Source organism: Pleurodeles waltl, chromosome 6 (assembly GCF_031143425.1).
Source record: "Pleurodeles waltl isolate 20211129_DDA chromosome 6, aPleWal1.hap1.20221129, whole genome shotgun sequence".
NCBI lineage: Eukaryota > Metazoa > Chordata > Amphibia > Caudata > Salamandridae > Pleurodeles > Pleurodeles waltl.
This window is the reverse complement of record NC_090445.1, coordinates 662204234-662276322: the sequence shown is the minus strand read 5'-3', so window position 1 is coordinate 662276322 and position 72089 is coordinate 662204234. Positions and strand designations below refer to the sequence as shown.

At 42.4% G+C, this 72089-nt stretch overlaps 1 protein-coding gene across 1 annotated transcript; it reads left to right on the top strand.

Moving 5' to 3' along the window:
• The first annotated feature begins 14490 nt into the window (after positions 1-14490).
• On the top strand, positions 14491-65313 carry LOC138300118 (fish-egg lectin-like). Its single transcript, XM_069239037.1, has 4 exons — positions 14491-14579; positions 26254-26493; positions 55479-55818; positions 63861-65313. Exons 1-4 carry the CDS (start codon positions 14528-14530, stop codon positions 64003-64005), a joined length of 777 nt encoding a protein of 258 aa, XP_069095138.1. The 5' UTR covers positions 14491-14527; the 3' UTR covers positions 64006-65313.
• Positions 65314-72089: the final 6776 nt, after the last annotated feature.

The following is a 72089-nucleotide window of genomic DNA, read 5'->3' as shown; positions in this document are numbered from 1 at the left end:
TTCTCAAACATGCTTGCTCTATTATAGTATTTAGCTCTTTTGTATGAGTCTCTGATCAATTTTTTGGGATATCCTCGTAGCAGGAATTTCTGTTGTAAGATGTTAGCATGATATTCATAATCTCACTGGATTAAGATATTGGAACTCTTGTTGACAAATAGTGCCATTTTCAAAAGCTTCAGTACATATACTAGTTATCTCTCTCTTAACTCGTTCATGACAGTTATTTCTTGTCTTCTGGTAGTAGTCTGGTTGGTTTAGCATAGTTTGAATTTTGGATTTATAGGTTTCAGTTTCCAACAAAACTATACCAAAATTCAAACTATGCTAAACCAACCAGACTACTATCCACACCAGCAGAAATAAAGTTGAATTCTTGGACATTTGGATTGGTCATAATGACTCCAAACTTGAGATGTCATTGTTCACAAAACCGACAGCCTGGAATACCATTTTACATTATGACAGTTATCATCCCACCTGTCAGAAACAAGGGATACCCTTTAGCCAATTCCTACGGGTCCGTAGAAATTGCTCTAGCTTGGGAGATTATGAATATCATGCTAACATCTTACAACAGAAATTCCTGCTACGAGGATATCCCAAAAAATTGATCAGAGACTCATACAAAAGAGCTAAATACTATAATAGAGCAAGCATGTTTGAGAAACAAAATAAAAAATCTACTCCTTCCATAGCCTGTGTAATTCAACACTCCAATCTTAATGACAAAATCAGAAAAATAATTTTTGCCAATTGGCACATTCTAAACAGTGACTCCAATCAAGCACCATTAGAGCGCCCCCTCCTGTCCTTTAGGAGAAATCAAAACATTGCGAACAAACTAGTTAAAGCTATTTTACCTAAGAATGAGACCTTCTGTCAAAAGTCGATATATGGTAATCGACCGATTACAGGCAACCATAAATGCGGTAATTGCAAAGCTTGTCCGAGAGCTATTGTGAGCAATATATTCTCATGGAAACGTACCAACTTCCAATTATCAGATATGACCAACTGTAAAACAGTCAACTGTATCTATGTAATTAGATGTCCTTGCCCTCTCCTCTATGTAGGAGAAACTGGAAGAGAAGTTAAAATCCGAATATTGGAGCATATCTCCAACATTCGAAATGGTAAAGAAAGTGCCCCGTTGGTCACTCATTGGACTCAGCATGGACATCAAATCGAGGACCTCTCTTGGACTGTCCTAGAAAAGATTAAGAACTCTGGACAAAGAGAAGACCATAGAATTCGGAAAAAGAGAGGAGTCTTCTGGATTTTTACACTAAATAGCTGTGAAAAGGGATTGAATGAATATACTCCATGGGAAAATGCAATCATATAGTCTATTCTCTACTATAATTTTTATCCCTAGTTCCACTTTGACCAGGGTATGATTCTAGTATAATTGGTTCTGTGTAATAAGATGGAGATTCTACATGAAAGTGATCCTGTCAGTCCCCAGCATTTATTTCATTTTATTTCATTTCATCTTAAAGTATACTCCATAGAACCATTTGAGTTAGCAATGTCCCCTGGGTCTCAAATCATATGCTCAGAGCCAGTTTTCATATTTAGCCTACGGTAAGATTTCATCTAATATCCATATTTCTGATAAATGAACGGTATGTCTATAGATGGGTTCGTGAAAATTCCCCGTATAGATATTGTATTGTTGCCTCAAGGGAATTGAACAGTGTATATTTATCGTTCCGTTCGTACCGCTCTGCCATTTCCGGAATACCTACAATATGGCCGCCACATTAGTTTGCCTGTTCACTCATTTCCTCACGGCCCAATAGCAGAGATTACATCTCGGCACGGCCACATAAAAACGTCTGTGATTAGCGGCAGCTGATCCTAGCCAGCAAAGCGGGAAGAGCAAACGCCGAGATCGGTATTCATCTATTCCAGTACGTAATCCCTCTTTCATCGCATTAGCGTTATATTTGTTTTACTAATACTATTAAGCTCAGTACGAACTATAACCAGTAAATGGGTTAATCATTCTGATTTTTTTCTCTTTGTTTTCTGTTTTTCGCAACAGTTTAAATCATTGCAGTCAGGTTGCCACTGTCCGAATCTATATGGTGTACCGGCAAGCTTTTGAAGATCTATATATACATGCAGGGGTTCACTTGAACCCTAATTCAGCAGCAGACATTAGCAAATATTCAGGTGATTTTTAGATCTTATAAATAATGACTATATAATATATACTGACTATATTGTCAATTTATCATTATTATTTACTTATTTACCTATTCATTTATTATGTGGTTCCAGTTATTTATCTAGTCCATCTCCCTGCAGCATAATAGGTAACATCATGCCCTGCAGAGAAGCAGTAATGGCAGGAAAAATTAGAATCCTATAAAAACGTCTGACAAGACCCCTCAAGTAAGGTCTGCCTACACTAAAATGCATCACTCTTACTATTTTGCATGTACCAAGCTGCATGTTCTCATTAAAAGGGAACTAAGGTATACTAGTAGAGCAATATAAGATATCCACCAATGATGATATACTAATTATCGGAACCCTTAGTGGCACCTGGTATGCATTATAGGAACTAATACTACATGAACCACTGTTATGTTCCCTAATTAAGCAACTGTAGTCTCTATATGCATACACTTTATATTTTACACTCTATACTCTTCTACTAACTATACTAGACAAAATCTATTCTATCCTTCTGGGCACGCATTTTTTGACAAGTTAATATGTCACCCATGGTAGTGATACAAATATCACGTATAGAGAGGTGACTACTAGATAACTAGCACGAGAATTTATGTAAAATGTTTATATAAATTAATTTTCTTATCAGATTACCTGACTACATCATCAAAAAGAACACTACAAACCTATAACTAATTTGACCAGAAGATTTGGCTGCCAAGACTAGAGTATCATACACTAGTACCACTGGGAACGGCCCTGAGGAAGGTTGTTCATTACACCCTATAACACCGAAACGCGCGTAGGCCTTCGGTCCCTACGGTACCACTTGGATAGAACCATGATAATATTGTTTTTTTGGCTATGTATTAACTATTAATACTAATATATTTGAACTTTCTATATCTGTATATTCTCATCATTCTAAATTGTCTTTATTTTATTTTATTATTTAGATCATTTTCTTGATGTGATGACTCACCTGTAAATTAGACACGTTTTCTTATTTGTAAAATTTTGCGTATATGTGGTATGTTTGATTTAGGTACTCTGTATGTCTTCTTCATTCTTTTGATTTATTGTATATATTTATTATGATTGTACTATTTTTGAACAATAAAACATTTGTATTTGTAAAATAAGTTTGTATTAATTATGCAATAGGATTACTCTATTTGCAATTGAGTACTTAAAGGTAGTAGCCTGACTTTATAAGTATATAACTGGTCTATAATATACTTTTAGTATCATTCTAGATCATAGTATTGGTATGTGAAGATGATGGTATCTTCATGGCTATCTCAGTAGCTCTCCTAGTAGTTTTTCTCTACATTGGTTATTTCCCTGTTAGAGCTACGTTCATTAAATTCAGGGAATCCCCTTAGAATTATTGTTCTTTAGCTACGACACATTGTCGTTGGGGTCTGTTTGTGTGATCATTGTTTTTATTTTTTCCTTATAGGTTTGCTTTTTAGTTGTTTGTTTTTGTAGTCACGGTATATTATATTTTTTATACAAGTATATTTATAATTATTTCTTCACGTGCTAGCTCTAGTAGCCACCCTGGTAATTTTACCTCTTATTTTCCATTGAATATTCTACGCATGACATACATATTGTCTAACATATTAAGTTCTGGTTATCCTTTTATCTATTCGACTTAGAGACAGAACTAAGAATAGATTAAAAAGGAAAAAGAGAAAACAATTTCTTTAGATATCTGGCTAGACCCTACTATGGAGTCTATTAAGACATTTGGATTTAGCGAGGAAGATCTAGCTAAATTACTGGAACAACCAAGATCAGGATCAGGAACATCCATCTCCTCAAACCAACCCAAAGAAGGGTGGTTCAAATTATTGGAACTAAAGAAAAAGACCAAACGCACAGAATTACATGCAGACTATATTCTAGAATATCTTAGAGCCGGAATTATTCCTGCAGGATTAAGGGTGAGGAACATCCCAGGTCTCTTTGTAGAGATTAGACAATTTCTAGAAAAATGGTCCCTGATCTCCAATCGTTGTTCTCGGGATTGGATGATCCTTATAATAGAAACCGCTAGAGAACTGATGGAAACCCTTATGAAAGAAATCCAGTCACTAGAAGAAGAATTGAAAACACATGACTCCGTACAGGAAGCGTAGAAACAGTTAGAGACCATCCAACAAGAACTTGAATCGTTTAACCTATATCTAGTCAAGAGAAAGACAGACAAGCTCAGAAAGGACATTAGATGGTTCACTAGAGAACGAGCATACCCGTATTTATCGGATGGATATTATGCGAATCAACAACGAAACGCAACAGAACAAGACCGACAATTCTGGACGACGAAGAAAATCGTCACCTTCTCTGATACCTCAGAATCTGAGGGAGAAGGAACTTTTAACCAGGCCGAACAATACAATGTAAGGGTAGGCCCCAATGAAGGCCCAAGTCGCTCGAACCATTTTTTATCCAGAGGTGGGAGACCCCGAATGAGATACAGAAACTACCAGAGGGGCAGATTTCAGAATGTGGACAATTCCCCACATACCCTTCAAACCAGGAGACAACAATATGGGAGGGACTAAAAACAGTACCAGTCTTCAACCTAAGTACTTCACCCATGGATATAGATACTGAGTCCTTATTGAAGAAAGGGTTGTCATTTATCCCCACTACTTCTATCAATAAATTTGGTCTTCTCTCTGATCTACATGCCTTCTTCCGAAGAATTAGGCTTTCTAGATACTTTGAAGGTAAAACAGATCTTAGGGAATCTAATCTTTCGGGGTTAAAACCTGTCTCTACCTTTATTCCCCATCTTGATATGGTGGGACCTGAGATTAAAATCTTTGAGAATATAGTGTTAAATAAGATCCAATCCCTGTTGAAATTTGTTCCAAGACCACATTTTAATTTAAATCAAGGGGAACATCAAGCCCTACAAAGACTACAAAAAGATAAACATATTACAGTCAAACCGTGCGACAAGGGAGGGGGTATAGTTTTGTTGGAAACTGAAACCTATAAATCCAAAATTCAAACTATGCTAAACCAACCAGACTACTACCAGAAGACAAGAAATAACTGGCATGAACGAGTTAAGAGAGAGATAACTAGTATATGTACTGAAGCTTTTGAAAATGGCACTATTTGTCAACAAGAGTTCCAATATCTTAATCCAGTGAAAACCAGGACCCCTGTGTTTTATGGGGTTCCTAAAATACATAAAAATAAGACAGACCCCCCTATGAGACCTACTGTCTCTACTGTAGGGGCATTGACAGAACCTCTATCTAAATATGTTGAGAAATTTTTAAACCCGCGAGTAGCATCACTTCCAGCATTTATTCGAGACACTAGCCACATTATTGCCAAACTTGAAGGTCTCTCGTTTAATTCGACCACACAAATACTAGTAACTATGGACATCGAAGCACTGTATACTAACATCCCGCAGAAAGAAGCGTGGTCAGCTGTTGCACGCCTCTTCGAAAAAGAAGGGAATACAGAACATTCTTCCTTCATTTTGCAGTGCCTCAACATTGTCCTACAGGAAAACTTTTTTGAATTCGATGGCCAGACATATCAGCAGAAGAAAGGGGTTAGTATGGGAGCTGCATGCGCCCCAAGTGTGGCCAACATTTATGTTGGCGCATTTGAGGAAATCCATATTTATAATGAGATGGCACCGTTTTACGAAAATGTTCATTGTTGGTCACGGTTCCTAGATGACATTTTTTTCATATGGACAGGTGAAGAGGACGCTCTAACAGAATTTAGTCAATGGATCAACGTTTGTGATCCCAACCTCAAGTTTACTATCCACACCAGCAGAAATAAAGTTGAATTCTTGGACATTTGGATTGGTCATAATGACTCCAAACTTGAGATGTCATTGTTCACAAAACCGACAGCCAGGAATACCATTTTACATTATGACAGTTATCATCCCACCTGTCAGAAACAAGGGATACCCTTTAGCCAATTCCTACGGGTCCGAAGAAATTGCTCTAGCTTGGGAGATTATGAATATCATGCTAACATCTTACAACAGAAATTCCTGCTACGAGGATATCCCAAAAAATTGATCAGAGACTCATACAAAAGAGCTAAATACTATAATAGAGCAAGCATGTTTGAGAAACAAAATAAAAAATCTACTCCTTCCATAGCCTGTGTAATTCAACACTCCAATCTTAATGACAAAATCAGAAAAATAATTTTTGCCAATTGGCACATTCTAAACAGTGACTCCAATCAAGCACCATTAGAGCGCCCCCTCCTGTCCTTTAGGAGAAATCAAAACATTGCGAACAAACTAGTTAAAGCTATTTTACCTAAGAATGAGACCTTCTGTCAAAAGTCGATATATGGTAATCGACCGATTACAGGCAACCATAAATGCGGTAATTGCAAAGCTTATCCAAGAGCTATTGTGAGCAATATATTCTCATGGAAACGTACCAACTTCCAATTATCAGATATGACCAACTGTAAAACAGTCAACTGTATCTATGTAATTAGATGTCCTTGCCCTCTCCTCTATGTAGGAGAAACTGGAAGAGAAGTTAAAATCCGAATATTGGAGCATATCTCCAACATTCGAAATGGTAAAGAAAGTGCCCCGTTGGTCACTCATTGGACTCAGCATGGACATCAAATCGAGGACCTCTCTTGGACTGTCCTAGAAAAGATTAAGAACTCTGGACAAAGAGAAGACCATAGAATTTGGAAAAAGAGAGAAGTCTTCTGGATTTTTACACTAAATAGCTGTGAAAAGGGATTTAATGAATATACTCCATGGGAAAATGCAATCATATAGTCTATTCTCTACTATAATTTTTATCCCTAGTTCCACTTTGACCAGGGTATGATTCTAGTATAATTGGTTCCGTGTAATAAGATGGAGATTCTACATGAAAGTGATCCTGTCAGTCCCCAGCATTTATTTCATTTTATTTTATTTCATCTTAAAGTATACTCCATAGAACCATTTGAGTTAGCAATGTCCCCTGGGTCTCAAATCATATGCTCAGAGCCAGTTTTCATATTTAGCCTACGGTAAGATTTCATCTAATATCCATATTTCTGATAAATGAACGGTATGTCTATAGATGGGTTAGTGAAAATTCCCCGTATAGATATTGTATTGTTGCCTCAAGGGAATTGAACAGTGTATATTTATCGTTCCGTTCGTACCGCTCTGCCATTTCCGGAATACCTACAATATGGCCGCCACATTAGTTTGCCTGTTCACTCATTTCCTCGCGGCCCAATAGCAGAGATTACATCTCGGCACGGCCACATAAAAACGTCTGTGATTAGCGGCAGCTGATCCTAGCCAGCAAAGCGGGAAGAGCAAACGCCGAGATCGGTATTCATCTATTCCAGTACGTAATCCCTCTTTCATCGCATTAGCGTTATATTTGTTTTACTAATACTATTAAGCTCAGTACGAACTATAACCAGTAAATGGGTTAATCATTCTGATTTTTTTCTCTTTGTTTTCTGTTTTTCGCAACAGTTTAAATCATTGCAGTCAGGTTGCCACTGTCCGAATCTATATGGTGTACCGGCAAGCTTTTGAAGATCTATATATACATGCAGGGGTTCACTTGGACCCTAATTCAGCAGCAGACATTAGCAAATATTCAGGTGATTTTTAGATCTTATAAATAATGACTATATAATATATACTGACTATATTGTCAATTTATCATTATTATTTACTTATTTACCTATTCATTTATTATGTGGTTCCAGTTATTTATCTAGTCCATCTCCCTGCAGCATAATAGGTAACATCATGCCCTGCAGAGAAGCAGTAATGGCCAGAAAAATTAGAATCCTATAAAAACGTCTGACAAGACCCCTCAAGTAAGGTCTGCCTACACTAAAATGCATCACTCTTACTATTTTGCATGTACCAAGCTGCATGTTCTCATTAAAAGGGAACTAAGGTATACTAGTAGAGCAATATAAGATATCCACCAATGATGATATACTAATTATCGGAACCCTTAGTGGCACCTGGTATGCATTATAGGAACTAATACTACATGAACCACTGTTATGTTCCCTAATTAAGCAACTGTAGTCTCTATATGCATACACTTTATATTTTACACTCTATACTCTTCTACTAACTATACTAGACAAAATCTATTCTATCCTTCTGGGCACGCATTTTTTGACAAGTTAATATGTCACCCATGGTAGTGATACAAATATCACGTATAGAGAGGTGACTACTAGATAACTAGCACGAGAATTTATGTAAAATGTTTATATAAATTAATTTTCTTATCAGATTACCTGACTACATCATCAAAAAGAACACTACAAACCTATAACTAATTTGACCAGAAGATTTGGCTGCCAAGACTAGAGTATCATACACTAGTACCACTGGGAACGGCCCTGAGGAAGGTTGTTCATTACACCCTATAACACCGAAACGCGCGTAGGCCTTCGGTCCCTACGGTACCACTTGGATAGAACCATGATAATATTGTTTTTTTGGCTATGTATTAACTATTAATACTAATATATTAGAACTTTCTATATCTGTATATTCTCATCATTCTAAATTGTCTTTATTTTATTTTATTATTTAGATCATTTTCATGATGTGATGACTCACCTGTAAATTAGACACGTTTTCTTATTTGCAAAAATTTTGCGTATATGTGGTACGTTTGATTTAGGTACTCTGTATGTCTTCTTCATTCTTTTGATTTATTGTATATATTTATTATGATTGTACTATTTTTGAACAATAAAACATTTGTATTTGTAAAATAAGTTTGTATTAATTATGCAATAGGATTACTCTATTTGCAATTGAGTACTTAAAGGTAGTAGCCTGACTTTATAAGTATATAACTGGTCTATAATATACTGTTAGTATCATTCTAGATCATAGTATTGGTATGTGAAGATGATGGTATCTTCATGGCTATCTCAGTAGCTCTCCTAGTAGTTTTTCTCTACATTGACATGTAGGAAGTCTGGAATTTCCATCCTATGTAGGTGGGTAGCAACTACCACCATCACTTTAATGAACACCTGTGGTGACCAGGGAGCAATGAAAACTGAAAGTGTTAGTGTCTGACCTGAAATCACAGGTAATGACTCTGAGGCTTTAGGGCAGGGATGTAGAAATAAATATCCAGCAGATCCAACACCACCATCCGGTCTCATGGATCCACTGCAGATAGAACTTGGGCTAGGGTGAGAATTTTGCACTTGTTGTTCTTGAGGAAAACTTCAGAGGGTGAATGTTGAGAATAGGATGGAGGCCTCCATCCTTCAGGACCAAGAAGTGATGGCAATAACAATCAGACACAACCTCTCATGCTGGAACCCTCTCTTGAACATTTTCCAAGAGATCCTGAAATTTCAATCACTGAACGGACGGGTAGTCTTCTGAGGGGTATTGCAGTGTATGAGTCATATTTGGAGGAGTGGAGAGGAAGGGGAGGGTGTACTTATTTTGTACGGGTTGGAGCATTCATCTGTTTGGAAGTAAAAGCTAAAGTGAACTCCTACCAGGAAATCATGTGGCGCAAAAGGCAACAAATGCAACTTGAAGGCAACGGCAAAGGGTGAGGGCAGGGATTTGGATAGTTTGTTGCCCCTGAGGGTCTGGACACTGGCAGCCAGATCTCCGGCCTTTGCCTCAAATTATTTGGGACACCTGTTGCTGCTGGGAAAGTATGAAGCACTCTGTGTTGGGGTTTAAATTGTGAAAGTTAACATACAAGTGGTGCAAGCCCAAGAGAGTGAGCTGTTGCTTTTCACTCCTTGAAGAGTTCCAGGGCATAGTCCACTTGTCTCCGAAGATGCATATACCATCAAATAGCATATCCCTCAGGGATTGTTGGAGGTCACTAGAAAATTCTGTCAAACTGATCCAAATGTGGTGCTGAAGCACCACACTTGTTCTGACTGCCACACCCAAGAAATCAGTAGTGTCCAGGCCCGGGTGAATTACTTACTTCCCAAATCATGTCCACCCTGAATGACACACTGGAGGTTGGACCTGAGATCTTCTGGGATTTCTGGCAACATCTCCATACATTGTCCCATAGCGCATGCAAGCATTTCCCAGGATGCTCCAGTTCAGTGTACGAAGGACAAGGCTAGTGGAGGAGAACATGCGTTTCACCAATGTTTTCATGAATTTTGCCACTATCCCGTGGGGTGATCAGAAATGCTTTTGTGTTCAGCCTGCTCGTAGATGCTTGAACTACCAGGCTTTCTGGTGTTGGGAGTCGGAGGAGAAAGGCAGGATCTTCTGTAGCAGGTCTGTGTCACCTCGCTGTCTGGCAGGCAAGAGCCTGGTTTTAACTGTTGCTGAGCAGTTTGTCAGTCAAAGCTTCATTAAATGGCAGGAGATACTCCTGTGTTGTCTGTCCTGGTTGTAGGACCCCTGTAAGGACGTTGGTTTTGAACTCAGAAGTGGGAAATTAAGTCAAAGACCTCTGCTGCCCGCCTAATAACATTTGCAAAGAATGCAGACTCTTCAGTGGCTGTAGCTGGATTAAGGGATTGAAGGCCGGTGTCAGATGAGTTATCGAGCCCGCTGGCAATTTTAGGACCAGGAAGAGGTTTTCGTCATCATAAACATGACTCTCATCACCATTGGGCTCAGGCAGGTCATACTGGAGGAAAAGAGTTTCTGAATCATAGTAGATCAGCGGGCCTCAGGTTGGAAACTTTATTGGAGGTCGCAATGATAGTAATTTCCAAGTCTGAAAGGATTATCGACTCTGGTTTTTGTGGCCCTGTGATGACATATGGCATTCTGGCATCTGTTTTCGTGCCCTAATCTGACTGGAGGACCACATTATCTTTAGGGGCCCTAGGTGCTCCACAGACATCTGATAGAGTTCAGGAAAGCCCCAATATGGCATCCCTGAATTTCTTGATCTGTTTTGGCATTGCAGATGGACCCAGAAATTGGGGTTGCATTGTAACGAGGATTGGAACTGGTTACGAACACAGAGACTGAGTTTGCTGCCTAAAGGTACTTGGGGCACTGCACAACTTAATTTGGTAGAAGTGATGGGACGAAGAGGAGCTGTGCTTGGGCTTCCTATGCTTCTCTTTAAACTTACCTAATGACTTACATCATGAAGTTGATTGGGCGTGAGATTGGCCTTGGGAATGAGAACGCATCAGTGTCCTCAAATTTGAACTGGATTGGGCCTTCCTAACTTTTCATTGGTGTTCTGCACATATAACTTGGCTTTGAGATTCTGGACGGCCTTTTGATTCATCTTCGTTCACTTGTCACACATTATTGAATCTTTTTAGTATTGTGTCCCTTGTACACTGGAAAAATGCGTGAGAAACAAGTCTTTCAGGAATGATGAATTTGAGGAAACTAGCTCCAAATCCAGAAGGAACAGAAAGGAAGGAACTGATGTTAGCATGTGAAGGAGGTCGGCTATGTAGGGGCCCCTAAGTAACATCTGAGGCAGACAGATCTGACACTGAGCAGCACAATGCCACATAATGATGTGTGAGGAAATTGCCAAAGAAGATTCTCCAGGTTCAGTCTGGCTCCTGGAGTTGTTCACAAGGTGAGAAATCTGTGGTTTAAAATATCCTTCAGAAGGTTTATTTTGATAAAACAAAGTTTACAGCAGTCAGGCTACAAAGTGTAGGCTTAACGTCGTGTTTACCTTGCACTGCAGTGGATAATGCAAAAGGTGCTGCAGTCCACGGGCGGCACTTAACTTACACTCCCTGAGTGCATTTTCCGCAACATATACCAGGGACTTTTAGATAAGTTAAATGTGTCATTAAGGACTTAGCCAATTCAACCATATTTAAAGGAAAGCACAGGCAATTCACCACTGCTTAGCAGGGATAAAGTGCACAGAGTTATAAATCAAGCACAAATATAGGGTCCGACAAAATGCTAAAATAATCTGCTGTGACCACACAGAAAAGGTGGATTTCCTACACAGGCCGCCCACAAGCAATTGCTAGGGCAGACTAATAAATCTCTTGGTGGATTTCCCTGCTCGGGCAAGAGCACATGGAAGCTTCACTGCTTTTGCAGTAGCAACTGTCTGTTCTATGCTCCTCTAAACCTACACTCCCCCGTCACCATATTCCCTAGACACTAACCCTGTCCATGAGGACACCTCCTCTTTATCTGCAGACCTCACTTTTGAGACACCTACCCTAGCTAGCTCACAGATGCATCCTAGTAGGAGGACAGTACCCAATGACCATCAAGTTTATGTCTCCCAATCTGCCCCAAGGTCAAACTTCTGTCCTCAACTCAGGGCACGCTCTGCCCAAAAGGCTAACAACAAAGAGAACCACTAACAGCAGCATCAAGAACCAGGTCCCTTGCCTTCAACTGCCAGGTGGAGGCTCCAACCTAGGGCATTGGGTAGGCCTCACTTCCCGCTGTGTTGTTTGCATGAGTCCCTCACTTGCCCCTGAGGTCTATTTCACCTCCTAGGTTTCCCCGAATAGGAGGGCTACAACTTGAGGTTGCAGATACCCTCCCGCCACTCTTATTTCCAGCATCTTAGAGGCAACACCCTAAAACTGGCTCCTGAGCTCGAAGTCTTTACCCAGAGACTGAACATGTGGCTGGTAGTTGAGGTTTTCCTGGGCAAACACACAGCCGCCCTCAAGGGATACACTCACTGGCAGTGTCATGTATGGGTCTGCCTGCATGCCTCCTGTCCCCTGTCTCTGAGACAGTGCAGCTGCACCTTCAGGTCAGAAGTGGCCTTTCAGAGACTGTTTTGGGGTGCTCTCCTGTCAGAGCAGGTATCCCCTGCCCCTCTGGTCCTCCCACTGTGGATGGCATCCACCTCTTACTCTTCGTTTGGGCCCTCCATTTAGGGACAGTACCACTAGGAATCACTGATTTTGGGAACCCCTGGCAGACAGCCCTCCCGCTCTTTTCCTGCTAGTAGATCATTGCCAAGGAAGGGTCATCTGGGGACTGACAATGATCCCCTATGGGCAAATACCCCTGCCTAGGCTAAGAATGCTATGGCCATCCAAGGGACATACTCCTGCCCTTGTGCTGAGTTACTCTAAAGACCTGTACTGGCAGATATTGTTCTGGGGAAACCAACCTTGCTACTTCTATGGTCTGGCTGGCACAGACATCTCGCAGATCCGTATAAGTGCTGAAAAGGCAGCTTTACTCCACATCCCGTGGCTGGTTTATTTCTGTGAGGCATAGAAAGCTATTTATTGATGAACTACATTTAAAGTAAAAAAACTATTTTCATCTTCTCTGTAGACTTGGAATACTCGTGACCTGGCAATGACATGGAAAAGGTATAGGCAAGGTTCAGTTTAGTGCTCCAGTAATGAAAGAGTAGACCCGAACACTCCCACTTTATCTTTCCTGTTAATATGGGAAAATGCGAAAATCAAAGCTCTCATTCTTCGAGCGAGGATTGAAGTGAATCATTCCTTCGAGGGTGTGCTGCCTTTAAGTGTGATTTGGGCTTAATCATTCATTTAGAAGTACTGCATCATCCTCTAGGTGACCGCTTGCCTGAGTCCTTCCCTTGGGGATGCTGTACCTTTCTCTAGATGAGGGGTGGGATTAATCTCACCTTTGAGGATGTTGTAGCCTCCTCCAGGTGAGGGCTAGATCTAATTCCTCATGTAGGGGCTCTTGTATCCTCCTACATGTGAGGGGCGGATTATATCCTCCCTTTGGGGCTTTGAACGCTGTAGGAGAGGGATGACTGAATCTTTTAGCTTGGTCATCTATACCCTTCACTAGGTTAGGACTGGGAGAGATCATTGCTTTGGGAGACGTGATACGTCCTGCAGCCCCCTCGGCACTAGACTCATCCCTGCAGTTGCCCCTGGTGTAGTAGGGACGAGTGGAGTTGCCGATTTGTGACATTTAAAAGGAGGAGGAGAGCACCCCCTCAGCACCAATACCCCCTCTGAAATCTTGCACGGGTGGCCGAATTCGCCCCTGACAGGTGCAGTCCGAGTGTGGGGTATTATTGATTACTGGCTATTTACTCGAGTGTTACTGTTACCGTCTTCAACAGCAAGCGGCTGACGGAAGGGTATTTACAGGGATCTTTTCTGTTCTTTCTGGAGCTAATGGCCTGGAACAAAGCGGCTTTTTCGAAAACCACATTTCACCCCCGCCCTAAACGGAGCAGGCCGCTCTTGCTTGGATGCTTAAATCCTAGGCAAACAGGATCACATTTCAAACACCTTCCTTAATCTTCCCTCTCTCGCACCTCCTGCGTTGAGTATTTAAGTCCGCGCGCCGGCGTTACTCTTACTAGTGGACTCTGCAGTGAGGGAAGAACTCAAAGAAAACTCCAAGATGAGCATCTCCGGTGTCCTCTTGTTTCTGCCCCTGTTGGGGCTCTGTTCAGGTATGATGGACACCGGTTTCATGTATGCATTTATTTGTTGTCTTAGATAGTGCCAACTCCAACCGATCGGGTTTCAGAGCGCTGAACTGTGCGAATGCTGTAAACCTTTTCTCACACACAATCCAAGTGCCGTAACTTCTATTTACTGTGTTTTCATAAGAAAACACACTTCTTAGGAAGAGTAATAGATTAATTGTGTTTTATAACCTAGAAACTATATGCATGAAATAATTACTAAGCTTACCACATGACATCATACCACCAAGTTTATGTTCTACAAACAAATATTTACTGTTAGTTGAGTTTGATGAGTTAAGTGAACAAGGCCTACAACTCTCAGAATGCATAGAATGTTAAAGGAAATAGATGTCTTGCTATATAATTGAACCAAAACAAAAAACCCAAACCAATTTATGTCATATGAATGAATTGTAAGGGGAGAAATCAACAAATACACTATTTACATGAATACGCTGACAGCACTTCATAGTATATCTGCAGTCACAAGCTGCTGCTGACCAATGAAAAGCAAGAAAAGGGGGGATGATCAGGGAAGCCTACTAATGGTAAGTAATGGGAAGGCTGTGGGTGGGCTGTAAGCCCCTTTTTACAATTTGTTTTCAAATACAAAAGATTTCGCCACAGCGCAAGCTCTGTGCAAGTGAAACCTAAAAATGACTCTGACACCTGTTGAGGACTAAAGCCAGTACTCCAAATGTGGCTTTCATCAGACCCAAGTTCATGCAGAGCAACTTCTGACAGATTCAGTGAATGCAGGAATCTCTCCTCATGGTTGGGTGTGGGGGCTCCTGCAGCAGCTGCTACTCTGTACATAACAGTAAGCATACTAGCACAGTGCTTCTTTAAATGTTCACAAATTAGGGGACATTATAACCGGGCTAAGGGACGAGGTCCAGGCCCTAAATTAGGTTATAAAATTGCTGGAAGGGAAAAATAAATGAGATCATATTGTTGAAGAGTTCTACCCAGACTGGGCACATTGACGGGGATCGTGGGATGGATATATTCCCAAGATCTGACATCCCTCCTCAGTACAGATGCAAAGGCCCTTAGGATCCCACATGCCTCTTCCATTGCAGAGCCCTATGGCCCAGTTAACCTCTTTGTCCTCAAATACTGGGGGGGATACCACATATGCCAATGTCCCATCAAGAAGGGAGGGGACGGGTTGGATGGATGTGAATAGATATGGCCCAAGTTGAGTCACCTGAAGGGGCAGAGATATACATAGTAGGTTACTAAATAGTGAATGCAGTGTCCGTGAGAGATTCCTCCGCCCCCACCATCATCCACTGAGAGGGCCAATGCTTAAGACTAGCCAGACATTCAGGTTACCCTCTGTAGGACGCTAGCTCTGTATATACTGTACCAAAATGTGGTATGGTGTGTACAGAGTTCAGGGGTTCCCAATAGGCTTAACTAATGCTCTTTTTTGTGGTAGTGTGGTCAAGCAGTTACACCTCTAAGAGGGTAGTGCAATGTGTTTGTTGCACAGACACAGTCAAGAAATGAGGCACACACTCACTGACTAACTCCTGCCCAGTTGTTTTTATATAGTCAAAATATATTTTGTTACTTTACTACTAGAACCACCAGCTATTTGTCACAAGTAAGTACAATTGTAAGTAGATATCAAGCATTTGTATCAAATGTATTTTGTTTGGATTTTGCAGGTAAAGCAGTTTACAAGTAACACTTGTCAGTTTCAAAAGCTGATACAGTGCAATTTTTCATAGGGGTCAATAGAGTCCTATGTTGGAAAAGTGTTAGTACAGAAAACAGTTAAGTACACAACTTACGATTCCAGTCTTAAGGGGCTAGGATGTCAATAGGTCAAAGCTCAAGTTGACCCCCAACGTGTACCACCGGCAACACAGGGCCAGCTGTGAGCAGAGGTCAAAGTTGGTGTAGGGTTTGGAATGGAATCCTATGAGGGCTGGGGGGACTTAGTAGAAAAGAGATTGCAGATAAATACCCATGGTTTCGGGACATAGGCATGGGGGGGTTGAGGTCAGCACTGCGGAAGTGGGCTGGCACAAGTCAGCACCAAACACACACTCTCAGCGGCACAGGGGAAGCCGGGTGCAAGATACAAACACAGCATCGGGCGTCCAATGCTTTTCAACAAGGGAACCCTGGGGGCCACAAGAATGCTGCAGGCTGGATCCATCGGATCTGTTCTGATTCCCCAAGGCCAGGAGCTGCAGATGCAGGAGTACCTTTAGGAGTCTTGAATCTTTGTCAGATCCAGTCATGGTCAGGGGTGCCTCCAGATTCAGGCTGCAGGCATCGTCCTGGTAGCCAGGAGGGGTCAACCCAGGATGGACTTGAGGTTAGAATCATCTGGGGACCTCCTCTGGACCGGTGGGCTACCTGACTTGGGCAATGGGCATCGGGTGCAGAGTGGAGAGGGCTTGCAGATCCAGGGTGGTTCTAGAGTCCCATTGTGACTTCTTTTTGGACAGGGCCGCTGTCCTCAGGAGTTCTTGGTCCTCTGCTGGGCAGGCAGTCCTCTGGGGGTTTGTAGAGGTCGCTGGTCCTGCAGGATGTGCTGCCTCAGGCGTCTTTGAAGCTGCAGACAGGCCGGTAGGGCTGGGGACAAATTAAGTTGTCATCTGTAGTCTTCACTGGTGTGATTGGCTTAGCAGTCCCTCTTCTTGCTTCTTTCTTCTGGGGTCGCCAGGAATCTGGTGAGTGAGGTTCAGGGGAGCCCCTAAGTACTAATTTAGGGTGTTACACGGGCCAGAGGGCAGTAGCCAATGGCTACTGTTCCTGAGGGTGTCTACAACCTTCTGGTGCCCACTCCCTTTGGGAAGGGGTACATCCCTACCCCTACTGGTCCCTACTCTCCAAAACAAGCTGGAGGATTCAGCAAGGAAGGGATCACTTCTGCTCTGGACACCTTAGGAGTGGTCCTAGCTGCAGTGGTCACTCCCCCCTGTTTTACCTAATTTTCCTGCCAAGCCTGCCACCAAAGTGGGGCTTGGTCCGGGGGGCGGACAGCTCCACTAGCTGGAACGTTTTAGGGCACTGTAACAGGAGGCCAGAGCCTTTGATGCTCACTGTCAAGTGTTACAGTTCCTGCAGGGGAAAGTTGTGTAAAGCACCTCCACCCAGAGCAGGTTTTATTGCTGACCCCAGACAGCACAAAAGCTCTCACCCCATGGGGTCAGAAACTTGTTTGTTAGTGGCAGGCTGGCAAAGACTAGCCAACCTTGTACTAAAGAGTTGGGTAAAATACAGGGGGCATCCTCTGTGTGCATTTTACAATAAATCTAACATTGGCATCAGGGTGGGTTTTTTGTGCTGATACCAAACTTCCCAGAATTCAGTGAAGCCATCATGGAGCTGTGGAGTTCATAATGACAGACTCCCAGCCCATGTACTCAATATTGCCACACTGCACTTACAATGTCTAAGAATGGACTTAGACACTGTAGGTGCATATTGCTCATGCAGCTATGCCCTCACCTGTGGAATAGTGCACCCTATATTAGGGCTGTAAGACTTGCTAGAGGGGTGACTTATCTATGTCACTGGCAGTGGCTTGTGGGCATGGCACCCTGGAAGGATGCCATGTTGATTTTATCTTTTACTCCTCAGCATCCCACACAAGCTGCAATGGCAGTGTGCATCTGTTTGGTAAGGGGTCTCTTAGGGTGGTACAATACATGCTGCAGCCCTTAGTGACCATCCCTGGCCACAGAGCCCTTGGTACTATTGGCACCTTTAACAAGGGACATAGTTCTGTGTCAGGGGTGTGCCAATTGTGGAAACAAGGTACGTTTTTGGAAAGGAACACTGCCCCTGGGGCCTGGTTAGCAGGGTCCCGGTGCACTCTCAGTCAAGTCAGCACCAATATCAGGCAAAAAGTGTGTGTGGGGGGTGGGGAAGGGGTCAGGGTAACCATGCCAAAAGGGGCACTTTCCTACACCCTCTTTTAACCAGGGGCAGATCTTTCTAACCAAAGTCCCAAAGTCACTTATGGGTTTAGGGAAGGTCAGGATTCCCTACTAACAAAGTTATCGACTGGCTCCAGAATGTAAAAAGTGCTATTCGATCATAAGGAGTGATATTATTAGAACTGAGGGCACTGCGACAAATAGCGGACCCTGTGATCTGATTAAAGTGGTTCTGAAGGACCAAGCTTTGGTGGATGGTCTTTTGTCGATGGATGCATGCAGAATTTATATTTCTAACACCCAAATTCAGATTAAATATAGTGACAACTTAGATTTACAGTATGCCCCAAGGCTAGTAGGCATGAACATACATTGGTGCAGTAAGCTGGATGAAACTGATTATCTGGTCACTTTCTCTAACTGGGAGAAGCCTAAAGGTTACCCACTCAGTGAGACTGAAGGTATTTGATGAAACTGTGCTTATAGAAAGAGTGAGGCCCTCAATAGTCAGTGATCTCTGTAATGCAACTGGATTGATATGATTGGCTCTCTGGAGGTTAGTGTGAGGGCTAGCTCCCAGTAGACCGCATGCAGACTAAAAAGACCCTGTATATTGGATAGGGTACCTGCTCTATGTGACCAGGAAATATCTTTAGATCGTGCCAATAACTTAATCAAAATTTTGTCTTGGAATGTGGCTGGGATTAGGCCAAAGTTGGGGTACACACAATGGGGAGAGTTTATAGATGAATATGGCATCTGCCTCTTTCAGGAGACCTGAAGCACAAATCTGGCCATCAGGAATGAGTATCCCTCATTTTGCATTAATGCAACCCAGCCACCCAGAGGAAGACTCTTGGATATGAATAAGGACACAATTGCAATGCTCAATAAGGGTTCTAACAGTTAAATCTCTGGATATGTTGGCCATAAGGGTGGATTTCTATGGTGTTTACTCCGCGGTGTTATTCACTGTATATAACTGTGTTGATGACTGGAATGCGGAAACAAAAACAATACGCTTACGGGAGGACTTCCTTACAGACTACAATGGCAAAGGGGAGATTTTATTAGCTGGTGACTGCAATTCCACTTTTGAGTCACTTGTTTAAAAATAACTGAATATATTAGCTGAACAGGATGCAAGATGGAAAATTCCTCCTCCAGATGTTCCTACAGTGAAATTGTCTCAGAGGGCAGCACACCTGTTTGTAGTAACAGTAAAGTTTGATCTCACAGCAGCAAATGGGAGACTTTTTTCTCATACTGAGATCAGACATACTTTTAATAGATTTTGTCATACTAGCCCAATCAATTATTTTCCAATCAGCTTAAAGGGTTGGCCATTTGTGCATGACATGGCAGTCATCGATTGGACCGACAGCGGTCATAATGCCTTTAGTCTGTCGCTACTTGGTACTCTGGCAAACGCCCCCCAAGCCCATAGTGGTGCACAAGTCAGGGATGTTGTGCTTTGTAGTAATGGGAATGTTATCAGGTGGGGATGGGTTGATAAACACCTAGAGTGCATGGAGATGATGGTTAATAAAGTCAAGGAGCAACTAGGGATACTAGAAAGTCTTTATCCGGAGGCAAGAGCCCCTGCCTTGGAAAGAGCCCATGAAGAACTCTACTAATATTGGGGATCTTCTGGGGCAGGTTAAAAAATTGTGCTACCAACCCAAAGAAGGAAGCTCCGAGGTACAATAAAGCCTGTAGGATGGCTAAGAGGGGGCTTTTGCAAGAAGTTAAACGTAAAAATAGGTCACAGCTTGTGCTTTGCAGTGAAAACTATAAAAGAGAACTAGCAAAAGCAAAGTGGGATTGGAGAATGTACTTTGGGAAGGATTGTCTCTTGCTAAGACCTCTAATGACAACTCAAGGTTCAGGAACACTCTGGCTCTGAGAGACAGTGGTGGCAGGAAGGCAGAGGAATACTTTGTGCAGCCCCAGGATTGGGTGTCCCACTTTAGCAATCTGTATTTCTGTACTGAGGACCCTCCATGGACTGGTAGAGACCACCTGCTGGTAGCCAAGCTAAAGAAGCATAATACCTTGGAATTTGAGATCAGGGAGGTGGCAGAGGCAATCAAGTCTAGTCCACTAGCAAAAGCTCCAGAATCTGATAGGATCCCAAATGAGCTTTTCAAGAAACATCTAGAAGTTTGGGGCCCTTATATCAATTACCTCTCAAACTCCATTCTAAAGGGTATGATTTACAAGGGTTAAGATTAACATTTACTCTGAATTGGTCTATGCAGGTACAAAAATCACACTTCTCTTTACTACACTACACATCAAGCTTACTAAAAATATTTAAGAAAACTAACTTAAAGAGCCCTGCCTCGGCTGCAGTAATTTATAATATGAAGGCACTGAGTGGTGTTTTATACGGCTCCAAGATTTAGGGATTCGCAAATTGTATTATATTAACTTTAGCGGAAAACAGATTTATTAGATCCCTTTTTGCTCTCCTTAAGAGTTAGCCCGATTCCCTCGCAACTTGACATGGCATTAAGAAAAATCTCTTCAAAAGCTGAGTACAGGCCTTTGCTATATTGGCACAGACTATGGACCTCGACTTATCTACGGGCCTATCCCAGACCCGTAAGGGATTTGATGATCTCATCTAGTGCCTAGAAAATACCATGGCTAATGCATGTTAGATCTGTATTAAGGAATCTGGGACAGAAAAGGCTCTGGCTGAGTCCTGAGGTATCAAACTCTATTATCTGTTGCAACCATTCGTGGAAGCAGAGGTACTTTATTCACAGGGTTCTTTAATTTTAAATCTCTTCCTGTGCATAAAAGATCAATCAATGAAATCACACCCACGTTGGCTTGGAAACTGTACCTTTAATTTAAGTATCAGTCCCTCCCTTCTAGAGCCTTCTGTAATAAGTGGGCTTATGCTCAGTGGTGGGAGATAAGCGTCCATCTTGTAGAGGGACTCATGAGTCAACACCTCATATTTATTTTTCTGCCCAGGCTATGTTCACCAGAGGAAGAAATGGATACTGCCCCTGCACAGGAAGCTGGGCACTAGGAGGTACCTGGAGGCATTTAGGATTCCAATGGCCAACAGCTCTAAACTGGTGGTATTTGCTGTTACAAGATGCCTCATGTCTGTTTGGATCTGGTGATCCAAGTCTCTCAAAGCAAGTGAACAGGAAATGTTGTAATCCTGTGTACACTTATGTGGTTGGGCTCAGTTGAGGTATTCCCCCAACACGCCCAATGGTCACTTATGAAAAAATGTGGTATGCTAGACATAAGGTGAGGAGCCTAAATGGAAAGTTTATTTTTTTAGTGTCCCACTTTTATAGTGTCCATGTCCTCCGGGTTTAAAAGGGTTGATAACATGGGCTCCTATGTAGTTTCCTGCACTTTATTGCAAAATTTGCACAGGTTTTTAATAATATGCTACATTATAATATGCCTATATTGCAAAAATTGCACAGATTTTTGTATAGCCGTCATGAGGATTAGTGGATGCTCTGCTTGTAATAATTATTAATTATAGCATATTGTGTACATCTCTGATGGGTGACTTGTACAGATTTTAGGTATATTGATATGCTGACCTTTTGTGTTTTTATGCGTTCTTCAGCTAAACCTATAGGCTTGTACAGTTGGTTAGAAGTCTGGCTTCATGCCTTGTATGTAATGATGTTTACCCTATCACATAATGCTAATAACACTGATGTTTGAATTGTATGGCTTTTATGTACAGTGAGTTGCTGGTTTTATCATGCCTTCCTGTGTACTTTTATGATCCTTGGAAATCCAAATAAAGTTATTATGAATGAATGAAAAAATGAAACTTGCAATGTCATCAATATGCTAGTTAGTTCACACTCCTGAGAACTTGGATAACTATAGAGCTGTACTCTCCTAAACCATCTTGTGTGACAATCTAGGTCGATCTTCCCTGAGCCCCAACATTTATCTATCCACCTGAGCCCTCTATATGTCTAACTCTAGCAAGGGCCCTGTGTCTAAGTGCAGGATCCCCACTGATTCAATCTCCTGTATGCCCTTTTTTGTTCCTATCTCCACTTAGCACATTGTTTGTCTACCATTTATGAATCCTCTTGTGTATCTGAAGAACTAATTTAGAATTGAGCACAGCAGGAAAACCACCTGCACTGGTTCTCCAACCCTGTCAAATCCATGGTTCCTCCACCATATTTAGAATGTGGGAGAGGTGTCAGGCATGTACTGGTGCAACTGTGGGATTTTCCAGTGAAAATGTCTGCCCTGGTTTTCAGTCTACCACTCGATCTTCAGATCATAGTGAAGATCATATATTACCACTGAGAGTGATCAGTGTTGCTGTAATTCTATTATAGCACAGAATATTCCATGAGAAGAGAGTCAGTACTCAATTTAGAGTGCTTACTATTTTCACTACCATCAGGCTATATCTAATTTTGTTAACTCCTGTATGTTGACATAACATCTGCCTAACATAAAACATAAAACGAGAGGTAAAAACCCAAGATGCCTCAAAGCACCTCAAAGCTCCTTGTATGGGACAGTGAGGAAATGAAACCTCAGCCCACAGTTTGTACCTCAGGCTGCCTAGAGTTCTTAAAAGTTATGTGTGCTACCAATAACATAATGGAAGAGGAATATACATGTTTACCTCCTCAACGCTTTTTGATTGTATTCAAAAGTGTGGGGCAGTCGCTACTGCACACTGATACCAAACTGGGGATCCACTCTCCATCATTTGTGACACTTAAAATGTTTTTAATGTGTATTTAAGTGTGCCCTCACTCACTCATGAATTTCTGTCTAGAAGGTGTAATCAGTTGGGCTCACCATTGTATTAATGCCTTCTTGGAAACCCTGTCATATGTCGTATCCCTTTAGATGCAAGCAATTCACTGCACTGTGGTAAATATAGAGAATAAGGTTGCTTAAGCCTGGAAATCATAATCTGTTATTGTTCAAAAAATAATTGCCTATATTTGTTCATTGTGAAAAATAAAATACTGTGATGAACATAGTCTCACCTCATATACTTACTGATAATCATAATATCTCATGGACATTCAGATATTGATGGTGGAGACTCCCTTTCTTGAAGCCCATTCCAATTTAGGCAGCAGCCGAAGGTGCATCTTAAAGAACAGCTTTATGACATAATATTGACCACAAAAATATTTTGGTACAAAAAATCTGTTGTTGAAATATCAAGTATACATGTATACAAGGTATTATAAAAAAGAGTGCAATGTCTGCTACCAAGATAGTGGTGTAAAATATCTACATTATACCAGCAAATATGTGCATTTGAGTGCATTTATCATTATCTTAAGTTAAATGTTAAATTATTTCTTTAAAAAAATATATAATAATTATCTACTGGTGTTCGCCAGTAGGTAGTTATATTTAGGACCATGTTTCCCTAGAAAAAGAGTTTTTTTGACTTGCCTATTTCTATGCATCGCTTGACGAATCTTCACAAAATATTCCAAAAAAAGTGTGCTGGTGATTCTTGTTGTGCATGGAAAGTTTCCAGGTGATCTGTCAAGCAGGGGCCGACAAAAAGGGGAGGTAAAAAAACATGTGTTTCTCATGTTAATTCCCATAGGAGTTTTGAATACGACTACAGCCCAAACTGCTGGACAGAATTGCACCAAATTTGGCAGAAAGGTAGACTTTGTTATGCAGATTGTGCTTTAGTTATTTGGGGTTGATCCATTCAGTAGTTTTTGAGCTATTAAAGTAATTTGTATATATAGGGCAGTGCATGCTCCCTGACGAATTTGCAAATCATAAGAGCTCATGCAGAGACCTGCAGAGCTGTGAGTGTCTGCAAACACTTCAAACTAAGAAGTGTTGCCAGCCATCTTGGGACTCGGATTCAGCCAAGTCCCAGAAAAAAGTGGAAAAAAAAGAGGCCAGGGTAGTGACAACCTGACTCCTTAGCACTTGTGCTGGGGCCCCAGAGGGACCCCACCAGGGCAAAAAAGCACTTTGTTTTAAAAAGAAATTGCCACAAATTTGCTATTACGTCAGAAATTCACTGCAAATGTAAAAAAAAAACACAAGAGGAGGGGGGCATATGGGGCTGCTCTCCTAGGGCATTTATTTTGCACCTGGGACCGCCACCACTCCGGGGCTTTGATCAAAATGAATGCAGGGGGGGCACACGGCTCCCTGCAACCTAGGGGACTGGCACCTCCCAAGGGCTGACCCTCCTCCCCTACAGCCCCTGGGACTGCTACAATAAAAAAATGAAGGGGGTCCATCAGCTCTGGGGCTCCCACCTGCTCGGGGCTACTTCACACTGGAGGGGGACACAGGGCCCCCCTGTAGGGGCCAATGATGACCCTGGGGACCACCACCTCTCAAGGCTGGCTCCTGCTATGTCTATGTCCCAGTGTGCCCACCTCCAGGTCATAGCTGTTTGCTCTGACTTGGTGGAGGCTTTGACAGCTGCCGCCAAGTCCGAACAAACACTTCGCTTTCTGCAAGTGAGAGCTGTCAAACAGGTCACACTTGCAGAAAGTGGAGTTTTCCACTGTTTCCCTGCTTGCAAACATGAGTGCTGGGAAACAGATGAAAACAGTGCTCCTGCAAGCAGGGAGCTGCTATTTAAAGCAGCTCCCTACTTGTGGAAGCAGTCTCATAATGGGATGGAAGAGAGAGAGAGATTGTTTTTGCAATGGTCTCTCCATGCAATTACTTCAAAGCGTCAAACTAGCAAGATGTTTGGCGCAGATGGTATACTTACATTTTTATGGACAGCAGGCCAGGGTAATTTCTGACCTAAGGGTAAAGCTCTTGGACTGTCAGTAGGTTGAAGGTTCAAATCCTAGTATATCATGACAATATGTCTGTTATTTTTCTACTGTTTTGACGGTTAAACATTCCTAGTAATGAAACACTGAAGTCTTTTTCCACTCAGAATATGGAGGTTGAATGTCATAGCTAAGTCTAGACATTGGACAGTAAGGAGTCACCTCTGACCTAGTGGGTAAGGTCTCAGATATGCACATTGAAGTTTAAGAGTTCCAACCTAGGTGAGTCTGTGGTAATTTTCTGCTTTAGTTTCTTTTCAACTATAAATATTTATTTAAGTTACAAACTGAAAGGTGATTTTTAATTGACAAAAATATTTTCCTTTTCAATTTGTCCGGGAATGTCTAATTCTAAGTATATCAATCATCAAAGCCTAAAAAACTCTACCTCTCTGTCTCTCTCTCTCTCTCTCTCAATTTCTCGCTGTGAAATCTTTCTCTAAATCACTCTCTCTTTTAATCTCTCACTTTCTCTCAATGTCTCTGGGTTGTGTGGTTATAGGAGGTTTGCCACATTTGGGCAAAGGCCGTGCGCGGCAGTGGTTGGATTAATGTATAGTAATGAAAATTACTTTACATTACAAAAACATAGAAATTCACTGAACAAACCAAACGTTACACAATGTTATAGTTAGGAAACAGAATTAAAAAGAACATAGAAATTCATTTAAAGACCAAAGTTTACGGGGACATTATAGTTAGTCTCACAATTTAAGTGTACAAAACCATAGAAATTCACCTGTTATAGTTAGAGAACCGGTAGTGGCTGACTTGAAATGGTCATCCTTGAAACTTTCATGAACATTAAACTCAATCAAAGATCTTTCACAAACGAGTAACAAGGGTGAATTGATAAATGGCATGCAGAAATCTTCCAATAAAATCAGTACCACTGACCTTGTGTAAAACCTTTGTCTCTTGCACTCTCCCCTCTAGGTCAAACTGTTCAGCTGAACTGTGATCAGGTGCCCGGGGCACTCAAGCAGATCGATGCTGGCAACGGACAGGTGGTCGGAGTGAATGCAAACGAGAACATTTATACCCTCTACAGTGGCCGCTGGACGCAGATCCCCGGTTCTCTCTCACACATCTCAGTGGGCCCTGGTGGACTCTGGGGCGTGAACAGAAACAACAACATCTACAAACTTGTGGGCGCAGACTGGGTGCAGACTGATGGTAGGTATAAGACAAGCTTACTGCTAGTGAATGAATTAATAAATTAACTTGAGTGGCTGCTTCACATATCTCTATAACCTGCAATGCCTCAACCCACTTCCTTATATGAAGGGAAGCAGACCAGTCCGAAAAGGTAAAGTCTCAGGCTTTTATGCAAAGAAAGGAATGTCCCAAAGTTGTATACAAACAGCTTCATGAATTATAATATTGAAGGCATTGAGAACTGACCAGAAATGAGAGAAAATAGCCAGCACAGTGTGTAGTTCCTGATACAAGTCCCTTGTTTGAGCAACAATACATTTTAATTCTAGTCTATATCCCTTGCTGTATTCTCTGCTACAGACGAAGTCACAAAACCAATGGTTTTAACACCAAAGACACAAGTATGCTAGTAATTATGAAGTAATGCAGACCATTTCTGACAACAGGCAGTAGCTCCAGGGGTCGCATTAAAAAGAATTTTGGAAAATCCCAATGCTGATTCTGGACATTAAAGAGCTTGTTCACACAGGATGTTGTAGGAAAAGTAAGTGATCTGTACCATAAAATGGTACAAGCAGCACAGTGGTATGCCTCCAGTTGTGCCATTGTGATCTTGAGGATCGGGCAGAGGTCAGCAAGCCAGCTAGAAATTACCTTCTTGTGTACTGCCAACTTCATGCCCGCACTTAGATAGCATTACCGAGTGCCTTTTATGAATACATCTCAGAACTTTATGGAACATCTATCCTGCCTATTACATTTTCTGTCCTTAGTCAGGGTTAGTTAGTGCACTAAAGATGTTCCTGCTCTGTGACCTTGTTGGCACAAGTCCTCTTTTTCTTTAGTCCCGCTGTCTGCAATAACACCCCTTCTCGAAATGGAGATATGGAGTCCTACCTGCCCTTTCTATGGGCGAGCGCAAAGCGCTGAATCCATTCGGTAATCTCTTTTTGGGCTTCAAACCACGCCCATGTCATGTCAGTCACTTACATTGGTTCGTGGGCTTGCATTTTCAAATCCGCTTGCTTTCATTTGTGAAAGGCATGCATACATCATGCCTTTTCCAGTGTTTAGCCCACCTACACAGCACCGGTAAACTACTAAAAACATAAGAGGCTCGATGTTGTCAGCCTGGGGTCCGGCCTACTTTATCTGTTTTTTTTCCACGCGATCGCGCTGCATTTTACATAGTGCTGCGTTTTTTTCTCTTTACGACGCTAATAGCTCTAACTCGAGCAAATGCAAGACCCGTTGCATTGAAAATGCTTGTTACTTTCTCTCGTTGATATCCCTACAGTAGTGACGTGTCGTGCACCAGAGAGGTGGGTTATATCTTGTGCTTCGTCTTCCCAGGAGGACTTTTGTAGGGTACTTGCAAAAGTCTCCTCTGCCCACCCCTGCTCACTGTAAGCAAATAATCTTTTATTTGCATGATTAATTAAAACCATTGCAATAAAGTAAAAATTAGAAAGAAAGAATTCTGTTAGACAAATTAATCCGCCATGAATAAAATCCATTTTACAATTCAACATTATGTCAAAAGTCAATCTTATTCATACTAAAAACGTACCAGCAACATCAATAAAAAGGTTATCAAAATAAAATCTACTTTTAGCAGCTTCATTATTGAAATGAAAGTGCCACAGGATCATAATGACCGCTGTGGAGCACAAGGCGGGAGCAAAGCCCACATTGAACAGTTAGCAGGGCGAAGAACAAAGCCAGCAGCGTCTAATACATTACACAGCTAACAAGTGAAAGCAGTCGAGAATAGCGCCAGTTGTATAAATGCAAGCGCTTTATAACTTACAGTAACCTATGCAATTTAGCAGAGGGGCAGTGAACTGTTGGATTGTAATTTCTGTTCGGTAATGCTCAAGAATCGTACAAGGCGGCAGCCCAGCTGGGTGTCTCCACCAGCAAAACATGCTTTCACTGCCGCCATGTTCTTTTTCCCGGTGAATTAAAGAGGGGCCTCGAGTAGTCTGTGTTCCTCTCTGAGTTCTCCACATATACATATCAAGTGCAGCACATCCTCTATCGCTGCCCCGGAGTCGGCAGCTGATAAATGCCTGAGTGTGTTTCCGTGAAGGAAGATGAGGCAAAGCAGGAAGGATGCCGAGCTGGTGCTGGATATATTTGTCTTTAAGTTTCATAGTGAATCCGGCTCCTAATTGGGATTATGGAGCAGCATTAAGGTAGCTCTGCAAAGTGAACCATCCATGTGCCCTTCCTGCCAATACTGCTTTGTCTTCTACTACAGAGACCCTTTTGACGGCTTTATTGACGAGCTTTTTAAAGCTGCTATATGTCCCCTAGGTATCCCAGAGATCCCAAAGGCCCAGGACCACCACTGACTCTTGTAGGTATCCGTTTGCTGCACCTGTGTCTCTGCCCAATGGTTCATCCCATAAGTGAGCATTTAAAGACCCAGACTCGGCCCTCTTGCTCTTATACCAGCTTTGACGTAAGCGCCCCTGAGTGCAAACTGTTGTGACTGCATGCCAAATTCTAGTCTTATTTGCGCTGGTGGGATATAATTTGGTAGATTGAAAATCCTCCGCAGAGCTTTAGTTATTCTGCCATTCAGTGTGCTAGCGTCCCTCCCCCTCATGCATTTGCTCCCGTGGGTGATAGCTGGGATGAGTTTGGTCTGTATCACCCGAAAGAGCGGGTAAGCCTTGGGCCGAACCTACCCATCCTAGGAGCGTGAGAGTTGCAATGGTCCAGGTCATTTCATAAGCCTGACAAGTCTGCTCACTGTAGTCAAACTGCAGTTGCCTCAGAGGGATTGGTCAGACCCTCCCACTGCCACACAGAGCCCGCTGGGCTTAGCAGACACCAGGAAATGCACCAAATAGCTGCAATGTGTAATTTCACAGCTTGATGCACTCAGCCTGTCAATTTCTTAAAGTGCCTATTCTAGGAGTCGCCTCTACCCATGGGTGAAAGTTCACCTGCCTTCCTGACTGACCGCTGACTGCTTCGACTCATGTGCATGTGTTCGTATATTATAAAGGCTACTTGTGTGATTTGTGGATTTCTCACCACAATGAAAACACTATCACTCTCTCAATGCCGGTGTTTGCCCCACGGTGATTGCTGTTTTCTTTTGTGTCTTTTTAGAGGAGAGTGCCCCCCCATACATCTTCTCCCCTTCCCAACCTGTTGACAGGCATTTCACCACCTACAACTGTAATGCTATTTAATTATGCGCTGCAGTGAAAACTGTCTATCTGCAGAAAGAACGCTGCACCTACTAGTGCCTGGGTAGAGGAGCAGAAACTGGAAAACATTTGGAAAGTGACCTGAAAATAGTAGTTCACACACCTTTAGGGTAACTGAATGACAATGATGTTTCATAAACCTTCAGGGAAAATCAGAAAGTGTGTATACTGACATCATGCACTGTCTCTAAGGTAGTGGATTGCTCTGCTGTGTAATTGAGAGTGACAAATAACCTGATTCAATTGTAGCAACCTGAGCACTAGTCCAGGCACCCTGAGATGCCCTCTGGCCACGAGCCATGGTGAATAGCTGCAGCCTGTATGAACGCCAGTGGTCACCCTGAGAGCCTGGCAAATCGAGAAGGGCTATGCAGTATCCGAGCAACAGCCCAGGCAGGTTGGTGTATTTAAATCATAGTAATAGAATGACCCTGGACTAATTGAGGCGCCATTTTCATCCATTAGCCGCACTCTGACATTTTTAAGCAGCAATCCAATCCGATAAATATTGGTAATGTCGTAGCATACAATGCAGACTCTGGGATCAATTCCGATGCTATTTTTGTTTTTAGCCTTGTATTGTATTTAAAGGTGGCTAGATTTCTCCTTGCAGGATTTATGTTTGTCTGTTGTGTATATCGTTTTCCATTCCAGGTAAACAATTGTATTATCACCACTCACTTGATTTGCTGCTGCAGAGAGGGTTTGGTCCTGGGTACTGTGGCATGTTTTTAAGGGTTAAAATGTACCATCAGGCCCAGTATCAGGATGCTTGTAAAACCTTATGTCTTTTTAGTCAATAGGTTTGAAAATTCCTAGCAGATCCTCCTACGACGAGTCAGGCTCACTTGCTACTCTTCCCCACTTGCATGAAATTTACTCTAAGGATGCTTTTGCATCCCACTTCGACCCTGAAGCCAGGCCATGGTTGCCTGCTACTGAATAAGGCAGGGTAAGGCAGACTAAGGCAGATTGTCTACGTACCACATGCACTCATGGGTCTAGAGAATTGACATGTAAAAATAATAATCAGATGATTCCAGTTGCCATCTTGGAACAAACAATTGGTGTCTAATAATGGTTCTGGTCTCAAAAAACTGGTAGACTTTTATTTCTTTTTTCTGCTAGACACGAGGTTGATTGTCTAAAAAACCCATAGGTCACAACTTGTGTTGACTTTGCTGTATCGCAATCATACCACAGGGCCACAGGTGTTGCGACGGAGTTGGATGTCACGGATGTCAGTGATACAGCACTCAGGACTCACACTGTGGTGGGATTTCAGAGATGCCGCGGCATAATCGGGCCTGCGGCGTGAGTTGCAATCGTTGCACTGAGCGGGGACCACGGCCTTGGTGCAGGCAGCAGCACAGAGTCGGACAATGCACTGGTTCTGAAGTCGCTCTGGAGTTGAGGCATTTAGTTTCTTCTGTGTCACACTAGAACTCATTCCCAGGGGTCCGGGAACTGGATTTGGCGCCACTGGGCGAGTCATGACTCTCAGGAAGAGTGCCCAGGTGCCGGCAGATGAAGCCTTTGATGTCTCTGAGACTTCCAACAGAAGGCAAGCTCAGTCCAAGACCTTGGAGAACCTTTTTGAAGCAGGATTTAGGAAGCACAGACCAGTCCTTTCACTCCCAGGCCAGAAGCAGCAAGCAGCAGGCCAGCACAGCAAAGCAACAGGCAGAGTGACAGTCCCTCCTATGGCTTCTAGGTCTTCTTCCTGGCAGAATGCCCTCAGTCCAGAAGTGTTCTTTAGTTATGGTCTCAGCGGTCAAATACTTTGTACTCAGTTCTGCCTTTGAAGTAGGCAAACTTCAAAGGAAAGTCTTGGAAGTGCACAAGACCCTGCCTTTCCTGCCCTGATCCTAGAGACTCTCCAGGGGGTTGGCGATTGCTTTGTGTAAGGACAGGCACAGCCCTATTCAGGCCTACTAGTACCATTTGATTTACAGACCCCGGTCACACATAGTGCACATTACTAGGGACTTACTGGTAAATCAAATATGCCAATTATGGGTAAACCAATCACCAGTACTATTTAGACAGAACACACTTGCACTTTAGCACTGGTCAGCAGTGTTAAAGTGCACAAAGTCCTAAAGTCAGCAAAAACAAAATGAAGCACAGGTCCAAAACAGGAGGTCAAAAGCAAAAGGCTTGGGGATAAACCGCAAAAAGTGCCAGTTCCAACAAGGATTAAATGCATCTTTGAAAGACATCTGTCCTTCACCATATGTGGAATAACATTTTGTTGAGTAGAGCTTTTACTTAGAATCTGTTCAGCTAAAAAGTGGGGTTTTGTCAGTCAGAATGTGCATATATTCCACTGTTTGTATCTCACATGACATCTATGTTGCATCACTTAATCAAGGGCCACAGGGCTTTGTGTAATTTGTAGATATTCAAGTGTGTGCCTGTGTTTAGTGCTTTGTCTCCCTTACAGTCTTAAGTGGCTGGACCTTCCTATAGTTTACTTGCCATATTATCCAGAAATAAGATAGAGATTTCTGTATACCTCTAGATAATGTCACAATTAAAGCAGTGGTGCCGGATCAATTTTCAAAGTGGGGTTGTTGCATCAGTGTCACACTATAAAGGTGTGACACTGATAACATGTAGAACGAATTGTAACATGAAGCACGAATATAGCACATAAATCAGGCCCATTTGGCATGAGAGTGGTAAGGGTGTGCTGTGTAGATGGTGTTGCATTTGGGAGCACACTGTTGCAAATATATTACTAAAACATGGACTGATAGCACACTGTCATTAACAGACATCACACTGTCCATTAAATGGTCACTAAATTTGCACAGACATACAGTGTTATGGATAAAACTATATTGCACCCAAACAATGTGTGGAAACTGAGTTTCAGCAAACGTTTATCATTTGCGCATCATTAGGTGTCTTGATTTGATCCATTGATAATCTTTGTTTACATCATACTTTAGAATGACAAAAAACTTGCTTTATTTGTGCTTTCCTAACTGCTGATATATTATGAAATATTTATACAGTTCATTTACAGATATTGAAATGTTGTTCTATATTAGAAAAAAATGACACTCTACAATGTTTCCTTTCACACTCCCTATACAATATTTTCACACAATTTACTTCACAAAATTCTCTCATGTTGCAGTCAGGGAAAGTAAACACTAATCTCTATGTTGAAAGAAAAAGCAGCAGTTTGTCAGAGACATAACCTGACATTTGACCTCTGTCTTTTAAGCACACCAACTATGAGGAGATAAAAACTCACCAATTCAATTTCTGAGTTCCAGCGTGGTTATTTTTTGGGTGCTGCAGCTCCTCTGCACTCCTACGTCCAGCACCTTTGAGTTAAATAGACACTGCATAGATTTGTGAGATCTGTCAAAGCTTTTGCTTAGAAACTCTACAGTTTCAGGATGGATGTTGCTCAGTGAAAAATGCATACCTTCAGGTTTTACTTGCCCTTGATTCCAGAGTGAACTATCCCCTAACAAAAGGATCGGGAAGGGGATACTGCAAGAGGATGTTTATGGAAACTTATCAGACCAAGGCCCAGATTTATACTTTTTTATCGCCGCATTTGCATCTTTTTTTGACGCAAAAGTGGCGCAAACTTACAAACTTACAAAATATAATTGCATTTTGTAAGTTTGCGCTGCTTTTGCGTCAAAAAGTGACGCAAATGCAGCGCTAAAGAAGTATAAATATGTGCCTAAATGTTTTATAGGCCAGGTTGCATTACAGTGCAGTGTTTGTACATCGGAGAGGTTACCAGGCCAGGTTGCATTACAGTGCGGTGTTTGTACATCGGAGAGGTTACCTGGGCAGGTATCTGTCAAATATTACATGTATCAGTCAGGCACAGCATAGACTGTCTGGTTGCAAGTGTTTACAGAAATCCAGCCTCAGTAATAATCATGAGGCAGGATTTGTTCCGTGAATCCTTGCAGCTACAAATGAAGACGGAGACAGGGGTATTCAATGCAGAGGTTACTTCTGTATTCTTAAAATGTCTTTAGGGAAAGTCTTGAAGGAAAAAGAAGGGCCACTTTAGGAAAGGCACATCAGAGGGAGCCTGAAGAGGTCCATAGGATTGACATATGCAGCTGTTATTTGTACAGTGGACATCTTCCAATGTGTGTATGTTTACCAACTGATACATGTAGGCAGTTCCCTATGATCATACCGTAGCCTTATCTGGGGGTAAACTGCCTTCAATGGAGCAAACATGAAATACTTGTAAATGCTTAGCTCGGCAAACATTTCATGACTCCTGTGTAATGGTGGCAAAATCTATGAAAATATTTTTGTCCAGCTGATGCTTCTGATTTTTGTCCAGCCAATACCCATGGGTCCAACACATTTCACCGAGATAACCCTTTTGATAACCTCATGTGTGTGAAATTACTCCAAGTACAACTCCAGATAACGTCTTACATTGAGTCCAACATTATGAACCTATGTTTAAAATCTTTACATGACCAAGTCTATCAGTGAGCACCACAAGATGTACAAGAACTTCATAAGATTTCGCAACAACACTTCCAGCAAACACAGACATGGATGTTCTTGAGTTAAAATAATCCATAACTTACCCTTGTCTCTCCATCCACTTATGCTGTGAGCCTTTGACCTTCCTTGCAACATATTTTCTTAAATATTTTACTTCCACTGTAAACAGTAAAATCCTGAAAATATCCAAACATATCTTTGTTTCTCTCAAATGTTGTTGGATTCATATCCGATGCTCTACATTTTACAAGTCCCAATATTCTCACTGTGGTTAATCAGACATAACATTTTTAGACGAGTCAAAAGTTGCCAAAGATACTTTGCCAACTAAAATGTTACACATTTGCTTCCCTTCCTGTTTTCCGCCCACTACGGTGTGCACTAAATCATAACCATTACAAAAATTCCTGATTACAACTTTATAAAAGCCATCTTTTAACTCATCAACATAATCTATAAATGTGTTTTAAATCCCTCCACTTGACCTCGACAAAGACCTTTTAAAAAAACTGGTCATGCATTCTGCACCAGTTTACTAACTGACAAACAGGGCACCCTTTTGATGTTGGCTGAATGTGAAACAAGCATTGGCAATGCTACTAGCGGTTGCATGACAGAACCACGCATGGCATTACCACGCATGTCTTTCCAATGGAGTCAATACAACACATGCATCTTTGCCACGCATGCCTTTAACTAGACAACTTTTACCATGCATGCCTTTACAATTAAAAGTTTGTTGTAAAGGCATGGATAGTAAAAGGCATCCACATGGTAAAAATTTAAGAGGTAAGTATAATCCATATATATATATATATATATATATATATGTATATATATAAACATATATAGATATATATACATATATATAAGTATAAGTATAAGTATAATCCATATATATATATATATATATATATATATATATATATATATATATATATATATATATACATATATATATATATAGATTATACTTACCTCTTAAATGTTTACCATGCGTAAGCCTTTTACCAAATTTTAATTGTAAAGGCATGCATGGTAAAAGTTGTCTTGTTAAAGGCGTGCGTGGCAAAGATGCATGTGTTGTATTGACTCCATTGTAAAGACATGAGTGGTAATGCCATGCGTGGTTCTGCATGGTAAAAGTTGTCTTGTTAAAGGCATGCGTGGCAAAGATGCATGTGTTGTATTGACTCCATAGTAAAGACATGCATGGTTCTGTCATGCAATCGCTAGTAGCATTGCCAATGCTTGTGTAATGCCATCGCCACTTGAAAGTTTTAGTTAGGACATAGTTTCTATAGAAAAAGCAGTTTTTTGCTAGCCTATAACTTTGGCGCCGCTTGATGAATCTTAACAAAATGTTCCAAAACAAATTGACAGCCATGTGAGCTGCTGTCTGGAAAGTTTTGGGCAGATCCATCAAGCGGGGGCCGAGATAAAGGGGGTGAAATTTAGACCAGTTCAATGTTAATTACTGTAGGAAAAACTGAACAGCGATAGCACAAAAACCACTGGATGGAATTACACATTTGGCAGAAATGTAGCTCTTGGTCCAGAAAGAGCCCTTTTTAGGATGAACGTGCAAGCTCTCTGGCCTGTTGTACTCTATCTCCAGGCTTTTAACTACGCTCACCACTATCACTCATTCATGGAGTTGCCTTTCAAAAATTCTTCCTTGTGGCGGTTTTATTACCACCTTGGCCATCAACCCAGACACATGAATAATTGCACTTTTGCTGATATGTTTGACTGAGAGCAAACCTCTTTTTCCAATTTGTGTCTCTCTTACACGCTCATGCTCATGGAGGCGATGGCGCTTTGAATCTGCTCGCTTGTGTCAACTGTTATACTGTTCATTTTCAATTTATAGCTAGAGAAGTCCAGTTAGGAATTTACAATGCTAATAACTCTAACTCAAGCACACGCGAGACCCATTGCATTGCAAATGCTTGTTTGCTATTTGGTGTAAATCCATTCAGTAGTTTTTGAGAAATTTAAGGAAATCCACATTTGTACATTTAGGGACGCAGAGGATTCATGACCACCTCCCGATTTCGTGCTGAGATCTGATTGGCTGGCAACACTCAAAAAGGAAGTGTTGGCAGCCATCTTGGGACTTGACTGAAGCCGAGTCCCAGATAGAAAGAATAAAAAATACAAAAGGGGGAAGGGTAGGAACACCCTGACCCCTGAGCTCTGGTGCTGGGGTTCCAAAGGGACCCTCACATGGGTAAAAAGCATTTTTTACATTTTTTTGCCATGAAATAATGCTGGGGTGCGATCCTGCAGTAAAAATAAAGAAATAAAATGTGTGGGCTCTTGTGTTTTAACATAAGCCCCTGGGTGGGTCAGGTCCCACTTTGTGGGGGGGACTGCCTGGCCCTCCCATAGTTCAGGGGACCACCACCTCCGTGGAGAAAAATATGAAATTTGTGCAGGTGGCTGCGCAGCCTCCCCGTGCCCTGGGCACCACCATCACCTGGGGCAAAATGCATTTATAATGTGAGGGTCATCCCCTCTACAGCCCTGGGGACCACCACCTCCCCAGGGTGGTATATTAAAATATGTGAGATGGCCGCACAGCCCACCCCTACACCACGGGGACCACTCCTCCCTCAGGCAGTTAACCATTATGGGTCGAGCTATATTAGAAATAATTATTGGAGGTCTGTTTCAGACCTCCTGTAGCCCCAGGACCACTACATCCCCGGGGCTATACTTGTTGAGGGGGGGTGTTAACTCTTCCATCAAATCAGGGGGACAGCTATGGGTACCTGCTTCGCCCCCGCTATGCAAATTTGCATATGGACTGGTGGGAGGAGCAGGTAATCTGGAGTGAGTTCCACTCAGAATGGGAGGATTACATTATTCACTGGAGTAGATACATTGATGATCTTTTTTATAATATGGAAAGATACACAAGAAAGTGCAGAAAAGTTTGTTAGTAAGATCTCTTAGAACACCCTCAATTTGAAATTCATAAGTATAATCCATCCAACTGAGGTCCAATTCCTTTATTTAACAGTGTATGTAAGAGATAATAAATTGCACACAAAACTGTATAGAAAACCTACTTCAAGTAACACACTTTTACATGCTAGTAGTTTTCAACCCAAAAAATGGATTTATAGCATTCTGCATGGAGAAACACTTAGAGTGAGATGTCACTGCGGTGAGAAGGTAGAGGAAGGACATGCCTTTCAAGAGCTACCCATGACGTTTTTGTAAAGGGGTTACCCTGATAATTGTATTGATGAAGCAGTTCACAAGGTGAAAGTAAAACCATGAGATACCATTTTGTTCGGTCAGAAAAAGAATAAATGGATTAAATTTGATTCCAGTAATAGATTTAGGAACAATCATAGTAAGCAAGTAGGGGCAATATGCTCCATTTTGAATAAACATTGGCACTTAATTAAGAACGACCCAGTGATAGGCAATTTGGTTCCAGTTAGATTGGGTATAACTTTCAAGAGTGCAAGTTCTATGAGAGACTCTTTAATTAAAAGTAGCCCTGAGATTGCTAGAAAGGAAAAACAAAGGGATCAGTCAACATCCAGGTTTTATGAAATGTGGAAAGTGTAAGGCTTGTATCTATGAAAGGAACACTGCAGAGTAGAGCTCTGCACTCATATACAGAAAATACAAAATTAAGGTAGTATATCATTTCTAAGACCAATTATGTAATATATGTGCTACAATGCTCATGTATTCTAATGTACATAGGCAGTACTATAAGGTCTGTGCAAAAGAGAATACTCCAACATGTGTGTGCCATCAGGAATAACGATCAGATGTACCCAGTAGCCTGACACTTTGAGACATGTCACCATGGGAACTTTGAGGGACTGGTATATTATGTGATTGATTCCTTGTCTGTCAGCACAAGTGGAGGTGACAGGGAAAGGGCCCTTAGAAGAATGGAATCAAGGTACATAGTAGAACTTAATACGAAGAGCCCCTCTGGTTGACTAGTGAAGAATATCTTCACGCACATTTATAGTGAGAAGCTTGCATGCACACAAGACCTCATGAGGGATAGTTTCAATAAAGTGCTCTTATTATTAGTAACTGTATTGTTTTATTTTTTTATATTAAGATAGCTTATAGTTTCACTAGTTAGGTAATTTTGTCTTTAGTATAGGTGTTATGTTTAGGTGCACAAGCTGGGAAGTAGTTAAAAGTGATTCAGAGAATACATTAATTTTGTGATAGGAATGTACTTGTGTATATAAATATATGCTTAGCTCCTTCCGCACTATTAGGTATATGTAATGTGGTCATCTACTGTAATTTTGTTACCATAGGAAGAGTACATACAGGATATTTAGCCCACTTGGGCGTGACTGTCAACTACATGTATATTTAACCTCTTAGCGTTGTTATCATTTCTTGTTATATCAAATAACACATTTTTAGCATGAAGATGAAAGAAATTTAAGTCACAGGAATCCAGTTAAATGTAAAGCAGATGATAAAGTTGATTTCAAGTAAGCGTTAAGGAAGAGAGACAACATGTTCCTTATGGTAGCAATAACAATGGTTTTAATGTAATGATTTAAGTAATACAGGATAAACCATAAAGATCACAGAGGATTAATGATTAATGCAATATAAATATAAGTACTGTCACATCTGTTTTCTTTTGTAAATAGTAGATATTTATCGGCACAGTCACTTTAAGCCTTTTCACAGTTTCATTGTGTAAATCACAGGTTATGTGTATGTGTTAAAGGGTGACAAGATCTATCCCTTTTTGTCAGGGATCAAGGTTGCGGCGGCGACCAAAACCCGTTTGACAGTAGGGACTGAAAAAAGACTTTTCTGAGCATGAAGAAATGCGTTGGAACATTTGTGTACAAAAAACAAAGGATTTGGGACAATATTACGAAATGCGCTGACTTAGTTTGCACTCTGGGTTGGAGCACAGCAGCTCTCGGTGAACTTGGTAACAGGAATATATATATATATATATATATATATATATATATATAACACTTAATACACACATATATATATATATATATATATATATATATATATATATATATATATATATAAAACACGTAATACTTACCTGTAAACCTTAACTACGCATAAGCCTTTACCATTCATGCCTTTACATAAATAAATCACTTAATACTTACCTGTAAATTTTTCACCATGCATATGTCTTTACCATTCATGCCTTTGCAATGAAATCTTTGTAAAGGCATGCGTGGTAAAGGCATATGCGTGGTAATGGATTGATGGTAATAATAATGTGTGGTTTTTAACATGTTGTAATGGCTGTTTCCCCCACTTGCTCTGGCTTATCATTGAAAGTGCATCTTCAGTCACTGATGAATTTAGGCACTTAAGCCATCACACAGATAGCATGTCATCCACTCATCCACCCACTTGCCTACTCCTCTGTACTTTTCTGAACTCGTTTTCGATGAACTTAGAGCTTTGTGCACTATATCACTGCCAACCAGTGCTAAAGTGTGTGTGCTCACATCTTAAAAAGGGTAACATTGTTTTCTCCCCATTTGGCTTTTTTAATTTACTTGTAAGTCCCTAGTAAAGTGGTACTACATGTGCCTATGGCCTGAAAAATTAAATGCTACTAGAGGGCCTGCAGCACTGATTGTGCCACCCACTTCAGTAGCCATTCAAACATCTCAGGCCTGCTTTTGGACCCTGTGCATGCTGTTTTGAACTACCATATCAACCTGGCAAAATAAACCTTTTGCCAGGCCCAAACCATCCTTTTTATACATACGTCACATGGGGTTTCTTGTTGGCTAGGGTATGCACCTAAGCCAGGCAGAGGACACCAGTTTAGTTAGGGGACGTAAGTTACATACCAAAGATAAACTGTGCTCACCAACTCGTAGCTTGGCACAGAGCAGGCAGGCAGGCTTATCATCAGAGTGCACAATACAGCAACACAATGGATACACCACAAAAGAGACTACATACAGAATTATATCAAAATATATAACTTTATTATCTTGTACCTAAAATCAGACCAAAACAACATGAACCATACATTTTGTGCACACTGTGCAGTTACTGAGATGGTACCCTTTATCCTTAAACAAGGGAAATATCAAAATGACATATATCATAAAATTATTGCATGTAATGCCAGTAAATTAGAAAAAAAAGCACATAATAACCAATTATCACCATAAGCACATAGGTCACAGCGCACTTGCGCTCCTACTAAACGTTATATGGTTATCAGGTTTCCCAATGTAGGCACAGAAGTGTCTGTGCACCTACTACTTGTAATATGGTAATCCACAGTTTTCTTAATGAAGCAAGTTGTTAGTGGTGATTCAATGTCTCGCCTGGGGGCCTATTTCGAGGTTCTGCACTGTGCTGCCCACAACAGACTAAGTGCCCCCCAAGCATTCATTTTCTCAAGTTGAGGCCAGAATCTTGCCCCCTAATTGTTGGCGAACCTGGAGCCCTCCGTGGCCACTGGGTGGCATCTTCTGGGAAGAAAGCAGCCCACCTGTGGAGGTAGTGTGGGACGGCTATATGGCGTTAATAATGGGCCCCAGCCCTTTCACACTCCACTCGCAGTACCTGAGAGGAACACCCATGGGGGGGACTCTAGACAAGTTGTAGCACAGCTCCAGGCCTCTCTGTTGGACCCTGCTGCATCAGGTGTTCTCGGCAGGGGCCTCTGATGGGAGGATCGGAGCTGGGAGCCCTCTTGCGGCAGGAAAGCGTAGGCGCCGTTGACGTCACCACCACACCCCCAGCCTGGCGTTGAGTTTCCTCTGGATACATATCCTCATTGCACAGACTGATCATTGGGGGTGGCGGTGTGAAGAAATGCACTGAGTCCCCTGGCTGCAGGGCTCTCCCTGGGCAGAGCATCACGCTCTCACAGAGAGGAGCAATTACACAAGTAGAACAGCGTGATGAGCTGCAACATAGCACCGTGCTCGGTCCCCAGCAGCACCAGCTAGCAATCTGGAATGCTCCCTCAAAGTGGAGCACTGGCATTCGAAAGATGGTGCGATGAGCTGCAAATGAGCACCGTGCTGAAACCCCAGCAGCCCCAGCTGGCAATGAGGCAGATTCCTAGGTCTTGGATGTTCCTAAGACCTCAGGGAGAACAAGGAGCAAGCCAACAAGCCCTTGGAGAACATTGGGGAAAAATGTGAGGCGCAGGAAGGCAGGCCAGCACAAGTCTAAATGCACGGTGGCAGTCTCTCCAGCAGCCTAATAAGCTGCAGGCCAGCACAACAAAGCAAGTGGTTCAAATAGTGTTTCCGCCTGGCAGTACAGCAGTTCTCTGGCAATGTGATACATACCATACAGAGCCAGCAGTGCCTGGGTACAAGACCCACGGAGTGTCTAAAATCATGGGGTCACAGCCTCAGTACTTTATAGTAAAAAATGTCTTTAATGAAGGGGTGAGTTCAAAGGAGCCTTCATAAGTGCACAACAATTCCTTTCAGTCCAGCCCTGGCTCCAGACGACCAGTAAGTGGTAAATCAGCCCTTTGTGTGAGGACAGGCCACAACCTATTGACATGTGTTAGCCATCACTCCCTCCCAGCCCAGGAAGACTATTAGTATGCAGATGAGTGGAGATGTATCCCATGTCACACCCAGCCCTTCCTCTGTTGTGCCTGTCTAGAAAATATGTAAGTGTAGGTGTCACCCAGCCCTAGACGTGTAGTGAACACAGGCTATAAGCACAAGAGGTATAAGCACCGAGAAATGCCCACTTTCTAAAATGCAAAAAGAACAGATGATGGACAGAATGGAGAGCAAATCAAACATTCACCCCCAGTCACAAAGATCTGGGTTTAATCCATCGTTTTTTTGCTCACCACACCACCCCAGTTTGGACACAGCCATATGCAAATCGGTCTTGACCCTGTTCCTCATGAGAACAGTCCAGCCCGAACTGCCAAGCCAGGTCCTCCCTGGACCAGAAACAAGCATCCTAGGACCAGTTTCAGGGTATCACCCTTCATCAGCTAGGCTAGCTTGAATCCAGTGGTGCAGTGAGCACGGGACCCACGTCTGGGCATACCCTTCCCACTTGGGGCAACAAATGCAAAAAGAACAGATGATGGATGGAATGCAGAGCAAATCAGACATTCACCCCCACTCCCAAAGATCTGGGTTTAATCCATAGTTTTTTTGCTTACCACACCAACCCAGTTTGGACCCAGCCATATGCAAAAATCAGTCTTGACCCTGTTCCTCATGGGAACAGTCCAGCCCGAACTGCCAAGCCAGGTCCTCCCTGGACCAGAAACAAGCATCCTTGGACCAGTTTCAGGGTATCACCCTTCATCAGCTGGGCTAGATTGAATCCAGTGGTGCAGTGAGCAAGGTACCCACGTCTGGGCATACCCTACCCACTTGGGGCAACAAATGCAAAAAGAACAGATGATGGACGGAATGCAGAGCAAATCAAACATTCACCCCCACTCACAAAGATCTGGGTTTAATCCATCGTTTTTTTGCTCACCACACCACCTCAGTTACAACCCAGCCATATACAAATCAGTTTTGACCCTGTTCCTCATGGGAACAGTCCAGCCCGAACTGCCAAGCCAGGTCCTCCCTGGACCAGAAACAAGCATCCTAGGACCAGTTTCAGGGTATCACCCTTCATCAGCTAGGCTAGCTTGAATCCAGTGGTGCAGTGAGCACGGGACCCACGTCTGGGCATACCCTTCGCACTTGGGGCAACAAATGCAAAAAGAACAGATGATGGACGGAATGCAGAGCAAATCAAACATTCACCCCCAGTCACAAAGATCTGGGTTTAATCCATTGTTTATTTGCTCACCACACCACCCCAGTTTGCATTTCTAAAAAAGTAATGTAAAATCCAATTACACCAGTAAGTAGGATTTGTCACTACTATTCTAAACATACCAAACATGACAAAGCTACTGTTTCTGATCAGGAATTACCACTTAAAGGGAATAAGAGAATTCCCAATGCTAACCTATGAGAGGAGCAGGCCTCATAGTAATGAAAAATGACTTTAGGAGGTTGTCATAACCAGGACATGTAAAACATAAAAGTACATGGCCTGCCTTTTACTTACATAGCACCCTGCCCTAAGGACTACTTAAGGCCTACCGTAGGGGTGACATGTGTATGAAAAGGGGAGTCTAAGGCTTGGCAAGTAGTTTTAAATGCCAAGTTAAAGTGTCAGTAAACTGCACACACATGTACTGCAGTAGCAGGCCTGAGACAGGTTTGAAAGGCTACTCCTGTGGGTGTTACCATCAGTGCTGCAGGACCACTAATAGCATTTAACATACAGGCCCTGAGTATGTGGTATACCACTTTACAAGGGGCTTACAAGTAAATCAAATACAGTGTAATACCAATCCACCCTTAAATACATTTAGCATGTTTTTTTCACAAATTAGACCTACTGCCTATGTTGTACCTTTTGGTAATACACAGATCAGACCTATGTCAACTGACATTAAGGCCAATATTTATACTTTGTTAGTGCTGCATTTGAGTCATTTTGTGACGCAAAAGTGGAGTGAACTTACAAAATATAATTGTATTTTGTAAGTTTGCTCTGCTTTGGCATCAAAAACTGCCACAAATGCAGCACTAAAACAGTATAAATATGGGCCTAAGTTTCCCTTTGAACCCATCAAGCTTAGTGCCTTTGTCATTAGCTTGTCACTATAACCATCTTAGGTCTGTTCATTGAGCACATGTTTTTCCACAAGAATACAATCAAGCATGCAGTCATAAAATTACAAATGCACACAATTACATTTGCCAAAACAATACACAAACGCTCACACAAGTGTCTAACAAATACTCTCACACTGCAAGTCTACCCCAAGGATTTGTAAAAGGGTGTAAACAATATCAAAATCTGTGCCTACTCTAGTAAATTGTGAGATTGAATGTAAGAAAATATCTGTTTTCAGGCTTTAACACTGTATAATACCAATCCACCTTTACATGCCTATTGCTTTTAACACCTTCGCTTGGGAGCCAAGGACATAACCATTACATCCTGCACCAGGCCCATGGGTAGCGCTCCCCCCATGAGCCTTCCACCTATCCCCCCATGGCAGGGATGGAAGGGGAATCTCTTCCCCTTCCACCCCGGCCTCCCCACCACCCCTAGTGACACCTGATGATGTCAGTGCGCAATTGCGTGCTGATCTCATCAGAGGCTGCCCCCATCGTGAGAAATGCTAAGCATTTCTCTTCCAATTGGGGGTGGGGACGGCAGAGAGGCATCAAAGGAAAGGAAAGGCCTTTCCTTTTCTTTGATGTCTTTCTGAGCTTTTCTGCAGCCCGATCGTAAAGCGAATTCCCTTTGTTTGCCTACTTTTCAGAAATCTTTAGGTGCCTGGTATCCAGCATTGGTTTCACATCCATTTCTGTCACAAACTGCTAGAAGTCAGAAAGCACAAAAAAATGTAAAAATGGGGTACGTTCCAGAAAAATTCCACATGAATAATATTGATGTGTTTTATGTGTTTTTACTGGTGTTGAGGTTTATCTGCTGTTGCAAAGTAATACAATCGAGGATAAAGTTGACAGCTCTTTTATCAGTGCAGCACAGCATTTGCTTTCAGCAAGGCAGCTAAAAGAGAAATGAATAAACATTCGACATTCTAATAGGGAACCATGGCGACAGTTCCTCAGTTGAACATAAACAACAATAGCTAATTGAATGTAAGCTCATTACATCACACTTTCCCCCTTAAAATACAGAAGGACAGAAAATAACTTTGACAAGTAATATCGTAACAGATATCGATGAAATCTCCATATTTGTTGGGAGAATGTTCCTACTCCTGTTCTTTGCCTCTAGGCCACTGAAGCACACACATGCTCACTACAGCCATTACCCTGCTGACTTGCCACTTCACCCTCATTTTGCTGTCCCAAAACTTCATTTCCACCAACACTCTGTTGTGTCCTTCAACTCCAGTGTCCACTCTACTGTCCTCATCACCAGAAGCATTCACAACTCCCCCCTTTGATACAATTTTGTCAACCTTTTGAAAAAATCTGTCATTTTCATCACCTCTCTGCACACAATCCATCTGATCAAAATTTGACATATTTTTGCATTTAGTAACCCTTCTAACATTCCACACTTTAGAATCTTGTGTAACAACGCTATTAGTAAACACCTTAATGATCTTCATCGTCTTGCCATACTTGGGCTCATTTTGTGGAGTATACCAGCTTTGTGAATCCTCACCCAATCTTCCACAACAGACATGGGTTATTTAACATTCCATTTGACACCATACCACTCTTTAGTCTCCCTCTGTTTCTCTTCCACACTCCTGCTCATACTATCCCATTGTACTCTCATCTGCTATTACCACGTCTTTTCCAGAACCGCCATGGGAACAACTTGGAAATAGGATCTCTTCCTTTAAGTAACTAGAATAGACTAACGTCTGCAAGATGATGAGGTGTAATATGGGACATTCACAATTTTCCCTTAACACATTCCTCCATTGACAATCACTCTTATGTGCCTCAACCACATAATCCTTTAAAACACAGTTGATTTTCTCTACTAATCCATTTCTGAAAGGTTCATATAATGTGGTAGTGACATACTATATTGCACACTGTTTGAGAAAACTCTCCACTTCTCTCAACTTTAGTTTCACTATCCATAATTAAAACATTAGGACATCCTTCTCTAACTAAAGCCTCCTTAAACTCAATTACTACTTGAGTGGTGATTTAACAAATTTTACTTCTGGCCACTTGGAGTGATGATCTATCATCACTAACGCAAACCTAGCTTCTTGAGGTAAAGAAGAAAATGGATCAGAAATGTCAAAGGATATTTTTCTCCACAGGAATGTTGGCTATGCAACAGGTTTCAAAGGTGAAAGGGTAACCTTCAAGATTTTCTCACCATTAACACATTGATCACAGTCTTACTTCCCTGTCTGCCATCATGGTCTGATAAGCCTCTTCATAGTAGATATGGCACTATTCTCCCCACAAGCCAGAAAGAAAATCACTTTTTGCATATCAAATGGAGGAACACGCTTCTTGACTTCTTTGACTAATTATCCACCTTCCACGTTCATTTCTCGTGAAACCTTCCAAAATGGTAATAACTCTGGAGATACTTTCCATTACACAATTCCTTACCTGTTGCCATTACATATCCCTTGTTTCACTCCCTACCCACTTCTTCTCTGTAATGGCATCACAATTTCCCTGCAACTACATCTTTTATGGTAGCAATCATATCTGTTTTACTCACACATACATTCATATCCTCCAACCGGCAGGGTAGTCTTGATAGGCAATCAGTCATTACGCTGCACTTTCCAGAAACAAATTCAGCTTTAAAACAATACACTTGTAGCCTTGTAGTTAATCTGGCAATGCGTGCTGTGGCGTTCCACACCCCCACTATGTTCACCAGTGGTATGTGATCTGTCCTTGATGTGAATCGACTTCCCCACACATAGTTTCTGAAATGTTCAAGAGCCCACATGCAAGCCCACAACTCTTTTCCAATCATGCATACCTCCTTTCAGGTCCTGGATGCTAAAGCTACATTTCACTCTTCTTTACCACGTCTCTGTGATAACACACAATCAACTACAAATATGGTAGTTTCCACAGTAATGATACATTCTTTGTTTAAATGAAAGGCTTCAACTGAGGTGCTTTCACAATATCTTTCTTAACTTACTGAAATGCATGTTGCTGTTTTTCAAACCAACAAATTCCACATTTTTCCTTGTCAATTCCCTTGAATGTTTTGTTTTGGTGGCAAAATTCCTAATGAATTTGCTATAATACTCACACAACCTTGTGAATGAGAGGACTTGCTTGCTATTTTCCTGTGCAGGAGCACTGACGATAGTATCTACAATAGATTTCTTGGGCACAACTTGGTTACCAGGCAAAGAATGTCCTAAATAATCCATGGAATTGCGGAACAATTTGCATTGGATCTCTTTAGAGTCAGACCATGTTTTTCAAGCCCTCCACATACTCCATTAATATGTTCTATATATTCTTGTTCATACTTTGGAAACATCAAAATATAATCTTGGAAAAACTTCACAAAGTTGTCAACATCCTTGAAAACATAAAATGTAGCCCTTTGGAACACAGACCTCCATTACCGCTACCTCCTTCCTGGAGGGCTGGAAACACACTGAAGTGAGGCCCCTCCTGAAAAAAAAATCACAGACACAGCCAAACTGAAGAACTACTGGCCCATCTCTCTGCTCCCCTGCCCGACAAAAGTCCTCAAGAAAGTGATCAACTAGCAACTCACCCAACACCTAGAAGACCAAAGCCTCCTGGACCCCTCCCAATCTGGATTTTGAGTTACCTATAGCACTGAGATAGCCCTGAATGCAGCCACAGATGACATCTGATCCCTGCCTGACCATGAGGAAACAGCTGCCCTCATCCTTCTGGACCTGTCTGCCGCGTTTGACACCGTCTCCCACCACATCCTAATCAACAGACTCCACCACATTGGGATTCAAGGAATTACTCTCAATGGGTCGCCTTGTACCTGACCAGCAGAACCCAAAGGATTAGTCTACCACCGTTCACCTCAGAGCCCAAGAAGATCATCTGTGGAGTCCCCCAAGGACAATCCCTCAGCCTGACCCTTCCAACACCTACATGACCCCTCGTGGCTGTCACCGTCAGATCACATCAACTCAACATCATCTTTCACACCGATGAAACATAGTTCATCCTCTCACTGTCTGAAGATCCCTCCACCACAAGACCTAACTTCCACAGCGCCTGCCCTTCCACCAGCGACCAGACACATCTGATCAGGTTTCCTCTCCCTTGCAGACACCCCACGGATCCATGGAGCCAACAGAAGAGGACGCTCCTTTTCGCACCTGGCAGCCAAGGCTTGGAACAACCTCCCCCTGGACTTCAGGACCGCACCATCACTCGAGCAATTCAGAAGAGAACTAAAGACCTGGATGTTTGAATTATCTTTCCTCCATGCAGCAGCATACAGCTCCAGCCTCTCAAGACCCTCATGAGTGATTTGCCATGCTCTCTGAACATTTTTGCTTGGCTAATTGATTGATTAATCAATCAAACATTGATGTAACATGCGATGTAAGGAATGCAGTTAAACTTTTCAAGTCTTCCGTAAGTTCAATCTGGTGATAGCCAGATCTGAAATCTAATGTGGAAAATGTTTTAGCACCTTCAAGCATACAAGCCACTTCAATGATATTAGGTAAGGGGTGGCAATCTACTACAATATTAGCATTCAGTGCTCTCAAATCCACATACAATCTTAGTTTGTGATCCAAATTCTTCCTCCCATCTTGACCATTGAATGGCAGTGTCTCCCTCATTCTGTAAAAATGTCATAGGAGGCTTAAACTGCATGATGTATATTTCACTTCACAAAGAAATAGAGGAAGAAAATACCGTCAGAATCCAGGCACCCAGATACATATAAGCTAAAGAAAATGAGCTGGAACAGCTACAGCCCAAAAACAATTGTAAAATGATGTCCAATAGACTTATTCCCCAGTACAGCCAATCTGTTTTTAAAAAAAAAACAAGATGCTGGAAATCTTGTCCAAGGACCATCATTTTTGCAATAGAACTGTAGTTTATTCCTCTGCCGTCCGACATCCAATAGAGTAGGTCATAGTTTCCACCAATCAGAGTGCACGATACACTCAAACCAGTCCTTCCGTGCTCTTGAACAGTCATCCCATGAAAATGCACATCTGCTGACGCCACATAGGAAGTGGTATGCTCGAGCCGGTCTCTGTGCTCACAATCATGCTGCAGGTGACACGCTTGTAAATGTTCTTCTTGCCAATTAAACAGTGTGCTTGAGCCGGTAACTCTTTGCTCTCAAGTGATTCCAAAACACCTTAAGGTGGCATTTGATCTACTGTTATCCCCAAAAGGTTCCATGGAGGTATACACATGCAACCATAGTCATATGTTGAAATCGAAGATGAGTCCATATAAAGGAATGGTATTGTTATTGTTCTTGTGTCTCTGTGATGACAGACACACCTCTACGAATCTTTGCCAATTTTTGCAAGGTAATAAAATCCAGGATAAAGTTGGCAGCTCTTTATCAGTGCAGCACAGCATCTGCTTTTACCCAAGCAATCAAAAGAGAAATTAATCTAAATATCATGCTTTCTAATAAGGAACCGTGGAGACAGTTTCTCAGTTAAACATAAACAACACACAAACTATATTAGCTAATTGAATACAAGCTCATTACAACATCTGCCATTCGCTATACCTTCCAGAGATTCTGATGAGGTATGTTTCTCGGTTCTTAGCCACTCCCTTTTCACTGAAAGACTAGAAGATGACTGCAACATCAACAGTGTAAATAGAAAGTCTGTCTTCTTTAAGTCTGTGGAAATGTCATATGTAAATAGATTGAAGATAAATGGGCCAAGAAATGATCGTCCCTGAGGAACTCCAGGAAGAATAGGACATACTGTTTAACACTCCTCTCATATCATCACATGAAAGGTGTGTTCTGCCAGGTAGCTAGTCAGCAGGTTTACCAGGTAGCTTGGAAACGTGAGCTTAATGAAGTTGTACATCGGTCCTGAGTGCCATACTCTGTCAAATGCTTTGGCTACATCCAAAAACACGACTGCAGTTGATCTCTTGACGTTAAATCCATGACTTATAATGTCCAGCCCTCTGAGACGATGATGATTTCTTGAATGCTCTTCTCTTTTAGAGAAGGTTTTTTGTAGATGCAAAGTTGCAGAGACCGGCAAGAATAAACCTTTTGAAGAGCTTTGATAGGCCATATATTAGACTTATTGCACAGTAGTTTGCAGGGTCTTTTAATGATTTCCCAGGCTTAGGAAATATGATAACTCGTGCTTCTTTTGAAGCTTTAGGGAAGCACGGATGATGGATACATGTGTTAAAGATCTGAGCAAGATGATCCACTGTCTATCAGACAGCATCTAGATTGCCTAGTTAATTATTCCATCTCTTTCTGGTGCCTCGTGGTTTTTCAGTTTCTTTATAAAATGAAGCACTTAATCTTCTCAATGTTCACAGCTATTTGGTTTGAATCAGTTTTGTTTCTGCTGGTAGCTCTGGTGTAAGCCCATGGCGCCATTCCATCAGCAAAGATAAACACTCCAGAGCACTGATCGACATTTTGTAGCATCTCATGTAAATGACTGATTCCTTCCTTGTGTAGTGATTAGTCAGCCAGGCACCATCCTTTTCTACACAATGCTTACTGCTCCAATAAGCTTTGCATGGATATCTTTGCACCTTTAAATAACCTACTTGTTCTTCAGGCCACTATAAATGATGTGGTGTTAGGGCCAGGACTGCCAACTTAGAACTAAGAAAACAGCTAGGTTCAAGACCAAACTTTGGTTCAACATTCTGTGATCCTGGGCACATCACTTAATCTATCTGTCTCTTATAAATGAGTGTGATCTTGTGTAATGCAACTGGTGCTCACATAAAGTGCTCAAGTGCCATCGGGCATAATTTGGGCATTATATATATAAAAAGCAGAAGCACATGTACAAGAAAGTGGAGCATGGAGGTTGCACAGAAGCATACTGTGCTTGAGAGCTTTGAATGTTCTGGATCCAGTCTGGCAACTGGGATAACTCTACAAGTGAGGAATTTACAGGGCGCTGGAGTATCCACCAGAAATATCATTACCAATGGTAAGTAACTTTTTCTTCTGATGGATACTTCTACATGCAGATTTCTTACCTGTAGAATAGATTAAAAAGCCATAACTTACTTTAGGATGAGAGATGATGAATGGTTATACAAGGCAATCCTGTAAAACAGGTTTAGTAAAGTGACAATCCGTGTGCACTTCCTAATCTAGGCATTAGTATTTAGAGAAGGTGTGTAGATGTCCACATAGCTGTCTTGCATATCTCTGCAATTGGCCCTCTTCTTGCAAGAGTTTAAGTGGTGGGTTCAGCCCTGGTGGAATGGTCGCTGATCCCTTCTGGAGGTTTCTATATGGCTAAAGGATAGCAGGTACTAATGTAGAGGACGATCCACTGGGAAAGGGTCATTTTCTGCATTGCTTTGCCTTTCTTGCCACAAAGTATTCCATAAAGAACTAACCATTCAGTCATGTGTCTTTGGTGTGGACTGGGTAGAAGCTTACCGCCCTCCTAGGATCCAACTTCCTCCTCTTTAGTGAGCTGGAACAGGGCATACAAGGGGTGGATGATGGACTGATTCAGATGAAAATGAGTCACCACTTTTATCAGGAAAGCAGGCCTGGTTCGCAACACCAACCTGTCTAGATATAAGAAGGTGAATGGTCGACGGAAACTAAGGTCTTCTAGTGCCCTCACATGTCTGGCCAATATAATATCCACTAAACACACTGTTTTCAGAGTCAACATCCTTAAGGGAAAACTATGCAGGGGCTCACATGGAGTCCCCATGAGAAATTACTAAATTAAGGTTCCATTAAGGCACAACAATGTGGGTTGGAGGATGCAGATTTATCATACCATTTAAAAAACATATCACAGTTGGAGACATGAACAACTAAGAGTTATCTGGAAGTCAGAGGAACGCTGACACCACAGCCGAATACCTCTTGACAGTGTCTGCTGCACAACCCAGCTAAGCAAGATAAAGTGCAGACTGCAAGACCTGGGACAGTTTAGCCTGTAAGGGTCCACGTTGTTGTCCACGCACCAAGCACCACTTATTACATCTTCCCGAATAAGCAGACTTGGTCGAGGGGTGACACGCTGAAAATATGACATCCATCACCTCCGGTGGCAGCTGAGAGGGGTTCAGATGTCCACACTCAATCTCCAGGCATGGAGGTGGAGGCCTGCAGTTTGAATGGCAGCTTGAATGGAAGACAAATGGGAGAAGTGCAGATGGTCTGCATAAACACCCTCCTTGGCCAATCTGGGCAATGAGAATGACTTGGACCCGGTCTTGGCGAATCTTCAGAAGAAGGAATCAGGGACATGGGGGGATATGTAATACAGCTGAAAGTTATACTTCAACAGCAACACCTCCTCCAAGACTCCTCTCAATGGATACTGGAGAGCACAGTACTTTGGGCATTGAGTATTTCCCAAGAAACTAAACAAGTCCACCTGAGCAGTGCCCTACTGGTCAAAGATGTTCTGGGCAATGCAATCGAAGACTATATAGGGGACCTGGAGCGAGGATCAGACTGACTATGAATGCACCTGCCGTCTTTGACGCTAGCTAAAAAAACTTTGGCCTGACACTCTTTGATTCACAGAGTCGTGAGTCACAAGAGACAATTTGAGTGGGGATATCTGTCCCTCACAGTCCCTGCACTGCTTACAACCCAAGTGCTTGGGTGCCAACATTGTACTGCAATTTGGTTTTCTTTAAAAAGAAAACTTTCAGCTTTGAAGAATGGGCTCCTGATCTGCATTGAAGGCGCAGAATAAAGGGAACTGATGTTTTAGGCTGGGGTGAGCACTACAAGGATTTGGTGAGGTCGTCTGCTCTCATTTCTGGTGTTAACATAAAGCCATCATCACCTGTCGGTAACATGGTAGCTCTGAAGTTTCCAGAAACCATCTGGTACCCAGGACAATTCTACAGGGGAAGAATCTGCAGGTAGAAGTATCCATCAGAAATTATATATGTGTGTCTGAATCGATGTGTATGTATGTATACTAACAAAGGTTTACAAAAACACTAATTCCCACTCAAAACCACAGTTGAAAACATTATGGTAAAAAAACAACATAAAAACTACTGAAATTGGCCCCTTGTGTCTTACTGTGCAAATCATAACGTCTTCACTCCTGTCAAAGATGACATCCTAAATGTCATCATCTGCGGCAATCACTGTTGACATCACTTATCAAAGTGTGTCAGGGCTTGAGCACACCCATCACCTGTACACTCAGTCACTGCCCTTCAGCGGTGAGCGACAGGAGCTGTGTCATGGCCTAGCCTACCCACAGAGCAGCCAACCACAGCTGCATGTGGGCCGAGCAGTGGAAGTGACCATAGGGCTTGGCATATGGCTAGGCTTTGTGGCCAGCCCAGTGTGTGCAAATCTGTGAGAGTGGGACAAAATTAGCGAGAATTCAAAACATTTTGGTTAGCAACCTTGGGCGTTTGACTGATCTGCATCAACTTTGCAGAAAATACGTTCTTTCAGCTTAGTATTATATCAAGTATTGTGCAGGTCTCCCAAGGGGCTAAACTAAAGGGTCGTGGGTCAGAAAAGTAATAATAGTTTTCAATTTAAGTAAGACATGATTTTGCTACAGGCAAAACTACTGAATAGAATGAAACCAACTTTGGCATGGAGTTAAGACGTTACAGGGCATATGCCCTTTCTGTGTTTTTATGTAAATCATTCCTGTAGTTTTAGAAATATTCGTTTTACAGAACGTTACTGGGTTTGGTTTGACAGGGTACTTTTACCTATATATTGATAGCTAATTTCCAAATTATTTCCAGACCCCGATGCAGAGAGAAAAATCTAAAAAACAAAACAAAACAAATCTGATTGGACAAGGGAGCTTTTCTTCTGCTGCACATGTGCTAGAAAAAGATCGTCGGACAGTCATGGATCTTGTGTCGAAGTTACAAAATTTGAATAGAATTGAAGGGTTCACAGAGAACATTATTTAGCTCCAGAAATTACATGGAGATGCCAGAGAGTCAGATGCTGCCTTTAAAAATTGCATTTTTTTTATCATGATATCAGCAGATCTGATTGAATCACTAGAAAAAATGTTGAAAGGAAGAGACTCCAGAAAGAGTGCATCGGGGCAAAGACACTTCAAGAAAATGAAGAGCCTACATAAAAAAAAAATAGAGTGGGTTCCAAAGGTCCATAGGTGGCACTGTCAAATCCAGAGAACCATGACTGTCTCGACCATTCCATATTTGCAGATCCAATAAAAGAGCCACTAATTAAAAATATTGTAGGTCCAGAGTGAAACTGAACACCACCAAAGGACCACTCAGTGCACCCAGTGACAAAATCTTACAGCCAAATGATAGAATCTATTTATATTAATCCCCAAAATTTCACTGAAAAAACTTTGTTAAGTAGAATGTATGGTAATGTAATTAGAAGACAAATAGCATTGGTTAAAAAAGTAGAAATTTATCTTAACAAAAGATCGGCAATTGAAGAGACAGTATGGTTATGACTCAAATCTTAAAACACGAAAATGCACCAGGAAGGGAACCATTTACTTCTCCTCTTCTCCCACCCAACTTACTGCACATGACCTTACATATGACAGATAATGCTGGGCATGGCTGAACTCCATGCAAACTCATTCCAGGAGTGTGGAGTACATGGCCAGGCCAGAGGGCATGCACTGCATGCAAAATGGGCTAGAACACTCATTATGAAATGCCGAGCAGTTGGGTTGGGGGTGCAGAAACAGTTACAAGGGCTCTGTGTAGCAAATCTACACACATACGGGCCAACAGGGAGCAAAGCACACTTCTTCAGAGAGGAAAATGTCATCAAAGGATGGAGGGCGAAGGTAAGTCAGCCAGTCCATTCTTTCTCTGGCGGAGAGGTATGCCACTGCAACAGTGGACAAGTCTAACATTGTCTATCACTCATCTCAAAACCATTCCAATGAATACAGCCAGGGCCTGATTTAACAAAAGAGGTGCTGCACCCAGTTCCGGTCCACTTTTCTTGCGTCCTTAAGCGCCCCCTTAACGCCACAATGTGTGCACCGTATCTACGATAAGGCGCATCATGGCAGTAGTTAGGGAACTAGCGTCAGAATTTTTTATGCTAGTTCTGAGCTTTGCATGATTAGCATAAAAAATGTTGACGCTAATCCTGCAAAGCCCATTGAGGCCCATTGTAAACAATTGTGTTCATCCTTTTAACGCCTGCTCTGAGCAGGCTTTAAAAGTGCTGAAATAAGATGACACAAAGAAATCCCTTTGATTTCTTTGCGCCATTTTTTCGCCCCCCCCTCATGGGGTAACACCACCTTTGCATACATTATGCCTGGGACAGGCATAATGTAGCGCAAAGGGTTACAAAGTAGAGCAATGCATGCATTGCACTAGTTTGTAAATTTGGTGTGGTGATTTTGGCCTCGCTGGGCCACATTAGCGTAAGAAAAAATGCTGCTAATGTTTCACAAGGGGGCGCTAGGGGCTCTTAAATCTGCCCCATAATGTTTAGTGGGGGGGGGGAGTTTTTCTGTCTATTATTTTCAGTTGACCTCACATCTTTTGTTCTTCATTTTATTTCCAGGGCTTCTAAAGCAGATTGATGCCGGTGGAGCCCAGTTTATCTCTGGTGCTAACATGAATGATGACATTTTTTGCTTGCCTGAGCAGGCAACAGTGTCAGCTAAGGATGGGTCGGCCCTTCCCTGGAACAATATTGCAGGGAAGCTGAAGTACTACAGCTGTAACACTAATAGCTGCTGGGGCGTGAACTCGGCTGATGACATCTTTTACCGATTTTCCGTAACGCCAAGTTCCTGCAGCGGCTCCAGGTGGCAGCAAGTGGAAGGCAAGCTCGCCATGATTGAAGTGGGCAGCGACGGCTCTGTGTTTGGAGTCAACAGTGTGGGGGATGCATATCGCAGGTATAACATGAAACATTTATTATGGTCTCTTATTGTGATGATTGTTCGCCTCGAAAAGCTCTCACTTCGAGTGTTTATTCTCTTGAACCTGTGTCTTTGAAACTAGAAGCTGAAATGTCAGTGCAGTACTGAGGGGCTCACTGCATCCGTACCCGAGCCTCACTTCAGTGTTGACTCTGCAGTGCAACGCTGGGTTCAGTCCTTGTGCAGACACTGCAAGAAGGTTTGCACATGCTGGTCATTTACTTCAGAATTAGAGCTTGAATTGTCCGTGCTGATCTGGATACAACACGCTCTCGATTCTTTGGAGTAAATGGGCAGTACAGTAGTGCAGCTGTACAAACAACGTCACAGAAAGATGACATCACATCTCCTGAGACGTGAATTGCTACCACACCCCACTATGTCACTTACCAGGGTCCCTGCGGGTGCTCTGCAGGGATACAGTGTAACCAGCATCCTGTCCCAGTCGCACACACCTTTCTACAAATTGTTAAACCCTCACAAATGATTGTAACAAGAGAAGTGTGGTCAATAAATAAATTAAGTTAGAAGCACAAATATAATGAGCCCATAGGATCCTTGGCCGTTCCTGTTCAGTTCCATCAATATGTGCCTCTCAATGTAAAAACTGCTTGCTAAAAGGCAGTACCTGGCCTTCCACTCTTTATCTAACTGAGACAGCATTCCTCTCTGACTCACATATTAAGTATCAATTTGTAAAATACATTTCTGTGAGCGGTACCACAGAGGCAGGCTCGACAGCCAAGGTTGCATACCACATACGAGAAATGGAAACAGAATTGAATCTGCTGTCCATTCTGATGGACCTACCCGCGTGTTTTTATTTCCTATTATTATTATTATTATTATTTTACATTGTTGGGTCCTTTTGCATCCAGCTTTTTATTTTTGAATAAGGAGGCGCCTCTCCTTTTCTTCACTGCTATCTGTTTTTCCTTTTGGTGAATATTTGCATGGTGCCCTGTAATCTGTTTTTCCTTTGGTATAAATTTGCATGGTGCACTGCTATCTGTTTTTCCTTTTGGTATATATTTGCATGGTGCACTGCTATCTGTTTTTCCTTTGGTGTATATTTGCATGGTGGACTGTTACCTGTTTTTCCTTTTGGTGTATATTTGCATGGTGCCCTGTAATCTGTTTTTCCTTTGGTATATATTTGCATGGTGCCCTGTAATCTGTTTTTCCTTTGGTATATATTTGCATGGTGCACTGCTATCTGTTTTTCCTTTTGGTGTATATCTGCATGGTGCACTGCTATCTGTTTTTCCTTTGGTGTATATTTGCATGGTGGACTGTAACCTGTTTTACCTTTTGGTATATATTTGCATTTGTGCTCTGTAATCGGTTTTTCCTTTGGTATATATTTGCATGGTGCACTGCTATCTGTTTTTCCTTTTGGTGTATATTTGCATGGTGCACTGCAATCTGTTTTTCCTTTGGTATATATTTGCATGGTGCACTGCTATCTGTTTTTCCTTTTGGTGTATATTTGCATGGTGCACCGCTATCTGTTTTTCCTTTTAGTGTATATTTGCATGGTGCACTGCAATCTGTTTTTCCGTTCGGTGTATATTTGCATTGTGCACTGCTATCTGTTTTTCCTTTTGGTGTATATTTGCATGGTGCACTGCTATCTGCTTTTCCTTTTGGTGTATATTTGCATGGTGCACTGCTATCTGTTTTTCCTTTTGGTGTATATTTGCATGGTGCACTGTAATCTGTTTTTCCTTTGGTATATATTTGCATGGTGTTGTGAGGCCAGGAAATAACCTACTGGTGGTGAAACGTCAGCAGGATCCAAGAGCGGCAGTTCAGTTAGACGTTATTTTTCCTTTTCTTCTTGGCTGCGTCTCCACAATTTCTGACTTGTCTGCCAGATACCAATAAAGAGAAAAACCTGTGGACGCTTGATGAAAGCTAGAGGCAGAGAACAGTACTTCACATAAATGTCGATTTGCCAAAACGCCATGGTTAGTGGAACGGACGTCATACACCCTTTGTCTCGTGATGGCATCACAGGGTTGACTCCTTCTCCAGTCCTTTACCCTCAACAGCCTCCTATTTGAGGTGTTAGAGGAAAAAGAAAGTGTGGTAACTGCAGAAATAAAGGGACCCTAGGACCCTGTTTACTTTTGTTCCTGCTGGTGCATTTAGGCCCCCTCTAGAGGCCAGGGGAAGCAACTGCAGTGCCAGGTCTACCATAAGGCAGAAACCAGATGCCACCACTAGACTTTCAGCATTTACCTCCACGATTCTTCCAACCTTCCATAATTTCTTCTGTGCAAATGTGTTTAATGGTCTTGTTGTATCTCTCTACTAGCTATTCCACCTCTGGTGGAAAGCTGAGGTCTTAATTTGGCTTTGTGGCGAAAGTGGCACAGACAGCAAACACCTGTTTTACGGTAAAGGCAGTGCACTGCTTGGCACATCAATCATACATGTTTTATGACAAAGGGAGGTCACTGCTTCTTGGAAAATGTACCCCCTTTATAAAAATGTTATCAGAACAATATATAATCCAACTATGGTAAGTTTTTATTGTGGTTTTGTTTGAAAATTGGATTGCGTGATCTGCTGGCATATGAAATATATAATGCTGGGTAACCAGCCTTTTAACGCTTTAAAGCTGAAATCACCACCAGCAAGGAGGAATGACTTAATGTAATTGCGCACATAGAAGTATTTGTGTTGCTCTCAGTCCTTAAATTCTTCAGCCCATATTTGTTCCTCAGTCTGATGACAACTTGCTGCCCCATCCGTGTATTATCAGTCAAACATCTCAGCATTTTCTCCAAGTATTGTAAAGTCAATGTTTTTGGTGGGTGAAAAGATTCCATTAAACTCAAAGGAAGAGAATATTTTTGGGGCAATTTGAAGAAGACGGGTGACCATTTCTATGAGAAAGGAAACCCAAAGCAGGTGGCATCCTACACATGAGGGTGAAATGAAATGTCTGTTTAAGCACCTGATAATATCTTACTGTTGCCTATTCCTCAGTCCCCCGACAGTCTGTACCTTAGTATTTGCATGTTTCTTTCTGTACACTTTGTTCCTGTGAGTCCCATAAAATGCTCACTGTGCTTGAAGCCCTTTCTGCATTCTTTTCAAAACTATGAAAGTCTGCTCTGCCCTGTCTATTCCTTGTCCCCCTGAAATTCTGTTGTTCACTACGCATTCCTTAATGCATTGGCAGTCAGTTCCCCTCTCTCTGCTCTTTTAAGTTCCATGAGCATGTGTGGTCACCTGTGATTTTCTTAGTCTTCGATAGTCGGATGTCCATCTCTGCTAGCATGCCACTCTGCTGCTGATTCTGTTGTTTGCAGTCACAAGTCTGTTACACAGCTTTCTTCGTTCCCATGACCGTTTTCATTCCCATGTCCCTGACCCCCCAAAATCTGCTGCCTCCGTTAGTCCCTACATCCCATTAAAGTCTGCTGCCCCCTCTTTGTTCTTCAGTCCCATGGAAGCCTGCTGCCTCTGTTAGGCCCTTTGCCTCATTAGTCTGCTTCCCCATCTTTGTTCGTTAGTCCCATGGAAGTCTTCTGCCTTTGTCAGTTCTCCATCCCATTAAAGTCTGCTGCCCATTCTTTGTTCTTCAGGCCCATGAACGTCTGCTGCCTCAGTTAGTTCCTCTGTTCCATGAAAGTATGTTGTTCTTTCTTTGTTCTTCAGGCCCATGCAAGTCTGCTACCCCATGTATTCTCAAGCCTCATCAGACTCTAGTGTTTGGTCTGCTGTCATTAACATGAAACACAGTCCAGTCAGAACATGCAGCATCCTCAGCCTTTCACAACCCTTCTTTTCATCTCTTCCATCCTCTTCCTCAGGGAGACCATCCCCCTCTGTATTGGTCCACTGTGCTTCAAATCTGCTACCCTGACTAGCCCTTCCTCTAAAGCAGGGGTCTCCAACCTTTTTTTGTAGTGAGAGCTACATCTGATCAGTGAAAACCCTTAGGAACTACTAAAGACTAAACAACTCGTGCACTGTTACCATACATCCCCATGCCCAGCTTCATTGACTTTATGCCTAATGTCCAAAGAACCAGATACTCTAATTTGAACAAAATACTTTGACTTGTGCACTATGACAGGCCCGACATGTGGGTGAGTGCGAGTGTGGTCTTTGGGGGATGTCTGAACATGTGTGAATATTAATAGTAAATATTTGTATGGGTGACAGAGCCTGTGCCATGTGTACTTTCATCCAGAACATACATTTCCCTATATGTTGCACTGGTGCATGTATAACACAAACAAGGAATCTTTTTTTTTTAAATGAGAGACATTTAAAATGCAGATAAATGTTCTCCAAAAATATTCATAGCATGGAACATTTTTCTGCACTTTAAATTTCTTTCATTTTAAAAAAAAGATTGTAGTTATACTTATAGCACAGTGTCTTCTGGTCACTGGGACAAAGAGGCATCTTGTTTGTAAAACTTTGAAATGGAAGAAAACTAAAATGAAGACTTAACTTAATCACTAAGGTAACTTTTTATTACATTTTCTCCATTTTAAAAGCATTCAGAAACATAATTTTGTTCACAACTTTAATATTGAGTTGACAAGGAATTTTATTTAAGAATTAAATACCTCAGTGCCTCAGTTGTTCACCTCTGTGCCCCAGTCCCAGCTTGGGTCATAAATCTGAATGAGCACTGCTCATTATCAGGGCCTGCTATCTACAGCCTGATGATAATAATATAAAATAAACACAACCTTCTCTTAACTTTAAAAGAAATGTATGACCATTTGCTTATTTAAAAATGAACTCAAGGCTGTGAGCTGCTCAAAGTATCTGGGAGCTACTGGTAGCTTGCGTTTGACTGGTTGGAGATACTGGATCTACATTCTTAAGTAATAGTCATAATAGTCATAATAGTAATCACTCATTAATAGATTAATAAAATGTAAACTCGTTGAGCACTTTGTGGCCTTGTCAGGGATATGTAACACTATGTAGACGCTACATTGCAATACACATAATGTTGTCATTTTCATGCTAGAACCAAAAGACTCAGCATTCGCTTTGACAACCAACCTGGTCAGTGTCCCAAAAAGGGCCGGAGAGTGTGCCTGCCTGGGAGAGAAGTACAGTAACATAAATCTTACACCAAATGCAATGTTTATGAGTTTAGGTAGAATTTCATGTGTGGTGTTTAAGGAATCGTAATTTCAAATGTCATGCGTGGTGTCTAGATAATGGTAATTTAAAATTGTTTTTAATGATAAAGTCAGATCTTAAGTCACAGTTCTGAAAATGGCACATTAAGAAAGTTGGCATTTTCTTGTCCTAAACATTTTGGGCCTAATTTATACTTTTTTAGCATTGCATTTGCGACATTTTCTGACGCAAAAGTGGCGCAAACTTACAAAATTCAATTATATTTTGTAAGTTTGCGTAGCTTTTGCATCAAAAAATGATGCAAATGTGGGGCTAAAAAAGTATAAATCAGGCCCTTGGTGTCTCCAGCCTGTTTCCTAGGTCCCATGATTAAGTATAGTTGGTAGTTAGTCTTTGTGTATTCCTCCCACACAGTCACACAATAGGACTGGGTGTAGACAGAATGGACCATACAAGAGATGACTGGGGCAGGGGTGGACTAGTCCACAGCCCACTTGCACTTTAAAGACACTGCCCCAGCTCACACACAAGGAACTTCCAACTAGCCCATTGTTACTGCAGACAGACGGGGACCAGGGAAGAGAGGCAGGAAATTCCAGACAGCTCTGTAGGGGAAAAACCTCAGACGTTTCTGACACTTCAAAGCTGCCATCGGGTACAAAATAAGGACCATGTACACAAAAAGTATGAGGGGGGAGCCAAAGAACAGACCCACAGGACCTGTGCAACCTGTGAGAGGACCACTCTTTTCCGTGATCCAGGACAAATAACACATGATTGTGATAACCGTGTATTGGGGACCTATCTCAGGGCTCCACCTTACAGAATAGGTGGTCTCACACACATTATAGTGTCATGCTTCATCATTTGGTCACCTATCCCCACCCGGGTAGGACAATACCACTTGGGCGGACTTAACCTTGTGGTTAAATGAACCCAGAGGGAGTGCTGGAATAATGTTTTTCTGGAAAATACAGGGATCCAGTTGTACGAATAAAATTACCTAGCAGATCACAAATATGGATCACACCTGTTACTAATGGTTTTGCTGGTAAAAAAATTAAAAAATAGGGACAATATTGAATATAATGACCCTTAATGTCGTTCTGATCCTAACGGCCAACATGTTTCTGCCCACACATCTAGCCTTTACTGGTCTGGGGCATTCTTCAGGGCCTGGGATCCCTCCTAAGTGTAGTGTGAAGAGAAAGCCTCTCCTAAATGAATGGTGAAAGGCTCATATATAATACACTCAGGGCCTACCTGAGTGTCTACTCAAATCTGGTAGTCCTAAGTAAAAAAAACAGGAGGAAGAAAAATTAAAACTTGGCATGCACAAAGTCTATAAATACGTGAACACATCTATCACATAACCACAGCAAACCACTGCGAACAAAGTGCCAAAACGCATGTCAATAGTGGTATCACAACCATGCAATTATTCAATGTTGTGGACGCAGTGCCTAAGAATATTATTTATTATATCCACTGCATCTGTTAAGAAAAAAGGACTTTTATTCTCTCTTACCTTAAACTTTAAGGGCAGCTGGCCCCTGGTGTGGGGGAGGGGATGAAGCCCCTTATAGTCACACACTGTGAAAGAAATCAAAGGGAATCAGAGGGAAAGAAAAACAAATGCTGTAGAGTGGTATTACATGTGTCGCAGTTTCCCGACCTCGTCCCATCGAAGCAGTGGGAAATGCGCTCCGGCAGGAGGAAATCTGGAACAATGCAAAATACCTGGTCTCTCCTTAAATTATTAGTAGGGGTAGCCTTTGATACATTTGAATAAATCAACACGCACACTGGACGTCTGTCTAGGTTACTGGAGAGTCCACAATCAAACTTTGGTATGTTAATTACTGGAAACGCAGTAGATCTAGAGTGTGATTGATTAAATAAACTGAGCCTCTGCAGCTGGAAAAGGAATCATGAAGCCCTCGCTCTTCCGGGAACTTCACTTCCACGTTCCTGTTTTTCACAAGTCTCTTATTGTGTAAAACAACACAGACTTACTTCATCAAAGGGAGCAATCTCTAATTGCACCTATTGATCTGTATTTTGTCACCAAGATTATGAGGCTATATCTAGTTACTTTTTATAATTCCATTAATCTCAGAACAATTCGATACTAAAACTAATATTGGTACTCCAATGTTGCTGGCCCCAAGGTTCAAGCAGATTATTGAGCCACATTCAATCTTACTTCTGTTCCATGGCTTCCTTTCTATTATCCGTGAACCATTTCTCTCCATTGGCTCTTTGTTCTTCCAATTTTCTCTTTGAGTTGTGTTGTGACGGGCAACTCCAAAGATGGCTGTTCAAAATGACATTTACATTGCACCTTTCAATGGCATCTACAAGGAATCCTCCAACATAAACATTAGGAGGGAAATGGGAGGGACTGACATGGTGGGGTCCTTGGCACACATGGAATGAGAGGGTGAATTATTTTGGGCATAAAGAAAGAGAGTAGGCACAAACCACACAGGTGTAATTCTGGAAATTCAAGAATATATTTTATGAATTCATAGACAATAGTTTGTGATTCAGGCATAGGGCGAACTGTCAGCACCTTGGCTCACATGGCAGTATGGGGCAAGTGAGTTTTAATGTGCGATACCCGGCCTGACCATGCATAGCTGACAGCAGCTTCCGTACGCTGCATTTTAGGGGCACTGAAGCCCAGGTGCCTTTACATGTTTAAGCCCTTACTGTGCACCACACAAATGCTATTTGATTGGTCACTTCACTTTACTGTAGTAAAGTGGGCAGTAACAATCTTCAAAGATAAGTACAATAATACTTTCCCTTGCAGCTTTCAATGTTTTGAAATCAGAATTTGTGTCAGCTGAAAATCTGAACCAAATTTCCTCCCAACTGTATTGTAGGAATGGGATAACCGCAAGCAACCCGATTGGAACATCTTGGAGCCAGCTGAAGTACAAAGCCCATAAGTTTAGTCACCTGTCATACGACCTGGGCCTGCTTTGGATCCTCACCAAGGACCAGATGATCCTCAGATGCAAACTGTAAAGCAGAGGAGCGCTCACCAGCTCAACCACAGCAGATCTGTTTCAGGCACAGACTGGTTTACTGTCCTTCTCCGGATCATTTCAATAATTAAACATCCTCTACTATTGTGCAGTCACTCTCTTTATGTGCTTTACCCACTGTGTCACTCTTTGCTGTTCCTAGGCCTCTCCCTATTTATTTGCCTCTATTCTACTATCAAATGCTGTTTTTCACACAGTAGCTCACTTTTTGCCCCTCACCTCTTTACAACTATTTTTCTTTACCGTATACTTAGATTCACCAAAACGCCAGAGATGGAGAATGTGACACCACAAACTACTTGTTCATTGATAATATCACAGAATTGTACCCTTCTCCCTTACTTACTCCCACAATACCTTCCTATTTACTGCTGATAGAGTAGTGGAAAGGCAAGCAGTGGAAATACAGAAAGTAAATAGGGCTCATCAAAGTCCCTTTTACCTTCTTTTCCTGTCACTGTCTTAACAATCAGTTCAGACCAGAGGTTGCAAACGCTGTGTCAGGGCTACCAAAAGGAAAGCTAGTAGTAACACAAATTACCTGGTGTCCCCTTGTAGGTGTCAATGCCCATTCTCAATCTCTCATGTTCCTGTATCTGTCTTTGACTTTCTTGCTCTTCTCCACTGTTTCTTCTTTCACACATTCTTTACCTTCCACATCTTGTTTCATAGGTGCAAAATATCCACCAACAGAGGCTCCTCTGACTCCACCAAGGTTTTAGTCAACTTAAATGGCTAATCTAGGGTCAGTAGTACACCACCAAGTTTGGTGGAGAAAGGCAGCCAGGGGAAGTTATCCAGGTGTCCATGAACCTGTAGGATCCCCACCTAAGCTTGTTAGGAAGAAGAGACAAGTGAGAAATGAACCCATACTTTGAGGGTCTATATCAGTGCCCGCATTTGGTGGTGGACGTTCTGCCTTCAGCAACCGTCACTGGTCAATTATCTGCCAGTTGTTCTCTCTATGAAGTGGATTCTCCCATGGCAAATGCAGGCACTTTGGTGAAGAAATGTTTGTTGCTAAGGCTGAAAACTAAAAATGTGGTGACATTCCACTATTGGTTTGGCAGAGGAGGGCAAATCAATTGTAGCAGCCAACAGAAAATCAATAGACTTTGAATCAGACCATCTTTCTCTTTCACCCAGCTCACTTTCTATTCCCCTCTTATTCAGTCTCTCCCACTCTAGCAAAAGTTCTCCTTCTCTTTTTCACTACACCAATCAACGTCTATGTTCACCATGCGATGTAACTGAACAGTTTAAGTTAATTTCATCAATTAAAATCTTCATGTAAGCATATGCGGAATTATTTCGTCTTTTTTTAAATACATTTAATTGAGTGTTCTCCAGAACGTACATCAAAGACAAATACAGTTCCCATCCCAATGAGTATGCAATCCGCAACCCTGCATCTGTCAATGCTCTTCCTGTGTCTTTCCCACCCCTCTGCAGTTGTTACATACATAATACTCATTAACAGATGGCCAGAAAGGAGCTATTCCCTTGTCCAAATTCCACAGTGAGCACCTGCAGGGTTCATTCAGAATTCCTCTAAATTGGACCCAGTCTCCTTATCTCCTCAAAGATATGTGTAGGCAATGCTTTCCCATATATATATTGGGCCTTCCATACTCATGCAGGGATCCATTTACTTTTCCAATTTTGAGCAATCTTCCTGTTTGCAACCAGGAGAGAAATTCACAAAAAGTCCACCCTATATCTGCTGCTATCTAGATCCACCTCTATGTGTAAAAATGTCAGCCCTCAATCCCATGGGATTTACCATCCAAAGATGACACTAATTGTTGAAAGAACCTACTCCTAGACAGGAGCCAAGACCATACTATCACACACCTTATGTAGCAGGTCCCCTCCCTCCTCTAAGCAACACTGGCAGCGTGAAAAGGCCACCAACCCCTAGTTCTCCATAATTGTATCTCATGAAGTATGTGCAGTGAACACAGTGCAACTGAATAAGTTGGATTTGTTCCTCCACCAGAGCATCTCTTGATGAGGCAAAGGTCTCTCTCCATTCATACCACATGACTCCTGTCTTAGAAAAGACAGGATTCATGCCCACCACCCCAATGGCCAGCACACGGAACCAGTGTCCCCTGGGCATGACCATTGCACCCTGGCACTTTAATTTAAAATACAAAATACTTATCTATACTTACCCTATTCACCTGGTGTCCCTCTGGTGTGGGTCGGGCGTTCCTGGGGCTTGAGGAGGGCATCTGTGAACCCATTCCATGGTGATCAACCATGGAAATGGGTCCACAGTTGCCCTAATGCCTGGTCTGATCCAGGTGTAAAAAATGATGCAAATTCGGCGCAAAAGGAATATAAATATGCCCCTCGGTCTCATTTAGATACAGGCTGGAAAAAGGCATTAAACTTGCTGAAGATCTGCATCAGGTGGGGACTGGACCATTGCAGGTCCCTCAAACACAAGAACATTTTCAGCATATAATGTGATTTCGTCCTCAACACCTAGCACCCACTCAAATACCTTAATATGGGCATGGACCCTGTTCCATCCTGCCAGGGAGTGTATCGCTAGCATGATGAGAATTGGACAAAGCCAATGCCTCCGTCTGGTGCCCCTCCACTCTGGGAAAATCCCCAACATAGCCCTCCCAATCCTAACCTGTTTCAATAAATCTGTGTACTTAAGCCACATGTAGTGGCAAAACCGTGAGCCAAAGTTGAGCCTCTCTGGTAGGAGGAAGAGGTAGTCCCATCCCACGACTCTTAAGCATTCCCAAAATCTGCCAGAGAGCACATCAGTGGGCCCTGAAGGTTCTCCACCATTACTAGTGTGTTTGAGACCATCCTAATGAGTCTGGTTGCCAGTTTCAGCATACATTTTCATTGGTCTCTTGCCAGCAATTAGCAAATGACTGATGTCAGGTGGTTCATCAGTGCCTTAGCAAGAACCTTCACCTCAACATTTAACAAAGAAATCAGACAATAGAACCAGCACCACTCTACTGGCCATCCATGTTTGTGTATGATCATGATCTCAGCTAAACAGAGGTCAGTGGGCAAAACTCCCTGCCCCGCCGCCTCCTTCAGCATAGAAGTCATAGTTGGAAACAGTTTAAATGTGGAAAATTTCAAGAATCCCACTGGGAGCCTGTTGGGCCCCGGGCCTTCCTGACATTGAGCTGAGTGCCTCCAAGAGATCTTCTGCAATAATAAGCCCCCCAGAGAGTCTCTACCCAAGGGATCCAGACCTCTGACAGGGAGGTCTCAGAAAAAGCTCTCCAGTCCCTTATCACTCAGCTGGGCCTCAGTAGAGTATAATTTGCCATACTAAGATGCAAATGCTTGAGCAAGCGCCATAACTCCCCTAAATGCTTCCCCATTGTCTGTCTCGATGGGTACTATAGGGTCTAGGCGTACATTATTAGACCCAATCCAGTGCAGCTTTCTGCTCTCTTTATAGCTCCATGTGAAGTGCTGAATCGCTGTATCCTAGCTCTGCCTATTTGTATCTGTCCGAGGGCTCTGGTGTGTACCAGGTTCTGAAAGGTTGCTGGTGAGTGGGAGGCCAGCTGTTGGGACTTCAACTCTGTCACCCGGATCTTAAGGGGCAATACCATTTGCTATTGTCTTCTCTTAGCCCCATCTGGTAGCTAATAATGTAGCAACGCAGGGTGGCCGTCAAGGCCTTCCAAAGGGTCCCTGGGAACACCATAGAGCCTATGTTTAGCCGGAAAAGGGAATTTATTGACTCTAGAAAGTAGCGTTTATGGGCCGGGCTCACCAGTAGCCAAGAGTCCAAAAGCTTTTCCCAGCAGTCATGGTTCCTGAGAGCACCATACCAAGAATGTCCCAATCATTTTGAGAAAAGTCACCGTCAGGAGCAGTGGATATATACACAATGTTCGGAAAGCAGCACTCTGTGGAGGAGACCTGATATGATCTGATATGCCTACATAGCTACCAAGTGGGTCATGCCACTTTTGGTGAGTCTAGATAGGGAAGCCACTAAGAAAGAGAATGGCCACCCCTTTGGGATCAGCTGGCGAACTCAACATGGTAGACCTGCAGGAAGCTCATTCTCGCCAAGAAGGGGCATTTGTTGCCCGGGTAGTGGGTTTCTTGTAGGAAAAGTATGCCTAGGTTCCAGTGTTTTGCCACTTTCAGAATTGCCCCCCACTTAATGCATTCAACTATACCATTTACATTCCAGGGAAAGACCCACACCAGCTCCACATCAACTTTAGGATTTATAGCCATCCCGTGGGATTCAAGGCAAGGATGCAAGACAGATCAGTGGACCAGGGATACTGGGATTACCGTCTGACATGAATAAATAAAAAGCATCAGCAAGTCCAGTTCTCAGCCCCCCACTTTCCCGCCCAGCGAGGGCACAAGCCGCCAATTCTGTTATCTCCTGGACTGGATTATGAGGTCCAAGAATAAACAGGGAGACCCAGTTCCAGTGGCAGAGGATACAGGCAGGAGGCAAAAGCAGCGGGCAACATTCACCACTGCATCCGGACTGCTGTCCCTCAGCTCCGGGCACCCAATGCAAAGCACGTGACCTCTGGCGCTTCAGCCTCCAGCTAACCCCACAGTCTATGCCTCCCAGGGCCTCAGCTCGCTATGGCTCTCAGGACCACACTTTCTGAGTGAACTGTTCAGTGAGCTGCTGGGCCCAGAGCACATCCACTCTCAGACAGAGGGTCTGGGAGCTCCACCCCAGCCATCAATGGCTCCCGCACACTAGACTTCCACCAGTCGCGGCTTATGACGTGTCACACTCCAGGCTCCACCACAAGTACCACGCAGTGGCGGAGGAGTGTTGCCCGCCTGCTGCAAGTGCACAGGAAACATAAATAAAGTGGTCAGCATTATTTTCCTTGATTTATGACCTTAAATGCATGCACCTCTGGGTTGCCCGAGTGCGAGGGTGGGGCCATTCTTGCTAATAGGCAACAGGGATCACAATTCGCCTAAAGCTTCAGTGCGCATGTCGAATTGGCCGCTGACTTGTAAAGGCCAGCTCGACATGCGCACTTTAGACTGCACCAATCTGAGCTATTTTAAATAGCAGGGTGGATTGCAGAAACAGACCACCAGTCTCAAGAGGAGAACTGGGTTAGCCCGCTCCCACCAATCCTGGTGCTGCTCTCATGCTGATTACTATTATAAACAGCATGAGAGCAGCTGCAGGATTGGTTGTTGTAAGGAAAGTTAACCACCTGTACTGACTGGATCAGGCTCCAGCTATTGGCTGCTCTAGGAGCGCAGCATAGCAGCTGAAGAGAAGAGCAAACAGCAGAGGTGCTGAAAAGTGCTTGAACTGTGCACATTAGCCATGCACACTCTTTTGCAGGTTGGCAGGCTTCAGAATACAGGCCAGCTTGAGCTCCTCTCACCAGGTAGTGTGCAACCAGAGGTACCTAAACCCTACTCATATTAATACAGGGTTTATATGTTTATGTGTTCTTGTTTGTTTCCGTGACTGCCAAGCCTGCTCTATTCGCAAGATTACCCTAACAACGATATTTTAATTGTGGAACTAATCACATGTGTTTACTATGGAGCAAGCACAGGCACAGAGTAAAACGTGCACGGAAACACAGACTCGGACAAGAGCTTGAATCTGATGAAGCAGAAAATGAAGGTTTTACATTTATTAACGCGTAAACGTAGTATGAAATAATCATGTGTGACTTTAACCGAACTAATAAAGATTGTACGGGGACAAAATGTGCCCTCAGAGTAGTTTGCCATCATTTATAAGCGTGCTTTATATAACGTGGTGTATTAGAATTGCACTAATCCGACATAATCATAAACGTGTGCTACGATTTGCTTGCTTGAAATGTTTTAGCTTAGCATTACTTTAGCGGAGGCTTTGGCCTAGTTGCCTGGTCTCACGGTTTAGATGCTCGTATTTTTCCACTGTGCTAATAAACGTGTATTTTTGCTTGAAGCTGTACTTTTCCACAGAAACTGTTCACATGCTTATCTTAAGGTTTCGTGCCAGCCTGGCATATTTTCTCTTTACTTCAAGGTCGATTTGCAGGTGCGGACAATGGAGGCTCTGAAAGTGAGCTAATTGGTAGACAATGTTGCAACTTGCGTACCCATCTCCAAGGATAATGTATGCTTAAGTAAAAGCTTGAGAACTGTCGTTTTTGATTGGTCAATTTGAAGCTAACCTATGAACCCTCCAATGGAGACCCTACTGGATTCGAACTGTTGTCTATAAAAACCAGGTGCTGGAGAAGAAATTAGGCCATTATTGGACATCCCGCCATTTTGCAGACTTCGTAGCTATTATGGCCCACTTTGCTGCGACGCCATTTTGAAAGAGACTTTGATGCTTTCTCTAATCGAGAGAAAGAGACTTTAAATGATTCTTGCCCTAGAGACTTTAGCTTTGATTTGATCCCTTTGCATGAAGTAGTAGTTTTACTTTGCCGCCGTGAGGCAATTGCCCCGTCCACCCCTGCCCCTTTGCCCCGTCCCATGCCGATCGAAACGGTACCCATGCTGACCGAAGAACGGTACCTGTGAGACGAAGACTTCCTTGTATGCTGATCGTAATTGGTAAATATGAAAGGAAATTGTGAAATTGCATTGTGTTTCCTTTAGATAACCAACTGCTGATTTTGATAAGGTCCCTAGTTAGGAGTTTTTTCTAAATTAATGTTGCTAAATTGTTTTTGCATGAAGTCCCACATGCCGATGCTAATTTGAGGTTAGACGAGGATTCCATATATCGCACGGTGCAATTTGAGATCTTGTTATGCTGACTAAATGTATGCAATTAGTTCATTACAGATTATCGTATTAGTGATTTGCATTGCTATTATCGAATGCCTTGTGATTCAAATGCTACATAGATTGCACCTGTTTCGCCGCTATGGACAGCTATTAATGTTCATTTACGTTTATCATTTGGTGTTGAGACACATTTATATTGTGCTAGCTTTGCTAATATAGGGAAATAAAATTCACTAACTTTGCAATAAACTGGTGTGGTTATTCCTGTCTGAAAGGTCAGGGTTCGCCGAAATGTATTCTGGATTAATTGTTAAGTGTTATGTCGATCAAGGTATTGCTTATGTTCGTTATTGATTATTGATTTTAATGAAATTGATTGATTAAGAGTACAGAGAGTTCCCACTTAGTCAAAAGATTCATCGGCCTAAAGAGCGTCCGGACACAGGTAAATTATTACTACGGACCGCTCTATCAGTAGATGGTAGCAGAGGACGGTTTCGTCTTTTGGGACCCTGTACTCTTAAAGTACATGGTGTTGAATTAACGGTTTCGACTTTTGAGACCCCATTTGAGAAGTTGAACTAGATTTTTCTTGGATAAAACTGATTGACAGAATGATGATGGGCTAGGTCCACCGCGACTTTCCCGGGATCTCGGAGCTTGCGAATGGAGAGAACGGAGGTGTGGAATCAGCGTTGGCGGTACTAGTGATGGTATGAGTGAAGTTAGGGTTTTTGCGCTTGCACAGCTTATTGCCGCAGGGTGTGTGAAAAGGTTGCGAGGATTTTTCTTTTTTTGAGGATAGCGGAGGTGCGACTCCGAGTGTAGAAGTAGAGAAGTCGTCGAACTTCATAGAAATAACGGAGGTGCGGCTCCGAGTGTGAGAGTAGGGAAGTCGTCGAACTTCATGTGCGTGTGGCGCTTTGTGCATAAAAAGGTCCACGTGGTTGTTGTTGTTGAGACGGGCCCTGCGAGGTCAAGAGACTCCGGAGTATGTTGATCCATGTTGTGGTCTGGGCGGTTTAGTAGGTTGATCGGGCGTGGTCAACGAGTCGGTACGTGTGTTAGGGAGTGAAAGAAACTTCGACTTCGGGCTTTGACAAGATTCTAAGTGCACTAGAATAGATCATTGACAAGTTGAGAGTAGATCTGCGGGTCAGATTTGCTTGCGAACGTGGGGACCGAGAAAGACGGAATAGCGGCCGAGGCTAGTGAAAGGTCCCTAAGTGTTACCCTTCCTGTAGTAAACCGACAGATCTGTTTTATTTTTGGTAGCTCGCGATACATGCAAAAAGTTGTTACGGAAAGAGGTGA

What these genes read in the sequence shown, in the direction of transcription:
- LOC138300118 (XM_069239037.1), top strand. Translation starts at nt 14,528, where the DNA reads ATGAGCATCTCCGGTGTCCTCTTGTTTCTGCCCCTGTTGGGGCTCTGT. An exon ending in CCTGTTGGGGCTCTGTTCAG is followed by an intron (nt 14,580 to 26,253) that starts GTATGATGGACA and finishes TCTCCCCTCTAG; the next exon opens with GTCAAACTGTTCAGCTGAAC. An exon ending in GTGGGGGATGCATATCGCAG is followed by an intron (nt 55,819 to 63,860) that starts GTATAACATGAA and finishes ACTGTATTGTAG; the next exon opens with GAATGGGATAACCGCAAGCA.